At 31.2% G+C, this 72,089-nt stretch overlaps 4 protein-coding genes across 4 annotated transcripts; all 4 read left to right on the top strand.

The window, feature by feature from the left end:
• Nucleotides 1-797: 797 nt before the first annotated feature.
• Nucleotides 798-6,583, top strand: LOC132747027 (uncharacterized; the record flags this gene model as incomplete). Its single annotated transcript, XM_060736338.1, is given in 4 exon segments — nucleotides 798-876; nucleotides 1,279-1,410; nucleotides 4,439-4,534; nucleotides 6,420-6,583. Coding segments are annotated over 4 exon segments (414 nt in total). The 3' UTR covers nucleotides 6,552-6,583.
• Nucleotides 6,584-9,360: 2,777 nt separating this feature from the next.
• On the top strand, nucleotides 9,361-29,720 carry LOC132747058 (sodium/glucose cotransporter 4-like). The gene is made up of 14 exons (XM_060736369.1): nucleotides 9,361-9,534; nucleotides 13,405-13,473; nucleotides 17,968-18,072; nucleotides 18,717-18,776; nucleotides 19,812-19,916; nucleotides 21,323-21,428; nucleotides 21,958-22,038; nucleotides 22,498-22,727; nucleotides 23,012-23,147; nucleotides 24,002-24,260; nucleotides 25,318-25,480; nucleotides 26,540-26,761; nucleotides 27,303-27,414; nucleotides 27,994-29,720. The coding sequence occupies exons 1-14, from the start codon at nucleotides 9,448-9,450 to the stop codon at nucleotides 28,212-28,214; spliced, it is 1,956 nt and encodes a 651-aa protein (XP_060592352.1). The 5' UTR covers nucleotides 9,361-9,447; the 3' UTR covers nucleotides 28,215-29,720.
• Nucleotides 29,721-34,462: 4,742 nt separating this feature from the next.
• LOC132747035 (lithostathine-like) lies at nucleotides 34,463-38,086 on the top strand. Its single transcript, XM_060736349.1, has 4 exons — nucleotides 34,463-35,416; nucleotides 36,341-36,420; nucleotides 37,119-37,218; nucleotides 37,560-38,086. Exons 1-4 carry the CDS (start codon nucleotides 35,101-35,103, stop codon nucleotides 37,787-37,789), a joined length of 726 nt encoding a protein of 241 aa, XP_060592332.1. The 5' UTR covers nucleotides 34,463-35,100; the 3' UTR covers nucleotides 37,790-38,086.
• A 26,666-nt stretch (nucleotides 38,087-64,752) lies between these two features.
• On the top strand, nucleotides 64,753-66,468 carry LOC132747046 (tetranectin-like protein). The gene is made up of 3 exons (XM_060736360.1): nucleotides 64,753-65,029; nucleotides 65,731-65,830; nucleotides 66,165-66,468. Exons 1-3 carry the CDS (start codon nucleotides 65,009-65,011, stop codon nucleotides 66,392-66,394), a joined length of 351 nt encoding a protein of 116 aa, XP_060592343.1. The 5' UTR covers nucleotides 64,753-65,008; the 3' UTR covers nucleotides 66,395-66,468.
• Nucleotides 66,469-72,089: the final 5,621 nt, after the last annotated feature.

Genomic DNA, 72,089 nt, shown 5'->3' on the forward strand with positions numbered 1-72,089 from the left:
TAGACAGTAAAAAATGTATCATTTAGATATTGTTATAAAAAGTTGCATGAAAAAAAATGTTAATAAAGTTCTTAAGTAGTTTAAATAATCATTTTATGATGAATAGTATTATATTTTTGTTCTAGAACATTTTATTATCTGCTTTACAAATATATGTATCATGTATCTCACACTTCGCAACAACTTCCTTAATAATTATTTCGTGGTTTATTGTAATGTCTGGATCTAAATACATCTAACATTGTTATTCATTGTAATACAGACATTCCATTATAGGCCAACTCACATTAAAAACTCCCCTGAGGTTTGTTGGAATGACGGGACTGGAAATATTTTTTCAATATTAATATTTCATTTGATGTAGGTTTAGAAAAATAACGTGTGTGAAAAATATCATATTTCATATCATCACTCGGTTTTTCAAGAATGATTATTCTAATTGTGAAAAATGACCAAAAATTGAAAAGCGTTGCAACGCTTTTTTTTTCTCAATAAAATCGTGCAAAGAATTTATTTCTCAGTATTTTTCAAGGTTATCTTTTGCATATTCTTTCAGTTTGAATTGTTCTAGCCAATCTATGGAAGAAATTCATATTCAATGTTTTTAGGCTTTTTTCTGAGCGTTTGAAATTTTAACGAAAAAAATCTCACTTGGAAGAATTGCAATTTTACAAAGAAGTTTTCACATTCGTTCTCTTGCTTCTTTGCATGTATAATGATATCTTTATCCTTGGTTTATTTATTTCCTCTATATTCAAAATGTTAGACTGGTAAAATTGTTGTTGTTTTCATTTCAGTGGAAGCCATCGTCCATTGTGGCCAATGTTTGGAGAATATAAATACCTTCCGCCGCAAAGATGGGTTCATTCTTTAGAGGTAGACTTACATATATATTAGATTATTAGTGTTTATGGAGTCTTAGTTTAGTATAAAACTTTTGGAGAAAGTAATAAGACAGACAACGAAACATTTTAGTCATGCTGAGAAAAAAAACTAATCAAGCATTCCCCACAAAAAGAGCCTTATTGTGATCGTTTGGTAATGAAAGTAGGGGAGAATACATCAGACGTATATCATTTTATTAATTGAATTTATATCAATAAACAAATCTTGTACATGCAACATAATACATCTTTGGATTCTTTTTCGGATGAAAGTGTTGTATGTACATGTACGCGAAATAAAGTAAATAAGTAATATATGCCATATAACAGTGCAACACAATATTATGTTAACTGTTTTCTTTTTATTATTGTTTTGTTTGTTTTCCCATTAAAGCATGGTGCGGTCGTATTGCTGTATCACCCATGCATGGCAGACAAGCCGGAACTTGCGGCATTGAGGTCATTGGTTCGAGACTGCCTTGGAAAGCATATCATTACACCATACAGACATATAACCCGAAACATGGTGAGATTGACAATTTATTATCTTAAGATTATTTCATGATTTTTTCGCAAACTGTTCGCATAATTGCCATGTTTTATGCAGCTACACACACATCGAATATTATGGTGGCTGACTTACGCCATAGTGTAGCGAAAAAAAAAAGCGGAAATACGAAACATTAAGGTACTACAAAGTCGAAATTTAATTTGTTGTATCTTTCTGTTTTCACATGTTCGTATACTTTCAGGTCTTTTTATTTAGGAAATAGATATCAATTCTGAGTGCATTGTTGTAGAATAATGCACGGTTTGAGTTCAAATGCGTAGTAATATAATCACGAAGGCCGATAGGCCTGAGTGATTAATTACAAAGCATTTGAACGAAAAACGTGCATTATTATACAATAATGCACGAAGAATTAATATCTATTTCCATTCTAACACGTCAAGAAAAAGTATAATTAATATTATAAAGTTGGACTTTATGTTTGGCGGTTAAATTTGTTTTCGCCTCAGAGTTTCCAATAGAAACGTTCTTTAAAGGCCGTTCCAGTGGGTTGAAAAAAAACTGTCGTTAAATCTACCGTGTGTAGAAACATTTTGAGAATAACGAATTTTGAAAACGTTGATAAAACTTTGTTTGTTTATTTTATTTCAGTCTATAATTTTCCAAGCGAAATACAAATTATTAAAAGTGAAATAAAATTAATGTAAAACTTAACTCGTCTGCGACGTTAAAATAGCGTACTTGATTTTGATTGTTTTGCACGTGCTGTTTGGCGCTACATTGTGACGTCACGTAAACAACACTTTAAACGTCTGTACAGCGTTAACGACTGAATTAAAGATATTGGTGTTCGGATTTATTTTCTTAGTTAGACCATTTTCTAACATTCTAGATAGTTTTCACAACAAAATTCGACAAAAAATTGTTTCATTTATCAGATTTTTCAAACAAAATGGCGCCCTCAATGTGAAAATACACAGGGAGATAATAAGAACGGCGAGTGCATTGTTGCAGAATAATGCACGCTTCGGGCCTTCTTTGTTTATATAGAAACATTTCCGATAGTGTTAGAATCTTTTATTTGAGGTAGCTATCGTGCTTATTCACGAAAGATTGATGATCCTACCCAAGTTCCCGCTCATGCCTAAAAATGATGCAGGAAATTGGCATCTAAGATTTTCTTAAATTTCGAAGAACAGGAAGGTCGCCGTATAGCCTTTACAGTTTTAGTTTGACAAAAAACATCAATATGAATAAATGAATACCCTATATATAGAAACATACACAATTTAAGGACAATTTATCTAAAAAAAGTGTGTTTTTTGATAATGTCTTTATTTACATATTCATTATCTGTATAGGAAACAACCTTGCCGTTTCACTTTATAACAAATCCTTTTGTAACGTGTATTATATGAATTAATAGACAACAACTGTGTTCGTGCTCAATTTATCAATGGGTATGTTTGCAATGATCACTCCCTGAATGACTACATTATTAAGGTACATTAATCTAAACCAAACTTTAAAAACTGATATGAGGGCTTGCAACATGGTTTGACAGCCAATATCACAAAGGATTAAAGTTAAATACAGATAATCCAAAGCATTCAAAAGATATTTACTGCAGATCGGTAACAACAAGGAAGATCGGACATCTAGGATCTAACGACATAATGTTAATGTAAAATAAGAATTGGATTCTGAAAGAACTTCGGACAAACCAAACTGGATGATCTAAAGGCTTAGCAGCTTCGAGTAAATTTGTTGTTGTTGTTGTTGATTTGTACGTCGCACCAACACAGTATAGGTCACGTGAAGACTTTCCAGGTTAATTTGTGGAGGAATACCCCAGGTGCCAGTCCGTGCATTATCTCAGGCCCGAACCGGCACCTGAGCAGAACCAACGGCGTTCCGTAAGCTTGCTGAATAGCTTGGTCACATGAAAGAATCCAAAGTCTCGAGTATACGCTGCTCAAAGATACCATGTCAAAGTACAATGTATACAGAAAATGAATATTATGCTAAAGTTAAATTTTGAGTCAGCTTGAAGATCCAAGTTGAAAACATTCAAAAGTTGATTTTTTAGCAGTCAACAGTTCATTTTCATCCCAGCTCTTAGTTCAAATTTATTTTAATGTATAAATAATACCCCTCCCCGACCTGATATATTACGAGGTACGGTTGCATTTTGAGCCGCAACATTGCATTTCTGAATTTTTCAAATTAACTGAAGGATTTCACGAAATTTATAATTTGCATGCAATAAATGATTCTATATAAACGTACTTTAAGTCTGTTGAAATCTTTAAGATAAATAATAAAATCTCCTCTTTTATGGCACAAACCGTTATGTATTTCTTTCATTGGTGTTTCTAAATAATCATCGAAAATCAAGTTCGATTTCCAAATTCAATAAAATACATCGAAAACACCTTTTTTAAACTTTTTACGATGAGAAACGAAAATCATATATATACTCATGACTTATGTTGTAAAAATTGATTCGGAAAAGTCCATTATCAACATAAAAAGAGTGAAATAGAATGCTATGATAACTGACATTGGTATAGATTATTGTCAGACAGTATGGACCCCCACCCCATGCCCCTCCCCCGTCCAAAGGTTGCTGTGGATCTATACCGAGTATAGCCATAGACATCGTCCATATTATTAACTTTAACTATCTATAACTTCTTTATTAACTTCTATTTATATATCCTAACAGTGCATTTAGAATGTTAAACTTTCGTGTAATTGTATTTAGCTGCTTTGTTACCTATGCAAGTTCATGAAATTTAATATATCTAACAAAAACTCGTGTCAAAATAAGTTGTTTATTTAGGCACAGTCACACAAGTACAAACATATCGTTTATTTATACCCATGTCGTTTGAATACAAAAAGAAAAAATACATTACAGTACACCTTGATAATCTAAAGTAAGAAAGAAACACATGTTATTTGATAGTTATAATTCTAGATAAAATAGCATATGGGTCTATATTTTATTAATATTTATCTATTGTATTATTATCTTCAGCCGTACGCTTTACTGACCTACGAACATGGGCTTCTTATTGGATTGTTCAGACCCACGCAGGAGGAGGATGTCAACATTGTCGTAAACTTTATCAAAGTATGTTTTATATTTCATTTACGTCAGTTTCCGCCCGTGTCCGTCAATTCCCGTCAAATAACGTAAAATCACGTTATGCACAATTACTGCGCTTTATAAATGTAAACAATGTAGTAAACAACCTTGATATCCTCAAATATTTTAAATTGTCCTTAATAACATGGAATGGGGAGGGACAAGAACTGAAATATTTGACACACCTGTATAAAGGAAGAAACATTTAATGATCAAAATAACGAGAAATATGCGTATTTAGACGGGAATTACCAATTACATGTTATGATTAAATTTTTGTCATTAAATTTGAATTATTTGGTATTATTATAAATACAAAGAAAGTCAGGATATATTGATTTCTGGTAGGAAAACAATTATAACGTCATTAATGACGCCACTTTAGTCACGAATCCAACATCCGCTCCATAAAATAGCAACACAAAATATGAGTAAATTATTTTGCAAAACCAGTAAGTTTAAACTATATTTTTAAAGCTTTTCAGCATATATGGACTTTTTGTAAAAAGTAAAATTACTCTCAACATATTTGCAATTTTGATCAAAGATATTTTATTATGTTTAGAAGTTTAGATTTAGATGGGTTGATTTTTTTCATTTTCAAAAAACCACAAACATGGTACAAATATATTGATCTTTGTTTCTTCCTATAACTTAAATCGAAAGGACTGATAAGGTTTAAAGTTGGTCAGCTACATATGGAAATAAATTATTCACAAATGATAAACTGCGAGGTTTATGTTTCGATTGAAAGATTTATCAAATACTTAATTGCCAGATTTGTTTATTTGTTTATATAGTAAAACGTTGCTGTCAAAATATCATGATAAAGTTTGATAAGAAATACTTATCAAATATATTAACCACAAATCCTGTACATGCCATTTTTAAAGTAGTTTTAATTTCATAATACTGCACTTTTGTAACGTCGTTTCTCATTGGATAATTGCGACGTTTATATTATTTAAACTTTTAAAGATATTTCCCTTTTCGCTGATACATAAAAATTATAGTGTATTATAAATTCTTTATAAACATGTCTTACAAGTTATATTGTCGTATATTAACGGTTGTTTGCAATATAACCCTCAACTAGCGGCTATGGTTATAGATTATATAAGCATTATGTACAATCATTTATTCTGTACCCTATAACTTGTCAGACATTTTTACAAGTAATTAATATAACAATTCACCTTATCGGCTATCCAAACGGCACAGCCCTTTTACAGCTAGTTACATAGTCAAAATGATATGTCCTTGTTATACTGAATATGCTAACTCTTAATTCAACAATTCAACATAACAAAAGAAGTATTTTGGAAAACTGACCAATTTTCTAGCAAATTCATAGATACTCATATAATTTTGTTAAAATAAATGATCTAAAAAAATGGAGCCTTTATGATTATTACAATTTTGATGCTACACGTCACTTATAAAATGACGTTGATCTTATTCTTTTCAATGTCAAGGTGAGCCGAATAAACCATGTATTCCAAAAGATTGATAATTATAAAATAAAACCAATAAATTTAAATTCTGAAGATTTGAAAGATGCTTAAAACATAAAAGGACAGAGCCACTCGTTTTTTTATATATTGAGCATTACCGGAACATTTCAAAGAATATATCTTAGCCTTTCTTTGGGTCACATGGGTTCTTGATTATACACGTGAAGTAAAATATAAAAATGAAAACATGTATGGAAAAATTAAAAGTTATTTTTACTTTAATCAGTACATTCACCATTTATTTACAATGGTGGGGCATATTGTTACTTTAACTTATGCGAATCGTTATCAGTTTTAACATTGATTACTGTACGGGCGAAGTATTACCAAAACTCTTTGTTTTTTGTAAATTGTAGGCACATGCCCTTGACGCCCCGGAAGCAATGGTGTTTGAGGATGGTCAGTATTCTAAAGGGCTCATGGAAAGTGCGACAAAATATTCCGACCTAAAAGAGACCAGGGAAAACGTGTGTGCATTTCTTAGATAAAGACTCTTTTGACAATATTGTTGATTTCATTTTTCAAAAAAAAAAATATTTGAAAAATAACATCATCTTACTTTGGCATTTACTGTGTGGCTTGTTAAACAACTAAATATATTTTGACCCAAAAAGCGTGTTGTTTTTCTTATATAAAGCCTATCGAATGAAAGTGTGATGTTTTAAAGAAAGTTATAGAAATGAACATTCCATATTTTTATTTTAAAATAGCGTGCTAAAAGTGTAAGCACTCATACACGGGACGTCGATTGACAGTCTCATCCGAAAGAATGATTAGTAATTTTAGTTGCCCAGCCCAGAAATCGAACCCACAATGTCGAGCACATTAACATATTGAGCTATGCTGCATAGCTAAATTAAGAGAATGTACACGGATGAAACTTAAATACTACATCTATCACTATTTCTTAGACTTCTGCAATGTATTAAAGTCCTTCAGCCTTAAAAGTTCTAAATTGTTATTTCTGAAAAGTTTTCATTTTTATTTCATTTTTGGTAACCTGTTAAAGTTTATCTGGTACAAATCTAAGTCATCTCGTTTTTGCAATTAGTACAGTTATAGTAATTCAGTATTTTATTTTGTATGAGGGTTAAAATTCCACTTCGTTTACATTTTTTTTTACCTTTATAAAAAATCGTTTCTCATTCATCGCTATTTTCTGATAAGCATCATCATTATTACAACATTATTAAACACACGTTTGCCTTTTCTAAAGAAAGATTTTTTTAAAGAATCTGAGATATAGTGTGCCATTAATTTTGTGATATGTGACATGCAAGAAAGACATAACTAAAGTGAACTAACTTCGTAACCAAATAAATGAAGTCGGTAAATGAATGCTGAATTATGCGTTGTTTGATTAACCCGGGTGACCCTAAAGTCGTGTCCTTAAATGTTAACACACGAGATAACCGACCAGGAAGAGAATGTCTCAGGTGTTCGTATTAAACGGGTATAAAGTGGGTGTAAAAGGACATGGCGCGGATAGAGGACGAATCGCTTGATGTCATGTTATCAAAGCTTGATATTAATTAGTATAAACATACGTGTTTATTCATGATAACATTTATCTACCTGGGAATCTAAGTATTAAGGCGATATGTGGACTGGAAGATTAAGAGTATAAAATATTGTTCGCGTTCCGTCAGTAAGTTCATATTTTATTTCCAATACGAGTCCATTTGTCTTTTAAGGGTACATCGAGTATTGTTCATATGCATATATCACAAGTTATACCCTTTAGAAAGAAATTAAAAAAGTGGTACGAAATCACAAAAGAGTGTTAGCAAGACAAGTTATTTTTTAGCCAAAAGTTGGTAATTGAACCATGCCAATCCGATAATAATGTACAAGGTTCTTTTTATATAATATACACTGTTCTGTGTGAAAAAAAATGAATGCCAATCTCCATTTAACTGTAGAGTATCAAAGGGATGTATTTGGTGACTGGGTTTAAGAGGTATAAAAATGGACCACCGAGTGACATTTAGGTAGAGCCATTGGTAATTACTGATTGATTATCATGAAAAAACGTTTAATAGACAGGCCACTGAGAAAAAAAAAAGGACAAATGTGGACTATACAATGGAATGCTTTCTCTATTTAACTGTTCTTTGTAGGTACATGTATATCGTTACCAAGTATACATAAAAACTAAACAACATTAGAACTAAACAATAAACTAAACAACATAGAAATTAAACCCATAACAACATAAAAACAAGCTAAAAACTAAACACATAAAAATTAAACTAAACAACATAAAAACTAAACTAAAAAAATTAACAACTTAACTAAACAACATAACAACTAAACAACTTAACAACTCATTATCAACATAACAACTTAACTAAACAACTAAACAACATAAAAACTAAACAACATAACAACGTAACAACTTAACTAAACAGTATAACAACTAAACAACATAGCAAATGAACAATACAAAATCATTAACGTGTAGACCATATAGATAAATCAGAATGTATTCTTACTTTATCTACGAACATAGATAATTTATCACACAGATGTGCCAACAGAGTTGTCTTATCCTATATATACAGATGTTAAATGATTTTATCGCTACTAAACATGTTTAAAGGATGAGTGTATATTAAAGCTACAGTCGGGCTTTTTCTTATATTTTGGTCGTAAATAGAGAATGTTTTAGCTGAAAGTGTCGCTGTCTGGTCCCCTGCCTACTATTCTTACGTAACGAAAGTAACAGGGGTAGGTAATCCCGACTTAAAGTGTCGCTGATGTTCTAACACACATTAATGATAGACAAGGCAACAAAACAACACCCTTACAAAACATAACTGCGTTTTTTAGTTGATTTGATGACATTGACTTTACGTATGCGTCGCCCGCTCAAGAATATTTTCTTTCTGAATTTAGGTACATTTTTATGATTTTTAACAGCATCGTTTTTTACTGATCATAGACAGCCCTGAGCCCACCTTTAGAAACATATTTCTCCGTTTACAATGTTTTAAATATAGATAATGTTATTTTTATATATATTCAAGTCAAAATCTTTATATATATTCAAGTCAAAATCCATTTTAAGCAAATAAAAAACATAAAATTTACAATGCACTTATAAATAACATATAAATCTTGTTTTTAAACAAAAGTGCAAATGCACGCACTTTGAAGTGAGAAAAAAATAATGTAATTTCAAACATGTTTACTACGCCAGTTCATAATGAAGATGGTTTATTTGAACTGTTATCTATTACATGCCCTAAATCAACTACCTTTAAAGGTATACCGAATGTAATCAACGAAGTGGAACGAAGGTGAATCATTAAAGGTAGACAGCTGTATATGGCCTTACCTGCATGGCGGTTGTTTATTTTCACTTAAAGTTTTAAAGCAAATATGGCTATTCAACGAAACGAGTTACATTGGGGAGACATTTTAGTGATTCTTGGATATTTTGTGGCAGTTATCTCTGTCGGTATATGGGTACGTATGTTTATTTAATTTTATTTATTTAATTATTTATTTATTAAAACATTTGTATTTCAAACAGACGATTAGTACTGTATGGTATTATTGCATTGAACGAAAAGAAATACTCGTCTGTAAAGTTTAAATGTTAATGTTTGTCGACAAATAACAATATTTAGAGGATTTACAATTTGTCATAAAGATATTTCATCTAAAACAATAACTTTATTGAAAATTATTACAAAAGACGAAACATGTTTACAATATTCAAATCATAAAACCGGTTGTTTGAAAATAATTATTGCATATGAATAGCAAACAATCAGATCTACATATATATAAATAGATCTCTCCTGAAATTAAGACATTTACCTATGTGCGAACTTTTTAAACATTTTGGTGTAACCTTTAAGGCAAAATAAAACAAAACAAAAACGTTTGAAGTTTTACCACTTAAAAACACTTAAACACACGTGAAGGATAGTTGCTCTTTACCAATAAATAACATGATTTCATCGATAGTTCGATTAAGTTCATTTGTGCCCTTTATTAAAGGGTGTCAATTAACAAGGACACTTTCAGGCTAAATTATGATAATATACATATGCATGTTTTATTAACAATTTGTATTATCGATTCTTTTATCCATTTCATTTCGAAAATGAATTCTGAAACACCTGTTTCTACCGTGTAAATAAATGTATATAAATTTAAATTTTCAACAAAAATCATTATGCATGCACGTTATATGTGATTTGAAATGCGTGACGGATTCTGTAATGGTTTACATGTATAAGAGCAACTGTGGCTTACATACACTCCTATAGGGTCAACCTTTACGCGTATAAATACTTTTTAGGGAACGTCCAAAAACAAAACATTTTTGACAAACAATATCCTGGACAAATACAAAAATGATGAACATGGTATTGTTGCTGCATTCTTTAATGTCAATGAGTAATTGGATAATAATTTGCATGCATGATGATAAATATTTAATACTGATTAGTATTCAAGCTCAAATTGTAAAGAAAGATTACAGCCTATTTGAACTACTAAGGTATATAGTCTTGTATCTGCTTCGTGGAACTTATCACTGCTGGTGTCATTTCAACATGATGATAAAATAATAATAAATATTGGTGGTGATGATGATCATCATCATAATAGTGTTGTTGTTGTTGTTGATGATGATCATGATGACGATGTTGTTGTTGTTGATGATGATTGTTGATGATGATGATGATGATGATGGTGACCATGAAGATGATTATAATGCTCTTGTTGTTGTTGATGATGATGATTTTGTTGTTTTTGTTGTTGTTGAGGATGATGATGATGACAGTGATGATGATGATGATGATGATGTGATGATGATGATGATAATGACGATGATTGTGTTGATGTTGATGATGATCATGATGATAATGATGATGATGATGATGATGATGATGATGATGATGATGATGATGATGATGATATAATGTGTATGAATTAAAGATTTGAATATGCTCACGTTTGCATTTTACTGTTTGAAGAAAAATCAAATCGCATTTATTTGCAGATAGAAGAACTCTTTTTTTCTTCAAGGAGACTAGAGTATTAATTTCAACGGTTTAACACATACCGCCCTCTGACCATATTTTCACCTTTCAATTAAACAGTATCAATTGTAAAACTTAATGGCCAACAGTTTAATGGGCACCGATGACCCCCGAAACCTGTTTTCCGCAACCTACTTTTATAACTTTTTAATTTGTTTTGCTACAAAGTCAGGCAAACATAACCTTGTCGATGTATAAAGTGCTCGCCAAACTATTCTTTAATTGCTTATCATCGTTCGCATGGACGAGTTTTTAAACGAAATTTAGCGTTTTTGGAGACCAAATTGTAATTTTAACATTTCAATTGAAACTCAGCTGACTGTGAAGATGTGCATCAACCCGATTACCTCGTGTGTAAATGTTGTGTAACCCGATTACGCATGTCATTTTTCTAGTTTATAACTTCTTTTATAAAAAAGATGTATGAAGATGTAATTTGATTTTTCGAATGTTAACTTGCAAAGAATTTGAATTCTAGCTCCTGTAGCGTCCAACGTTTTTTACACGTTCACGTATCTAAGAGTTAGCAGTATTCCAATTAACAGAACTGGAAAATCATGGATTTCACTGGAACATACGGGTAAAAAGGGCTAAATTAAAACCACATTGGAAAGATCATATTATGAATTTTTATTTTTCCTGTTTCATAACAGTGCGACCCAAATTTTTATTTACGGGGATATTTAGTAAACCACTTGAAACAGGGAAACAAATTTTTGTTTTTTAATATAGTTTCAGTGTAACGTCCAGCTTTTGCCACGGGTAAACTAAGCTCGAAATATTCTTAACTTTTAAAAATTTTAAAATCTAATTTTGAAACTTGTTCACTCATCGACTTTCATAAAAATGGAACTCAAGACTCAGCCCAGATTTCAAGCTCTCAGACTGCGGACAAGTATCCATATTTTGAAATTATCAGGCTTTGTTACCACACTATTTTGCATGTAAAACATGTACATCCAATGTTTGTTTGATTTAATGGAAGATGGGTCAACATTTATGCATTGAGTGAAGGTACACTTGCCATATACATGGACAACAAATGTCTTGTTCTTTGTGAATATAGTTTCGTATTTACTTATCGTTAAATTAAAGCATTTTTGGCCATGGGTAAACATACGCTCGAAATCAATTTTCCTTATCTTTTTCGGATTCAAAATAAATCACATCATTCATACCTTGGTTAGTTTAAAAATTTGTACTTTTTGCATTATTCGATATAGAAATCGTGTCAGTTGTAGACCTAGTAAGGTCTCACTTGAAAACCGGCTTATAAGATATAATGGAATGAAGCATTGTATTACCGAAATGATATGAATGAAGTCTAAAACAGTATAATTACATAATTGCATCGTGCATTATTTGAGATCAATTAAAAGATATTCAGACACTTGAGAAGAAAATTATCATTTCTTATGCGTCATTGTTTGTCCTTAAACGATACACAAACAGGCGTTCTGCTCAGCGACAAAACATGTTTTGCAGCTACAAATGGTCAATCTTGGTTTCCGTACTTTTTTACACTGACTTTAATAATTCTTAATTCGTTCACCATTGATCAGTTTTCACCTTTATCATTTTTAACTCGTTCCCTATTGGTCAGTTTTCACCTTATCAACCCGGATGATATCTTATTTTCGAAGAACGGAACCGTCCAGCATAGCACCGTTATCAAACAGTGGTATGTTAAAAGATCACATGATTACGTCACTTACATTCTTCTAAGGGTGAAAACCTGTAAACAGGCAACTGTCATTATGTCAATATTATGATAGTTTGTAGATATTTTAGCCGCGCACGTACAATTCACTTTATCTTTGATAAACACTTCAAATCAGAATTGCACCTACGTAGCCTCTTTATCATCGTACTTTAATATTAATACAATGTAGCTTAAAGTTTGATAAAAACCTGAATCAATCTTTTGTTATTGCTATTAGCTTTTGATATTATTTTAATATATAAAATGTTCATGTTATTTCAGAATTTCTGTTATTAAGAAGTCTGTAAACCAGGACATATACATATCTCCAAAATGTATTTTGATTTACAGAATTTATCTAAAATATGCTAAGCCTTAAGTCCTCTTTTGCGATAAAAATTTACCAACTACCTTTCTCGTAAATTTTCATGTTACCTTTTTGTAAGGAAAAAAAGTTCACGTCAGTTATTCGAAATCAAAGTCTAATTTAATAGTCTGCATTTCTCCGTTGTTTTGTATTTTCAATATGTTTTGTACAAACTTGGCTTTTATATTCGGATATATTCTACTCTTTTTCAGTCATCATGTCGAAACAGAGGAAGTGTGAAAGGGTACTTCTTAGCCGGAAGGAGCATGCACTGGATCCCGGTACGTATATACGAATTATCAGAAATGAGATTACACAATTGGGGTACCAGCTTTATATCACGGCAATCCATACCGAAATTTAAAAAATAACAACAAAATACCCAAACTCGCCCCCCCCCCTCCCTTAAAAAAAAAAATAAAAAAATGCGGGCTTATTATGTATTCATTGTTATCATCGTCTCGTTTCATTTCTAAAATACTTTCACCAGATCAATAAAAGGTTTTCAGATATAAGACAACTGATTTCGCATAAATTCTCAAGAATAATGACCAAGGCTAGATTTTATAGATGTTCTTGTTACATAAAAACTTGCAAAATAAAATCAAGCATAACCTTGATTTCAAGTGATGCGAGTGCGTGACTTGCATAAATAAATTTATTCAAAATGCATACCACTGCCGTAGTATAAGCTATGTCTGTCCGATTTGCAGGTGGTTGTTTAGGAATATTTTTATACGTTCAAAGTATACATGTACATTCATCCCACTCGCTCTATCTTGGGATGACAAATTTGATCATGTATTTCATCAATTCTTTTTATCATTATGATAAGATGAAGTAGATGAAGAAGTATTAACATATCTTAATTGAACAGAATAAAAAAGCACTTTATTTAAATATCTTATCTCAAATCAATTGAATTATTCGGTTCATCCAGAATGGAACAACTTTATATTAACAAAGACTGAGGTTTAGAAAGTTTTTGATTAGTTTTCATTGGTCAGTTTTGACCTTATCAACCCGGAAGATTTTTAATTTTTACGGACAGAGACCTTCTGACATAGCACCGTTATCAAACAGCGGTATGTTAAAAAACCACGTGATTACGTCGCTAACATTTTCAACATGGGTGTAAACGTATAAACAGACAACTGTCTTATAGTAATTTTGGCGAATAAAAAAAACAACAGATACCAAACTATCATATCTTTTGATATTGACCTTCATGCCTTTACTTTCTGGATTTTTAACAGCACAGTTGCCTTGAATCAAATAACAACCATTAAAAGTGTATGTTTAAAGCTTGAGAAAAAAATAAAACAACAACAACAATGTCTAAAGCAGTAGCATTGGTTTGATTAAAATGTTCCTTGATACTATAATGATGTATTGGCAGACGTCCGAAATAGTTGTAGAAGGGTATATGTGTTACTATAATTTCTTAGATTTCCGTTGCCGGAATATTCCACCATTAAAGCAATCGATTAACATTTTTTTGATGCATTATGATACATGAAAATGCTGTTTAAATTCAAAATTCAAGCAAAATCAAAATTCATAAAAATTAAAGATTTATAAGTAAAGCTTAAAATGCAGGTACAAACAAGATTTACTTGAATGATGTTCGTGGCCCTCCCCGGATTGCATAGATGTTAAATAATTATTCAGATTTTATGCAGACTATGTCGTATTAAGTTTGTTTTTTCTTTAAAGCAGCACACTCCTAGAGTTATGATATTCTTTAAATATTTTATGAATATTTATTATACAAAGTGCCATATGTATGACATAATTTTTACAATCTTCGTAAGTCTATCTTAAGATTTTTTTATTTTTATTTATTCATCTATCTATTTTTTTTTTCAAAAATGTTAACTCATAAATTATGGGGGCGTTTAGTTTTAGATATGTGCAAATATTTCATGTGCAAATTCACTATACATAACTTTTGATTGATAAAATTTCAATTCATGTTAAATAGTTTAAATGACGATGTATACGTATACTCTTAACGAGTTCGTCGCGGATTGCAACTAAAGCGGCACGCTTACATATTGTTGTTATTTTATATGAAATTGAAAACTTGTTCTAATTAGCAGAAAAGGACAGAACAGAGTTGTTCCGTTCTGTTCTGTTCTGTTCCGTTCTGTTCTGTTCTAATTAGCACACGATGTTGATAAATGTACAAAATACACTGATTTAATATAGTCAGAGACGCTATTTATAAATACAGAAATATATCAAAACCATATACAGATATGAACAGCGTGTTTTTTCTAACAAAAGGGTAGAAATGTTATTATGGTGATATTAACTAGTCCTTATGTCATATTTACATAAAACTCTAAAATTATCACGCGAATTGTTCAGTAAAATGGGCATCATGCCCAATCGTGGGTATTAAGTGAATCAACAGTAAGTTAACACTTTCAATTTTATAATTTACTTTGCATGAACGATAAATAACTAACGTGACCAAAGGTTGTAAATACCCATCGGAATTTACCTGTAACATTCAATTTATAAAAACAGTGGGGCAGTCTTTTTTATATTTTTGGCAGACTTATATTTTATCCTTAATATTTTCCAATATCAACTGTTGGTCCACCATAATAAGTTAATCTTTTGAAGTATGTAATCAATTCAGCTTTATTGTGAAGAAGCGTGCATAATTTCACTTTAAAATATTTTCTTCAGTTATTTTTGTTCTTATCATTCTGGCACTCATCTGTGAGGGTGGGGTGAAGCTTTATAGGAAAACTATAATATTTAGAAACATTCATTAAGAAATTTTATAATTATCCCCACCGACTCGTGACGGCTTTCACGTCTTGCGTTTTAAGAGTGCACTCGCGCGCTTTGTTTTGCCGATATCTTGACGAGGTACTCTTAAACACTGCAAAATGTCAAGTGCCCTTAAACGAACTCGTCACATATTTCAAAAATCATGAAATGCCTACAACTGACAAATTGTTATGACGTGCACTAAATTTGTAAACAAGTAAACCTATCTGATTAAACATCATACCTGCATAGCTTCAGATTTTAAGTTGTTTAACCTTGAAAAATGGTGTTTTTTCTGACTTTGTGTTTACATAACTGATATGTTATGATACTTTGTCAATACTTGTCCATATGATATAGATAGATAATAGAGAATACTTTTTTTACATAAAAGTACATTTACCATTTTATAGATAATATGTGAGTTTAGGTAAAAAAGAGCAAGACAGCAATGGTCGCGGAACGCAGCCCCAACAATGTCCCGTCACATTTCGCCTCTAGAAATGCCAAAAAGGGGCATCATATATGATCGGTGCGAATATATACTTGTTTAAAAGGCCACATTTAAAATTAAGATATTTTATTTTTTTCTACGATGGTATATCTTCATGTGTTACTTTCTTTAAATACAGATATCATTATAATTATATTATTGATACCCGCGAAGCAGGGAGGGGCTTGTTCCGTGAGAAAGAGACAATGTTAATAAGAATAATCCTTGTCAAGCGAAAATCTAACAAAATTATAAATTAATGTCATGGTTATGAAAGAAAAAAATGATTAAAAACACACCTTTATGTTTCCTCTTCCGTTATATATCTATACATAGCCTCATGGGTGACTTTTAAAAACGAAAAGTGTGTGAAGCGTTTTGTTATTCAAATATAGTAACATAGATCTAGTTGGGTCAATATACATAGAGTCAATGTACCGAAGAAATAGTCTATCTGTTCAAATATTTAAAGAATTAAACGTTCAAAAATGCGAGCCATAAATTTATTTGAACAGTTTATGCATATCCATGATTGTCCTAGTACCCTACTTAAAACTTTTATAATATGCAAATATTACTCGATTTATGTAGGTAAATATGTGAACAAATTATGACATATTTTCGATTTGTAAAAGGCTGAACGCGCAGAATCTGATAGTTAACACATAATTTTAATATTGCTATTCATAAAACATTATATTGTACATGAGCATGGCAAAAACATAGAAATGTTTCTGTTTTAATAATTAAATCACAGTACAGCTGTTGGCAATTAGACTGATATATATCTTTTTATACGAAAACTTTATTGTACTCAAAATAATTTCAGTAGCCTTGGAAACTAAATCTGTGTTTACATAATTTATATGTACATAATAAAGTTAGTTTTTGATGGGGCTTTGCGTAAAGCAAGTATTATGTTAAATTTTGAAGATGTATTCATACATAACCAAAATAACATTGTACCCAACCTTGTCTGTTTTCTAGGTAGGTATTTAATTTTGTTGATCTAAACTGTTAAGAGCTAGACTGTAATAGCTAGACGTTAAAGGCCCATTTTGTCACAGCAATGCTTTTATTTTTATTTCCCATTTTTGGTGTAATTTTAAGGTTTCCAAAACATTTCTCTTTGGACCATTTCCTGAACCACCTTTCTTCCTTTTCTTGATTTTTTAGTCAATTATGTAATTCATAGTGAATTAGTATCTTTCATGCAAGTCAAAATACTACTTTGTTTACATTTTTTGGTTCTTTTATTATGACCTTACTCGGCATTTAGCGCTACTTTCTTCTGAAAACCATGATTTATACGTTATAAATTTCATATTTGCCCTTTAGAAAGATGTTAAATTTATTCGTTTCCGAGGCATTATGCGCCTTTAACAATATCATATGGCACTAACAAGTAGAGAAAAGGCACACGATCATACAGTTTTTTTTCACTGAAAGTCTATTTGTATGTGAATATAAATTGTTGAATGATTTTATTTTCAAGGTCGGCGCTTCATTGTTTGCTAGTAACATTGGCAGCGGGCATTTCGTCGGGTTGGCAGGTTCAGGGGCGTCCAATGGGATTGGTATTGCCGTGTTCGAACTTAATGTAAGTATTTACAGATAGTTATTGAGAATTGTTTACATTACTCTAAATATTAGTGTGTCACTCAGCATTATTGTACTTAAAGGTATCATTCTTTGTTACAGTATTATAATATGTCACGGTATAATGATATGTCACGGTATAATTGTGTGTCACGGTGTTATTGTATGTCACTGTATGATTGTATATGTCACGGTATTTTTGTATGACACTGTATTATTGTATGTCACTGTATTATAGTGTATATGTATTTTTGTTTGGTCACGTAATTATTGTCTGTCACTGAATAAGGAACGAACCATAAATAGGTTACATAAGGTTTTAGCGGTCTGGTAGCGTAATTAGCAAAGCTTAGGAATGGTCATCCAATGGTACGGGATTCGAGTCCCAGATAAGCTGCAAATTACACTGACGCCAGTCGGGAGTCCAATGGCGGTTTGTGGCCCCAAGTTTATGAGAATTGTTCTGTACACCCATTTCAACATTTAGGACGATTGTCAATAAAGGAGATGAGTACAAAACGATTTGCAAATGAATATTAGCAAACCTAAAGTTCCTGAGTCAAGTGATAAAACAATCTGCGGATAGATTAATGTATGAGCGTTCTGTGATTTATAATAAATACTTATACTGTTTATAATTTACAGGCTATATTCATTCTAATGCTGCTAGGATGGCTCTTTGTTCCGGTTTACACCGCAGCAGGGGTACGTATTGCCATATACTAGTAACACATTTTCATAGTTAGTTTTGATATACTATGAGAGAATATGGACATTAAATCGGCATTCAGCTTTTCTAAAGATTTAATATGTTATTTTTAGATAAATCTTTTCATATATTTCTCAAATCAAAAGAATTAGGGTTGAAAATGAAATTTGCCGACGATAAAATACACAAACAATAAGAATGTAATCTACAGTCCGCTCTCAATATTTAAAGAGATTGGTTTCCCGAACTTCTATATTTAGAAACGAACGCCCCTGTTGCGTTATAAAAAGCACTCGGGATGCTGCTTTGAAGATGACCTACAGTTTTTTTATGCACTTTTCCAAGATAGAATTTCTGAAATACTTCAGTTTAAAACAACACAACAATAAAAGCTGAAGGCCCCTTTAAACAAATCTAAAGAAATACCTTTCTAAGGGTCAGTTTATGGATGTAACCAATACCATATCAGAAATATTTCTATCTTCACACAACTACAGGAGAAGTTATTTCCAATATCATACGTCTGTCTCCAGAAATATTGATAGCTCATCCTTAACCTGCTATATTTCTATAATGAATCTGTCCAGGTTTGAATTCAGAACTTTCCATTCAAAGTTCGAGGGATTTCAATAGCAAAATACAAAATGTTAGCATCTAACAATATGGAGCCTCGCCAGACTGCACGAATACTGATGACAACGGCTAATTACTTTCAGCACACAAGGCTAGGGATACTTTGAATCTGTATTCATCTTTTGAATATAGCTTTTTTAAAGAAAGATTCCTGCTAATAGTTAAAGATACTAAATTGGAACCTTTTCGTATTTTGAACAATATACAATATCAGGGCATGCGCATTTGTCTCAGAGATATCTCAAGTTCCTTATATGCACGTTTTAATCTAAATTAGTAAAGTTTTCTTTTCATATTTTGTCGTCATGTAAATTAATTAAAAGAAACATATTTGATATACAGCGTAACTGGAAACTAAATTCAATCAGAAATTATCAATTTACATTGTTTAATTTCAGGTATTTACTATGCCAGAATATTTGAGAAAACGATTCGGCGGGCAAAGAATTCGAGTGTATCTAGCAGTGTTAGCTTTAGCACTATATGTTTTTACAAAAATATCAGTAAGTTATTATGATGAGTAATGATAAATTGTATTATTTTACACCCTCCACCGCCCCAACCCCCAAACGCTTGGCTGCGTCCCAAATGATCAGCAAATCATGTAAAGTTTTAAATACTAGCTCGAGAAAGGTCAGTCGCACCTCACACATGCTTCAACCCCAAAGTTTCGGTTCAGTAGTAATACCTATATATTCATAACAAATTAATTGTTCACAGGTCAAAGACATATCCATTTTTATGTAGCAAAGATGTGACTTAAAAAGATAGAACAGATATTTCTACTACAGCTATAATCTAATCTTTTTGTAAAGACTTTCTGAAGTTGTGATTTAAAATAAAACTTATCATAAGATACAGTAATGCAGTTATTGCTTATATTATATAAGTATCATTTGATATCATTGATATTTTTCATTGTTAAGTCTAGGTTATTAGTTACATTTTCAGTTCATTGTTATTGCTTATACGAATCGGGCTTTATTGCCCATAACATCTTCATTTGATCGTTGATCTCATTATTATTTTGGTTTATATGTCTTGACTGTAAATAAAAGTTATACTATTCTTTTCTATTTCAATAATGTGAGACGGTTGCGTTGCTGACAACAAAACTCGGGTCTATTTTGCATCATCGTCGGTTACCCACGTTATATATTCCGTACATACTACATATATATTATGTAATATGTACGGAATATATACCGTGGGTAAACGACGATGATTTTGCATATACCGGTGTCGCGGTATTTGATCACAAAATTAGGTTGTTTTTATATAAATTTTATTTTTGATTTGATTCATCAGTCATCATTCTGAAAATAAAACAGTGTTCTGAACTTCATACAACCTGGGTGTCACTATCTTGATTGCTTCAGTTAAAATGTTGTTTCCTTGATTTTATTATTTTGACCAATCAAAACTTGAAGACATAAAAACTGGAAACTTAGAATACCTATAAACGTCGCGCCACACTTTAAAATGAATTTAAAATATTGCAGGTTTGATCTGATTTGATTTAGACTTTTATGGTCGGCACCGGTAAATGCGCGACATCGTCAACACACCCTAGCACCGGTCTTATAGTGTGAAACACCTAATTATCTTATCTTATCTTGTGTCAAGTTACAACCAATGACTGCCCGCTGCGTTTGTCCGATAGTTTTCCGGCAATGTCCGATGACTGGAAGTACTATTATAGTCTGGTTCCACGCGCTGTCATACTTTCAACACAAAATATCTACATTTTTAACAATGATAGAGACCCGGTCTGTATGCATTTTGGTCTTGTAAACTTTCAAAATATGAAATTGCTATAAAGTAATGTAAAAAATACAAAAAAAAAATAATTTTCTCTTGAATTTTTTCCCGGAAAATAATGTTTATTTGTAATTTTATTACATTTCAGGCTGATCTGTATTCTGGGGCGTTATTTATCACCCAGTCAGTAACTATGAATCTCTATTTAGCAGTTGTTATTTTACTGGCGGTCTCTGCTCTATTCACAATAGCAGGTGATATATATGTTTGTATGTTTGTTGTTGTTGTTGTTGTTGTTTGTAAATGAAAAATTGTCATTTCTAATTAACCCAAAAGAATTTTCAGTACGCCAAATTGTTAATTTAATTATGGGATATAAAATGTGGGAAATATGGATTTTTATCTGATTGATATTATCAAGTATTTATAAATCTAAAATATAAATGAAGTGTTTTGACAAATTTAGAATATCATATGATAAAGTTTTATAATATCATGTAATTATATGCATCAGTAATTTTACTGCCTTAATATTTGTCAGTCATAGCACCCTAATACACTCTTTTGGGCTGTTTATATTTTATTGCATATTATGTACATGATAAATTTACACAATCTAACATTATTATCTTAAGCATAAATACAATGTACATACAAAAGGGTTGGACCAAAAGTTATACCAACATTATCTAGGGTCCTTCATTGTTTATTACAATTAAGTTACCTCATGTATACGTATGCATATTATTGTGCTATTTTCTTATACATTGTATATATTTTCAGGAGGTCTCACGGCTGTGATATGGACAGATTTCGCCCAGGTGGTCATCATGGTCATTGGTGCTTTCATTCTCATGGTTATGAGTAGGTTTCTTTGCACTGTCGTCTGATGTTTATTCATCATTTAAATACCTAGTTAGCTCCCTTGCTTAAATATTGACTTACTTCCGGAAAGGGAGATTATTCTATGGAAAAGACTTATCTACCTTTTCTACAAAAGAATGATCAGCTTCCGGATTTCTAAAAAAATACTGAAATTGAATTAGAAGCAATGTAAAGTCTGGTAAACCATTAGAACATGTATGATAGTCTATTTTTATACTTAAGACTTGCATTCTGATAATGTCCAGAGAGCTTCTGCTTCCGGTGTGACGTAACTCTAAGGCTGGAACAAGTAAAGAGGATGTTAGTTTATTTCTGATGATCAGATACAAATAAATGAAGAAAAAAAACCCAATGAACAAATCATTTTAAGAGAAGTTTGAAAACCTATAAATGATTGTTGGAAGTCATTTCTGGCATTTATTTTCTCGTATATTCCAGGCTTCATAGAAGTTGGTGGTTACGAAGCAATTGTAAAGAAATATTTTGAGGCGTGGCCGGAAACCACTAAAGCTAACTACGGTAACGACAGCTACCCGTACTGGAAATGTGGTATTCCTCCAGATAACTCTATGAATCTTATCAGAAGTTACGATGACGGTTCTCTCCCTTGGCCAGGAATAATGTTTGGTCTCACAATTTCATCGGTGTGGTACTGGTGCTCTGATCAGGTTCGTTTTCTGTTTCTATTTTGTTTGTTGTTGTTGTTGTTGTTGTTGCTGTTATGCTGCCGAAGTTTGACTAGGAGTCGAGTACTATAATTTTGTAAAATATGTTTAATCAAACACTGGTACAAATGTTAATGTTATGCATTTAGAAGGTATAACTTTTTCTTATTGAAACGACATTGTGATTATATGTACGAAATATGCTAGACACACAAACAGATCGTCAGTTCGAGACCTTCTGGGGTCACCACCCGACCATTTTGACGTCATATAACATTCAATTTCAGGTTATCGTACAAAGAGCATTAGCTGCTAAGAATTTATCACACGCCAAGGCAGGTACTATTCTTGCGGGATATCTAAAATTTCTACCACTATGGCTAATAGTGTTCCCAGGAATGATTGCAAGAATTCTTTTCCCAGGTAGGTCTTAACGCTTCTTATATATATATCACAGATATATATACATGGAGCTAAATATATTGTGTATATATCTGTGTTTAACGAGAGCGCGAAAAATCGAAGACTAGCGGGAAAACCCGATTATCACCGAAGCGCGCAAAGGATTGTGGGTCTGAATCTGACTGTCGTATCTTTTCGGAGCTTCCTATCCGTTGTATTTAGCTCCAAGTATATATATATACGGAAACAGTTTGTTAGATCCTCTTTCTAGACACATGTTGAAAAACAGAGAGAAATTAATCTGTTTTATACATGGACACAATAAAACAAACATTCATAATTATGTCAGAACGATTAATAAGGTGTCTTTTGAAGAAGAATTGAGGATGCAATGAACAAAACTGTTTTCTGAAATTGTTTATTATATACTAATAAATGAAATATTGAGAAATATTGATGAAATGAATTGCGTATTTTCATTTGCCGTATTTTAAGTGTAAAAATATCTTTTTCACTGCAGTGAAACATATTTTCGGTATTCCTGGACTACTTTCTTCTAAATTCAGCCAATTCACAAACATAAGGGGGGATGTCTGTCAAATCGTAATGTAAAAAAAACGACTGAAAAAATGTATAAAATTAACAGAAAATTAAAGTTTTTTTCTATAAATACAGGATTTGTTTTCATCTTGTGCTATGAAAATTATCATATTTCACTCATGGCTCACGCCACTCATGAAATATTTATTTTTTATACCATCGGATGAAAATAAATCCTTGACATTCCTCCGCAATGCCTCCCGTTTGCATAAATGTCAAGCATGATTCTTTTAAACCAAAGTGCATACTAATTCCTTTCTTTTTTTAAATTTCAGACGAAGTTGCCTGTGCTGATCCTAAGTCGTGTATGGAAGTATGCGAAAGTGAGAAAGGTTGTACGAATATTGCCTTCCCGAAGCTCGTACTTAAAATCATGCCGACCGGGCTGAGAGGGCTGATGTTGGCTGTAATGATGTCGGCTCTCATTTCATCTCTAACTTCAATTTTTAACAGTAGCAGTACGATCATGACGATGGATATTTGGAGATTAATCCGCAAAAATGCTTCTGATGTAGAACTTATGGTGGTTGGCAGGTAAAAATAACTAATTTATTTTCCCGCCAAAAATATTTACTCATTATTGGCTTAAAAGTACAGAATTTGATTTAATTAATGTTTGATACATCAATAAATGTGTCCATATGTATACATCGAAAGCAAACTATTTTTTTTTTATAAGACTAGATGATCATGTGATCTCATAAGATATAATTGAGCCGCGCCATGACAAAACCAACATAATGCGATTGCGACCAGCATGGATCCAGACCAGCCTGCGCATTCGCGCAGTCTCATCAGGATCCATGTTGTTCGCTTACAAACCCTATAACAAGTAGAGAAACTGATAGCGAACAGTATGGATCCTGATCAGACTGCGCGGATGCGCAGGCTGGTCTGGATCCATGCTGGTCGCAAATGCATTACGTTGGTTTTGTCATGGCGCGGCTTATATAATTTAGTTATATCGTAGTTATATGACGTTATATCCAGATAATGGTCTGGAGCAAATTTCTAAAAAAAAATCTTTTTATCAAAGAATTCGATTGAGTAGCATTTACAAATTCCTACTGAAGACTATTATAGGATTAAGTATGATTTTGTTTTTATACGGCCATATTATGTATCATTGCTTTTTATTACTAATAACGCAAAATACCTTTAAAGGCGCATTATGCCTCAAAGACAAATATATTTTTCCTTCTTTATTAAGGGCAAACATGACCTTTATAACATTTAAATAATAGTCAAGAGCATGTTAGATGCTCATCGCCTGAAGAATATAGTGCAGAATGTGAAATTCTTTCTCATAAAAGAGGCAAAATGTAAACAAAGTAGTATTTTGACTTCCACACCAAATACTTTGTACTAATTACCAAAAATAATGTATAAACAAAAGATTGTTAACATAACTGACCAATGAGTATTTTTTTAAAACTATAATATTAAAATGTAAAGCGTTTGAGAAATAAAAATACCAGCATAGCATGCCTTAGGACCTTTAAAGAAAAAACACCCTATATGCTTAGTTACATATTTCTAATTTGAATACTTTATTTTGTATTTACTTTTTACGTTTATCTTTCATTTACAGACTTTGTGTTGTAGTTCTTGTAGCCATTTCAATTCTATGGATTCCTATTGTTCAGAACTTTGGGGAGTTATTTCACTATATACAGGCAATTACAAGCTTTTTGGCGCCACCTATCTGTGCAACTTACGTACTGGCGGTGTTTTGGAAACGAATAAATGAACAGGTCTGTAAATACAACTAATGCAAGTCTATTCTAAGACAACTTCAATTTTCAAAGATGAGTTGAATAAGCAAATCAATATAATGGTGTATGGACCCATTCCAATGTGAATTAAGTGATACAAAAATGAAAGAATAAAAAAAAATTGCTAAAATTATGCAAGAAAAGATAATCAATGCCTTCTAAAAGTAATGTTTGGCCTGATAAATTAATTTAAAGTAAGATTTTTTGCAATGTCAATTATTAAAACTAGTTAAAACATATCTTAAGACTTGATATGTTATGCTATGCCAGTAAATTGAACGATATTGTAATGAATACTTATCACAGAAAACGGTAAATAAAAATTGATATTGATGCTATGTTTCTTATTTTGAAATTTGAATTGCTTTTAGTAGATTTTTAGCAATATTAAAATATTAAATAGAATTAAAAGAATAAAACATTAAGGTTGGTCATGTATCTGATGACATTATAATGAAAGTATGATATATGAAGAAAATATCTTAAAGGAACTCAACTTATGAGAGCCTAAAATATAAAATTTACATTTATAATAAAGATCAGCTGGGACCCTTTAAACAGAAATATATGCAAATAATAATTATAAATTACACTCAAAAATGAATTTAAAAACGTATTTTTGTGCTGTTCTTAGGCCTGTTTTGGAAAAAAAGCGTTGCAACGTTTTACAAATTTAGGTCATTTTTCACAATTAGAATAATGATTCAGGAACAATGGATCGAGCAAATGATCTGAAATGTTGCAAACAAGTTATTGGTCTAGACATACATTAAATGGTACACAGATCTCGAAAAAAGATTATCAGTCCCACCATGTCAAAAAGAATTCAGTGGAGTCCCTTTAAACAATATTCGGTATGGAATACTTGATCAGCAGAACGTTTGCATCATTTCTAAATGCTAGATATACACATTTTGCCTTGGCTGGCAATGGTTTATGCATTACTGAGAATAGCTCCTGCCTACAGATTACTATTTACAAATTACTTTTTTCCAGGGTACGTTACAGTAATTGTGAAAAATTACATTAATTTTTCAGGGTGCGTTTTGGGGTTTAATGGTAGGACTTCTTGTGGGAATTATACGTTTTGCATGGGAGTATGCGTACACAGTGCCACCTTGTGGGGAGTCCGAAGACGATCATCGGCCAGCAATCATTGCTGACGTTCACTATCTTCACTTCGGGTGCATCCTCTTCCTTTTGTGCGTCATTGTAACCATCATCGTCAGCCTTCTCACGAAACCCATTGAAGACAAACACGTGAGTATCAATCTATCTATCTTTTACTTTGTTTGGGTGGGTTTTACGTCACGCCAAAACTGTTAAGATCATTTAACCACTCGGAAGTTTTACTGGTTGAGGAAGACCTCAGGCGACACACCGTTTATTATAGATGCATCTAAATTAGCGTGATAGCTTCATCACATGAAAGAATTGAAAGGCAATTGCCGAATTTGAATCCACAGCGGTGAGGGACAAGTGGTATGAAGTCAATAACCGCAAACACTTGGCCACGGCTGCACCTATCTAACATTTACACTTATGTTTTACAGCCTAAATTGAAAAAATATCAGGTCATGTAACTTCCAACACATTCTATACATGTAATTGACCAGCAGTGGCATGCCATACGATACTTGCCTTTGATTAAAATAATAATTAAATTAAAACATCTGAAGCAGATGTGGAAACGTTACGACTGTCCTAATCAAATCGATGTTACTATATTATATTCTTATAAATGTTTGTAATAATAACATAGTAAACTATGTTACCAATTTAATATGTGTTTTTTTTATAGTTACACCGTTTGACATTCTGGAGTCGCTACAGTCAGAAAGAGAGAATAGACATATCTGAGGATGCTCAAGTGGAACCGACGGCAAAGAGTATAACTGTATTTGGATCTGACCGTAAGTCAATTTACCTAAACGCACAGCACACTTAGTTTTTCTTTTAAAGATGTATGATTGGGTTTAGAGCATGACATATGCTTATTAATTAAAAGAATAACAATGGCTCTGAAGTAATTTGTGATAAAGCAAAATACAAGAGCAAAAGCAAAATATGAACAAAGTGTTACTTGGTCGACTTCCGTACTAAATTCAAAATCACCATAAATGTACTTATTCCCAAATAAGCAATTGTTTTGGTTCATTTAACAGGATTTTTTTGTTGAGTGACTAATGATACCGACATATCAAGATTTACGGGTGCAGGGACAGCTTAGGTATTATTTCAGGCATGGGCGGGCACCTGAGTAGAACCACCGAGACTCCCTTAGTAAGCTAGATAGCTTGCTCAGATAAAGCATTGAAAGTCCCTAATGGGATTTGAACCCAAAGCGGTGAGGGGCGAGTGATATGAATTCAGCAACCGTAACTTTACGATCATTGGGGTCCTCCTATTAGAAGAGAAACTGAGGAAAGAAACCAGTAAACTAGCTGAAATATAATTAAACGTTTCTCACTTTAAAATATTTATTTTAACAGAGGAATACGAGACACTGCCATGGTACAAGAAAGCCGGTCAATGGATATGCGGTATAGAGAAACACGACGATGATGGACCACAATTGACAGACGAAGAGCAAAAAGCGATTGAAAGAAAACAATTGTCAATCCATGAAACAAAATGGTGGAAACGAGTCCTTAATGTCAACGCCATCGTCCTTATGACGTTGGCGGTGTTCTTGTGGGGATTTTACGCATAATAATCACTCGCTTTTTACATATAAAAACCATCAAGGTGTTCCGTAGATGAAGAATTTGACAAGATGTATTGAAATTTGTCAATGAGAAAGACTATATTACATTCTTAAGAGTCTGTATGAATTAGTAATGCACACAAAAAGCTGATTCGATATGTTAAATAAATAACTGCTATGGTATACTGTTATATATCATCTATTAAATGGTTGATTAAATATTATATTAGGAATTTAGTTGTACAATAGTATGCTTAAAAACTCTCATATCAATGCGCAGTTACAAGCATGAAGTAAACAAAATGATTTAAATATTGAACTATTGAATACTTCACATGTATTTGTTGACACTTATAGGCAAGTCTTAAGTAGATATTCGTGCACTGATTGGCTATAATGTTTGAAACTGGTTTGCATATTTACAATTCACTTGTTTTACAGCGTGTTTTAAAATTGTATTGATACAAATCCATATGTTATCATAACATATTTCATGTATTTTGTACGGATGGGGAATTGCATGCAGTTAGAAAAAAGCGAAATGCCCGGCATCGTGGAATACGACACAAGTTCGACAGGAGCTACTTTTGTTTAACGCGTCAGTTGACTGTATTTTGGCGCTACGAATTACTTTGCCTATCTGATACTGAGGGAATATTTGTAATTAAGGACGAATCATGTTTTATCATAAGAAAAAAAAACGAATCATTCATTATATCATAAATTGATACAGGAAACAAACTTAAAATTTATAGATACCTTATTGCCCGATTACCATAAATATATAAATTATTGACAGAATGTGCATTGAAACGCAACCGAATATTTAAAAGGTTTTTTTTACATATAATCTTTTTCAAAGGAATTAATTACAATAAATATTCAATAAAGCTAATGGAATTCACTTACTTTGTGCTGCGTCGGAAGCATTCTATGTTTAAAAATATTATATCTAAAAACTACAAAGTGATTTCTCGGCAAACAAAATACAAACATTATGTGCGTAAGGACATTTTATAAGGTGCGTAAACAAATGCCGGTGTAAACATATTCATAAAAAAATTTTCGTTTTTAAATTATCACCATCCTTTCCTTAATGTACTACATTAATGCCAATCCTTTATATATTTGTTTACTAATTTTAACAATTCATGTCCCAGATAAAGCAAATAATCCATATCAAAAAAGAGGGTAAATATTAAAGGGGCTCTTTCCAATGAGGTTCAAATCCTAAAAAAGTCAAATGGACAGTTACACAAAAAACATCTGCCATTTCATGTACAAAAAATCTCAATATTGCCCTTTTAATATTCTAACATTATTCTAGTGAATACACTATATTTTATAAGCCAATGTTTAATACAAAGGGTTAAAAATGCCTCCTGTCTCCGCTTTTTAACATTATTTGTACGCAATTGTATAATGTTTACATGATATTGCTGTTTATATTTTTAGTACTGTATATCCATTTTATTATTCAGACATTTTTTAAAATAAACTTTAATATAGATATTTTGACTTGTTTTTGTGAATGAAATAATGTCTTTCGTACATTTCGAGTTCGACCATATCTACTTGCTGTGTGGGATAATGAAGGAATTGCCCCGAAATGATTTCAATCTGTGTATATTTATTTCTATTTTAATGAAATTTCTTTGTTTAACAGGGTTACTTCAATGGTGCACCCAGAAACACCACGTGACTCTAAAGTAAACACTTCGGGGGGAAAGTTAAGATTCAAGAATTTTTTTTTTGTTGTTTAATTTTTGTTTGTTTGTTTGTTTGTTTTTTATATCATGAACGCAACATCGCTCGTGTCGTGACGTAAGTTACGCTACAGGAGCTTTAATGAACGCCCGGGGTGCCTGACGAACCACAATGCTTAAGCCATACATTATTGAACTCAAATAAAATTGTATTATTCTATATCTACGCCTATTAAACTTTCAGTGACAGTTCTTGAAAGTATATCGCTATATGATTGGTTCATATCATTTATACAAAGTCTATAGTAGATTGAAAACGAAACCGCGTTTGATTGTTAAGTGTTCTTTTGTTACTGACAATTTTCACTAATTGGATTTCAATTTAAACAAAAGACTAATTGGACTATTGTGTAAATTAAATGATATTGTTTTATTTAAAGAGTATAAAATTGATATTTATGACGTTTTAAATCTTTCAAAAAAGGAGAACAAAAGAAATACAAATAAAATATGGGGATACTATGTTCGGGACGGGACAAAACAATACATTTCATCAATAATTATCTATAGACTCGAGTGGATTTCTCTATTGACAATGATGCAAACTATTCTCAAAATCGAATGAATTAATGTACCCAATTATTACGTATTGAAATATATTTTGCAATACAGATGTGTCGTTTTTAATACGTCTTTTGTTACTGTAATGCTAGAGTCCTAGCGATTAGTCAAAAACTCTGTAAAGAACATAACTCATCAATTTACTCATTAATAATTTCGTTTTTATTTCTAAGTTTAAAAATCAAGTACAAACAACTACAATGGATGATTTACGCATTTCCTTTCAGTGATTTTCGCATTTTCACTACAAAATCCAAAAAATGTGAAATAACGAAGAAATGAAGTCCAAGATTTAAATATTAAATTTTAATGTATTATTTTATTCATATCGTAAAATGTTTCATGACAAGGTTTTTTTTCCAGGTGGCAACGTCCAGTTCAACACTTATTCAGAATTACTTAAATAGAAAGTGACAAGACAAATTTTGATTTTGCATCTTTGATTTTCTCACACGATCATACACAGACGACAATATTAGTCCTACAATGTCTTACATGTGTCTAAAATGCCCACGAGGAATCCCCTTTTTTAAGATTTATATACTCACGACAGCAGTTGTTAAGTTCTTTGTGGCAAATGGTCATGTTGCCATGTTGTCATGTTCTTTTTCTTGACCTTTATGATCTTTAATTGTTAGCATAATATGCTGCTTCAATCGGTTTTTTAGGACTGAGAAATAACGTGGCCATTTCTTAATCTCTCATGAACAGATGCTACAATTACAAATGTTGCTGCAATGCAGCAATTGAGAAGCTCCGCGCACACAAAAATGCGATCATTACAGATACCTTGCCAAATCATTCCTGTGCACATGCCATTTTCTTTTTAGATTAAATGCTTTTGTACAATTCAATTCAATTCAATTCCATATTCCAGATGTTTTGTAAATCATTTAAATTTGCATAATTATACTTATCGTATACTAGAGATAAAAATTTTAAATGTATTTTCTTTTGAATATACAAAACAGTTTTGTTTTTTATTATTATAATTGTAACAAAAATACAAACATAATATAAAATAGTAACAAAAGGGACTAATATAGTAATATAACATGCATTTTTTGGTAATGTCAAGTTATAAAAAAATGGTTCTTTTAATACCTTGGACTTAAGATACAGTAGTTTTATATTTCAAGTCAAAGATAAATACTGAAAGTAGAACACACTGGAATGAAAAATTGCGGATGAATTTCAAAAAGACCAAATTCAGGATATTTTTTTTTGGTAATACGCGTTAACAAAAATAATGGTACATTTAAATCGTGAGTATGGCATGTTGATATGGTGAAACATTATTTATCGATGGAAGTCTGTTACCCAAATTTTAGACAGGTTTGAGGAAACTCACTAAGATCATGTTCATGCGAGTCAAAGATATTAAAGCTACATGTACTTGACATTGATGATAAATAAAAGAGCTTTGTTAATTGACTTAATGGGAGATCAATCTACTATTTTATTGAATTGCTTCAAAATCCTTGTCCTATCAATAAACCCATAACACCTTATTCAAAAATAAATTGCAGACAAAAGTTTCTGTTGTTAAAATGTCACAGTATTCGGCAAATCAACATTCAAATCAAGCCACCCTAAAACCGATTGCCTTCAAACAAAATAGAATCAAAAATTAATTTACCGGAACCAACCTACGGAAAAGACAATACTAGATATAGCAATTCGTAAAACATTGCTTACCTTATTTTTAAGTTATAAAGAGTGCAATTTATTGTTGAATATGTTTGCATTTCATTTCACGGCTCGTTATTTATTACGAATGACCGTTTTGGTCAAAACCAAACTACTTCTGATTTTACAATGTATTTATTATCCAAGTAACATTTGCATGTCTTTTACCATGTCCTTTAATAATATAGCCATATTTTTAATTATTTTAAATAACATTACTTTTTTTATGTGTAGAAGATACAAATGCAGGAGATAAAAATTACCGATTTTAAGTTTTTTTATTTTTTTTTTTAGTGCCTTACCAGCTGTTGAGGCGTGAAATTTTTCCCCGTTCTCATTCATGTATATATATGACATGCTGCGAATCACCGAACGGGAAACCAATATATGACTTTACATAATAGAAATCGGAAGGAATTCTTGCCTCCGAATTTATTTTTAGCTGTAAATCGAAGGGATTAATTGATAAAAATCGGGTCCATGGATAAAAAAACACAGTCAACACAAAAAGCTCCGCGTCTATCGACACAGAGCAATAAAACACTTAATTGAACTTTTTGACATTGTTTTTACTGTTAAAGTTGTTTTACTGCATTCGAGAAATACCCTAATGCTGAATATTCTTTTTATTATTTGGTTTATTTCTTTCTAGAACATACTTAAACATACAAGTATAAGTTTTCTTAGCATGGTCTTGGTATCCAGGTCGTATTAATTTCGATTTACTTTTAGAGGAAAGAGCGTTTAATTTAACAAATACATTATAACAAAAGATGCCCGCGTCACGCTATGTTTTACTGCTATACACCCATTGGCATGTGTATAATTAATTACTGAGACGTCATTCAATTCAGAAAAAATGATGGAGTTATGGATTTCTCCTTTGTGATTTCTAATTGCAGTTCAAATAGTTTTCAGGAAATGATATACTGACACTATCTAATCATTTATTTATGGTCTTAGTTATTGGTTGGTTTTATTTCTAGATATATAAAAATTACTGTTTAAACGGAAAGAAACCCCCTCAATAGTGCCCCTTTAATATCTTAACATTATTCTAGTGAATTTCTATACACTATAGTTTATAAGCCAATGTTTAACACAAAGGGTTAAAATTGCCTCCTGTCTCCGCTTTTTAACATTATTTGTACGCAATTGTATATGTTTACATGATATTGCTGTTTATATTTTTAGTTCTGTATATCCATTTTATTATTCAGACATTTTTTTAAAATAAACTTTCATATAGATATTTTGACTTTTTTGTGAATGAAATCATGTCTTTCGTACTTTTCGAGGAGTTCGACCATATCTACTTGCTCTGTGAGATAATGAAGGAATTGCCCCGAAATGATTTCAATCTGTGTATATTTCTTTTTATTTTAATAAAATTTTCCTTTGTTAAACAGGGTTATTTCAATGGTGCGCCCAGAAACACCACGTGCCTCTGAAGTAAACACTTCGGGGGAAAAGTTAAGATTCAAGAATGTTTTTTAATGCTTTTTTGTTTGTTTGTTTGTTTTGTATATCATGAACGCAACAATGCTCGTGTCGTGACGTAAGTTACGCTGAATGCTAGGGGTCCCGGACGAACCACAATGCTTAAGCCATAAATTATTGAACTCAACTAAAATTGTATTATTCTGTATCTACGGCTATTAACTTTCAGTGACAGTTCTTGAAAGTACATCGCTAAATGATTGGTGATTGGTTCATATCATTTATACAATGTCTTTTTTAGGATAATATGCTGCTTCAGGCGGTTTTTAAGGACTGAGAAATAACGTGGACATTTCTTAATCTCTCATGAACAGATGCTATAAAACACTAATCTGAACTTTTTGACAATGTTTTACTGTTATAGTTGTTTTACAACATTCGAGGGATAACCTTATGCTGAAAATACTTATTATTATTTAAGTTCTTTCTTTCAAGACATACTTAAACGTACAAGTTCTTTCAAGACAAACTTAAACATAAAAGTTCTTTCAAGACATACTTAAACATACAAGTTCTTTCAAGACAAACTTAAACATAAAAGTTCTTTCAAGACATACTTAAACATACAAGTTCTTTCAAGACATACTTAAACATACAAGTTCTTTCAAGACATACTTAAACATAAAAGTTCTTTCAAGACAAACTTAAACATAAAAGTTCTTTCAAGACATACTTAAACATACAAGTTCTTTCAAGACATACTTAAACATACAAGTATAAGTTTTCTTAGCATGTTACCCAGGTAGTATTAATTTCGATTTACTTTTAATGGAAAGAGCGTTTAATTTGACAAATACGTATAACAAAAGATGCCCGCGTCACGCTATGTTTCACTGCTATACACCCATTGGCAAGTGTATAATTAATTACAGAAAAAAACGATGGAGTTATGGATTTCTTCTTTGTGATTTCTAATTGCAGTTCAAATAGTTTTCAGGAAATGATATACTGACACTATCTAATCATTTATTTAATTAATTTATTTATGGTGTTAGTCATTGGCTGGTTTTATTTCTAGATATATAAAAATGTAATGAAAAATTAAGAACAACCGCAGATCGTTGTATTTCGTTAACTAGCGAGATATCATTCGAGAAAAAAAACCAACATTTTATATGGCACATATTAATAATAAAGGAATTATTAGTTAATGTATAAAAGAGTGATACTAGTAAACATTTCAAACCTGAATTACTTTTTAGATCATATAAATGACAATAATTATATACAACTAAACGAAATACAAATAAATCTATTATATCAATTAAATTGTTGAATTGAATTTGTACCATTTTTAATTTTCTTTTCAATACCTGAGTGCAATATATCGTTTAAGTCCAGTAAAGATATTCTAGACAGTTTTTTTGTGTCGGAACATGAAGCGTCACCATATTTTTGACACCGGATTTTATTTTTACTCAATTTTTGCTTTGACAAACGGTGAAACTAATCTATTGTTTAAACGGAGAGAAAACGCTGATGGAAAATTATGTATGGATATGGACAGCGTGTTTGATAAAACACAAATCTACGATACATCTGTCTGTTTATTTGAATGTGCAAAAGACTCTGGTTGTAAAAGTGTATTTCATGCACGGGATACTGGTAATTGCACGGGCTGTGCCGCCAGTTTTGATATTTCTACTCAACCATCAGGACAAGATGAAGGTTTCAGATACTATATGCAACAGCGTAAGTTTTAAGTATTCTGTTCTTAAACTATTTAAGGAAAATTAACACATATTATTACTGCTCACTATTTTTGAAATGTTAATTTCTCATAGGCCAATGGGTGTTATCCTTTATGTTAATTCAAATGTATCATAGCAAGTGGCGGCGTGGTCGAGTGATTAACGCGTCAGACTAGTAATCTAAGGTTTGCTGACCGCGTGGGTTCAAACCGTGTCAGGGGCAAGCCGTTGTTTCCTTGAGCAAGAACTTTTACAATCATTGCTTAGAACTGGTTGGTTCCAGGATCGGACTCGAGAGTGTTTCAATGAGCTTAAAGCTTCCAACACATTCGAACTAAAATAAATTTGTATAAACTAAGTGTAACATGTGACTTATTTTAAAAAAAAGTTACATTTCAAAGAAAACATAAAAAAGTAAAGATAAATAAATATATTGTTTCTTTTTTTAAATTTAACACATTTAACACAATGGCTTGTTATAAATTTCAAATGAGAGACCTATTTTTTTAGAATTACTTTAGGATTCTATTACGAAATATCAGATGCAGAAAATGGTATATGTGTCTTATATCTAAAGTACATGTGTAGCTATGATATGTCAAACAATATTTAGACAACATTACAATGAAGTACAAAAAAAAATAAAGGTACTTATAATCACTGTAAAAAATTTTTTTAACGAATGCAGAACGTAAATTACGATATACACTCGTAGAAAGTTGTTTCGCCAGGATCTAGACTGTAAATCACTTTGACCTCTGTTGTGACGTTTATATCGCCTTGCTGTCTTCTTAAGTAGTTGATAACTTCAGGCCAATAAAGTAGTTTTACAAAATATGATTTGAGTAGAATCATGTCCCACTACATCTCAATATCAGTATATCACAAAGATATTTAAATATATTTTATATTTCAATCGACACAGGCTGTACAGAAGGTTGGAATAACTTAGCAAATTCATGTTACTACATTACAGAACAAAATATGAACGCTAGTCAAGGCTTGGTAAGCATATCTTTTTAGTTACATTCGAGTTTTGAAATAATAAATAATCAAATGTTGTGACAAAAATCTTATAAATTGCATCTGTTTGCCTATTTCATATTCTGTTGGTTGTTCTTTCTATGTCATACATGTAAAGCTGGATTTATATCCAAATGAACACTTTCTGGTGGAACAAATTGTTTCATATACATTAAAATTGAATATATCTTACCCACTTTTCTAAATCGAAACAGCAAACATGTTAATTGGAACACAATGTGACATTTAATTACATTTGCCTTTGTCCATACCTAAAGGTAAAGGGACTTTGTCCATACCAAAAGGTAAAGGGACACGAATGGAAAAACAACATGGTAACTGACAAGCAATTTTCCGGTAATAATTAAAAAAACAATTAAGACACAAAATTCAAATAATTTTCATAACAAATTATTGTTTTAAATCCATGTGAAGATTAATACATGTAACAAAATATGTTTACATATAAAGTAAGGGGCATAATACAAAACTCGGCATGTTGACTTGTCAAACTGGTACGGCTGTCGGTTTATGTTAGTAAGTTTGTTGAGTTGTACAAGCCTATATATTCATTTTCAATCCCTTTAAATTTTCTAAAATTTCATAAACATTAATATTGTATAGCTTTAGTGATGATAGTTTTAAAAGTAAACCATATTATTTTCTTTCTCAAATTAAAGGAAACGTGTCAAGCATTAAATGCTTACCCTGTTACAGTGGACAGTGAAGAAGAGAACAATTATCTGAAAGCGTTAATTAACTCAAAATATACTTATACAGGTATGTTCAGCTGCAAATGTATCTTTGTTTCATTTTTGTCTGTGATTGATGCCTTTCAAAACAATTGTTTCAGAAATTTTGTTTTAAGGCTTAATTAAGATCGCAAAATGGCCCTTGTTTCGTATTTTAAGAAGTATTATATTTACCCAATCTTAACAATATCAAATTAGACAAAATGAAGTTTGCAATTAAAATATTTTCTTTTTTTCATTTCAATTGCGTGAACTTTACTTTAGGTAATTACAGCTAATAGGTAGTGCATTTAAATATAAGTTGTATGATATTTGTGTAATTGTCAGTTATAGTTGTATTTTATCCTTCTCATTCTCTGAACCTTTTAGATGACGTGCGAGCTTTCTTTATTGGCTTTACAGACAATGAAACTGAGGATGCATGGGCAAAACACGGAACCAATGACCAAATGATATTCCAGGATTGGGGAATTAGTGAGCCAAATGGAGAAACGAGAGAAAACTGTGTGGCTTTCTATTTCCCTTCAGACTTGAAATGGGTAGATCTCTCATGTAGCATTGAGCTAAGAATGATTTGCGAGATGGAGGCATTGGCTTGATACAGAGTAAAGAATAATTTTATACTTGGGCAATCATTTGACTCCCAACATACTTTATTCATACCCAATACACAATGCAGCATCAGAAATTGGCGATGTTTGTCTTGAATATTTCAGATTATACGTTGCAATATTTGTAAGTTGTAAATAAGCGATGATTTAACATTGCACTTTGATGTCATTTTTAATGTTGAGCAACAAACAAAAACGGGTATCACGGTCGGATACAAATATGTATACATCATTCTTAGCAGGGGGCAAAACCACCTCACCTAAGAAATTTATAGACTCCAGTAATTTGAACCGATTTAAACGCATCTTTCGACGCAGGTACCGCAATTCTGATGTTTCATCCCTTAAAGACAACTCCTCAGCCACAATGAGCCTTTTGTATAGAAATAAATATACACGATTTTTGGAGCAGATATAATTTCACATTTATAATGTCTTGAATATCATATAGTTAATTTCTAGTGTTTATTCTTGCAATTGAAAACAATGTTTACATGGGAACTTGATGACAATCTTCAGTTTAGTTGAAACTTCTTGTGAATTGCATAAATAAATAAAGGCATTTAAGTGTATCATACATAAAAAAATAGAAAAGAATGATAAGAACTCCCATAAGGTCAAAATGGAAAATGTTGCAAACTCGGTTTCATTGAGCCTTTTCATGAACGGTTGTGTTAAATCTATAACGTATATCTTCACGCCATCTTGCACGAACTGTCGCAGAATTCAACATTAAAGCATGAAATGTTGATATTTTGAATTGAGACACATTTTCAGATGTGTTAAATGTGACTCGTTCGTGAAATATCTCATGATAACCAGCGTATGTTTCCAAACTGATTTGAATGAAATTTTGAAGAAAAAAAAATAAAGGTAATTAATATTGAATTGAAGATTGGATTGAAATTAAACATAGAGGTTTATGCAGCTTTCTTGTACAACCCAATCAGACTGTTTTGACAATAAACTTATCAGAAATATGAAATGTGTGTTGTTTTCATGAATAATTTTTGCTATTAATCTCTCAAAACTTACTAATTGTAAGCGTTTATGTGTTGGCCGTCTGTCTGCATGTAACACTGATAAAGGTTTTCTAGTGTTTACTAGTGCAACCTCCAGTGATGCACCCTCATATTCTGACGCTAATTGCTCCCGCACCATTTTAAAGATGGATGGAGCCTCAACCATGAGGATTGTCTTATTTATCTTGACAATATCATAATGTTTTATAACGATATAGAGTCCAACATCGAACGCCTTGATGCCGTGTTTTACCATTTAAATTGTATGATGTGCCGTTCTAATATCCGAGACAGTCCATTTCATTAATAACAATCCAGGTTACTCCATAATCTCAATTCCAGTTATCCTTTATACTTTTCCTATTAAATTTTTACTTACAATGCGATCATACTAACCTATCACCCGTAACTGAATAGCCGATGGTCTGGCGACAAATGTATGCATCGATGCAGTTGTAAATTGACCATTAACGTTTACGTTGTTCACTAAGTATATATATTGAATAAACCTTGTTTCAGGTTAGTAAGTATAACTTTCAGAAATAAATATTTAAATCAGTAGCAAAATGCATTGTTACATTTATTACATTTATCAGTTTGGTAACTATTCTATTTGATTGTTTTGATAACTATTTGTTTGTCTGTTTGGCAGTTGCCATATGAGCATTGATGTGTTTAGTTGTTTAATAAATATATTTTGTTTGAATATATCTTGTTTCAGCTTTCTTTCCTCACGTTTGAGTCACACGAACTCATTACAAATTTATGCCGACTGGCAACATGGGCACTTAAGGCACTTAAGGCAAATCCTAAACGGGCCCTTTTCTCGACACGTTCGTTTGGTTAAAAGATAAATTAATGCATTTTTTTCTCAATCTCTTGAAGGCTTCATATAGCCCAATATAAAGAGAGCGTTTGAAGCATTAATGAATGACAGGAAACCTATTATTGCATCACGATGTTCAATAATGTTATCCGAGGCATTAATTTCATCCATTTGATTTACCTAGAACTGGTATCATTCTGCACCTGTCTAACCTTTAATGACAATAGTTAATGAAAAACGGTCGCCGAATGAATACATGGTTCTCTATATTTATTCAATGTCTGGTATATCGCCATATGTATAATGATTCATTCCCTTTATTTATACAATATCTGATATAGACACGGCGTGTATTCTTTATTCATTTGTTTATTAATTATTTGTTTTTTATTTATTTGTTCGTTCATTGGGTCACTTATTTATTTATTAATTAATTTATTTATTCATTTATTTGATAATTTATATTTTTCGTTCGTTCGTTCAGTCGTTCGTTCATTCGTTCATTCGTTCATTCATTCATTCATTCATTCATTCATTCATTCATTCATTCATTCATTCATGCTTTATTTGGTTTTCGAACCAACCTATGAAATTGTTTTGTCATGGTTAGCTCACATCTGAAAACAAGTCAATATCAACAAATGAAACAGAAGTGTATGATTATAAAAATATCTTGTTAAAGAGAGGACAATATTGACATATTTCACTCGTTTGATTTTGAAACATCAGTTTAAATACCAAATCAATATCATTATACTATAAGGGCTATTTTAATTTATCAAAGTGATATTGAGTGATATCACATTTTTCCATTTACAACTAACAAAGAAAATTATGAATAGAAAATATATGTATTATTTTTCGCAACAAAAGCATTTCATTTCATCAATCATTTCCAATGCCAAATGATTCATAGACTTAAGTGCTTTTTGTCTCGCTTTTACTTTAAAATACTCAATATGTTGTCTATTTAGGACGTCACCCGTTTTGCTAACTTGAAAAAATCACATCTAATATTTGTTATCATACTTGGTTGATTTTTCATTGAAACAACAGAATAATAATGAAAACGACCTGAAATCAGTTATTTAATTATCTGATAAATTCAAATAAACTAGTACTTGCATTTGTACAATTCGATTTCTTTAAAATATTATTTACATCGTGGAAATTAAACATAATCAAGCCATCTGAACTTTAAAAGAAATTACAACGAAACCTAGATGCAGCAGGCCTGCAAACCTTATTCTAAAACCTATTTAATTCAGATGTTTTGAACTTACCATTTGAATTGCTTTCATTTAAGATACTAAATAAAGTAAACTTGCACACAATTTATTTGTACATACTTTTATATGACGGTATGAAAATTTGAAAAAAAACATATATTTCCAGTAGTCCCATCATGTCGGAAAACCTCATATTAAAAAAAGAGGGTAAATATTAAAGGGGCTCATTCCAATGGGGTTCAAATCCTAAAAAAGTCAAATAGACAGTTACACAAAAAACCCTACCATTTCATGTACAAAATATATCAATATTGCCCCTTTAATATTCTAAAATTATTCTAGTGAATACACTATATTTTATAAGCCAATGTTTAACACAAAGGTTTAAATTGCCTCCTGTCTCCGCTTTTTAATATTATTTGTACGCAATAATATTGTATAATATTTACATGATATTGCTGTTTGTTTTAGTACTGTACATCCATTTTTTTATTCAGACATTTTTTAAAATAAACTTTAATATAGATATTTTGACTTTTTATGAATGAAATCATGTCTTTCGTACATTTCGAGTTCGACCATATCTACTTGCTTTGTGAAATTATGAAGAGTTTGTCCAGAAATGATTTATATCTATGTATGATTTTAATTTTGTAATTTTATTTAATTTCAAACGTTTAAGAAGGTTGCTTCAATGGTACGCCCAGAAACACCACGTGACTCTGAAGTAAACACTTCGGGGGAAAAGTTAAGATTCAAGATTTTTTTTTAAATACTTTTTTTGTTTGTTTGTTTGTTTGTATATCATGAACGCAACATCGCTCGTGTCGTGACGTTAGTAACGCTGAACGCTAGGGTGCCTGTCCCGGACGAACCACAATGCTTGAGTCATACATTATTGAACTCAACTAAAATTGTATTATTCTGTATCTACACCTATTTAGCTTTCAATGACAGTATCGCTAAAAGATTAATGATTGGTTCATATCATTTATTGGCGTCCGCGCTGAAGCGCGGCGCCCCTTATGGAATGAAATCAGATTTTGTGAAAGGGCGACAGCAACTTCTCGAGCCTTTTAGTCGGTCATAATAAAAGCCGATCATTCCGATCGGTATGAGGGTGCTTGAGTATTATTAATTAAAAATGAAATGTCGCGATATGTACAATGAATAGCGAACTGGAGAATTTCGCAATGCAAACATTTTTAAATGAAATAACCTTTTCCGTCTCTTCGGGTTTTTATTTACCATTTTGTAGTACACAGTGGGTTATTATGGTATGTTAAAATAGAATGATGAGTTGATGACCTAAACATTCCGAAAATCTATTTATAGAGGGATGTACACCTATCGGTAATTTCCGGTCTCTCCCGGGATTTACTAGTGACCGGCGAATAGTATCACACGTTTATTGTCCGGTCTCTCCCGGTTTTGGAGTAGATGTTTGATATCGTTACAGAACAGAACAAATATTTTACAGATAAATAAGCTTTTTTTTCCAAAATGAATGCTTGTCACTTAGTTTGGTTACAATGATTAATAAACATAGATCAACTCTCAAATTTATTGATTATTATTATACATAAACATACAATTCGAAAAAAAACCACCAACAACAACAATAGCATGTTTCATTTTATCTTTATGAGATAAAAACAATAAATATGTACAATAATTGAGAAAAAAGGTACTTTATGGTATTAAAATGACACTATCAACTTTGAAACATTTTATTTAATTTGTTATTCGTGTTTTGTAAAGAAGCCGAAGTTACAAATTAGATTTTATGAATTATTCCTTTGATTGATAATTTAAAAAATGATAAAGAAAAATACAAATGTACATGTACATGGTTTAAGAATAAACAATATTATATATTGAAAGATTAACCATAATTTACTGACTTTTTCCAGTTCAATTTTGACTTATAATCGTCGGTCAATATGACAATTGAATTCTAAAAATTTATTTTACAATTTGAATAAAAAAAGAGTAGTAAACGTAAAAATTCAGTATTGAAATAGCACATAAAACACAAAAAAAAGAGAGGAAAACAATATTCATAAAATCTGTATTTTTTATATTAAAATAGATATTACAATTATTGAATAATAAACAATTATGCTCAACATGATCAATATGGTTATATAACCAGTGTCATAATTTTACTAAGTGTGAACAGATACCTTAAGAGGGGGTCTTTGCTAATAGCGATAACATAATAAGGGACAATTCCACAAGTGTGATGTTGATCATGCGTTACACATATGGATTATAAATGATTGTATACATGTATATCCGTTGCTTTTAATAATCACGATCATAAAGAAATAACAAGTAATATTCTAAACTCTAGCATGCCAATCAAAGTTCATAATGAACAATGTCTTTCGTCCGTTCATTCTGGTAAAAACCAATTAACCATTGAAAAGTTTATAAGAATATCTTGTCATCATATGTCTACTAGTTCATCTTCATACTTTCTGCATTTCTTGCTTGGACGCCCTTTGATGCTTTGCATCAATGCTTTTCTTGTACAATGTCTATAATAGATTGAAAACGAGACCACGTTTGATTGTCAAGTATTCTTTTGATACTGACAATTTTCGCTAATTGGATTTCAATTTAAACAAAAGACTTATTGAACTATTGTATAAAGTAAATGATATTGTTTTATTTAAAGAGTATAAAATTGATATTTATGACGTTTTAAATCTTTCAAAAAAGGAGAACAAAAGAAATACAAATAAAATATGGGGAGACTATGTTCGGGACGGGACAAAACCATACCTTTCATCAATAATTCTTTATAGACTCGAGTGGATTTCTCTATTGACAACAATGCAAACTATTATCAAAAACGAATGAATTAATGTACCCAGTTATTACGTATAGAAATATATTTTGCAATACGGTTGTGTCGTTTTTAATACGTCTTTTTACCGTATTGCTAGAGTCCTACCGATTAGTCAAAAATCTCTGTAAAGAACAAAACTCATCAATTTACTAATTAATAATTTCGTTTTTATTTCTAAGTTTAAGGTTCAAGTACAAACATCTTCTATGGATGATTTACGTATTTCAGTGTTTTTTCGCATTTACACTACAAAATCCAAAAATGTGAAATCCGAAGAAATGAAGTTCAAGATCTAAATATTAAATTTAATGTATTATTTTATTCATATTGTAAAATGTTTAATGACAAGGTTTTTTTTCCGGGTGACAACGTCCAGTTTAACACTTATTCAGAATTACTTTAATAGAAAGTGAAGTAACAAAACAATTTTGATTTTGCACCTTTCATTTTCTTACACGATCATACACGGACACTCTTAGTCCTACAATGTCCTACATATTACTGTTACATGTGTCTAAAATGCCCACGAGGGATCCCCTTTTTCAGATTTATATACTCACGACAGCAGTTGATACTTTGTACTTTGTGGCAGCTGGCTATAATGCCATGTTCTTTTTCTTGTGATCTTGATGGTTTTTTAGAGTGAGTTGCTGCTTAGGGTCCTTTCTTAATATCTCATGAACAGATAGTATAAACTAATCTGAACTTTTTGTAAAGTTTTACTTTTATAGTTGTTTTACTGCATTCGAGGGATAACCTTATGCTGAATATACTTATCATTATTTAAGTTCTTTCTTTCAAGACATACTTAAACATACAAGTATAAGTGTTCTTAGCATGGTCTTGGTACCCAGGTCGTATTAATTTCGATTTACTTTTAATGGAAAGAGCGTTTAATTTGACAAATACATATAACAAAAGGTGCCCGCGTCACGCTATGTTTCATTGCTATACACCCATTGGCATGTGTATAATTAATTACTGAAACGTCTTTCAATTCAGAAAAAAAACGATGGAGTTATGGATTTCTCCTTTGTGATTTCTAATTGCAGTTCAAATAGTTTTAAGGAAATGATATACTGACACTATCTAATCATTTATTTATGGTCTTAGTTATTGGTTGGTTTTATTTCTAGATATATAAAAATTACTGTTTAAACGGAAAGAAACCCCCTCAATAGTGCCCCTTTAATATCTTAACATTATTCTAGTGAATTTCTATACACTATATTTTATAAGCCAATGTTTAACACAAAGGGTTAAAATTGCCTCCTGTCTCCGCTTTTTATCATTATTTGTACGCAATTGTATATGTTTACATGATATTGCTGTTTATATTTTTAGTTCTGTATATCCATTTTATTATTCAGACATTTTTTAAAAATAAACTTTCATATAGATATTTTGACTTTTTTGTGAATGAAATCATGTCTTTCGTACATTTCGAGGAGTTCGACCATATCTACTTGCTCTGTGAGATAATGAAGGAATTTCCCCGAAATGATTTCAATCTGTGTATATTTCTTTTTATTTTAATAAAATTTTCCTTTGTTAAACAGGGTTATTTCAATGGTGCGCCCAGAAACACCACGTGCCTCTGAAGTAAACACTTCGGGGAAAAGTTAAGATTCAAGAATGTTTTTTAATGCTTTTTTGTTTGTTTGTTTTGTATATCATGAACGCAACAATGCTCGTGTCGTGACGTGAGTTACGCTGAATGCTAGGGGTCCCGGACGAACCACAAGGCTTAAGCCATAAATTATTGAACTCAACTAAAATTGTATTATTCTGTATCTACGGCTATTAACTTTCAGTGACAGTTCTTGAAAGTACATCGCTAAATGATTGGTGATTGGTTCATATCATTTATACAATGTCTTTTTTTAGGATAATATGCTGCTTCAAGCGGTTTTTAAGGACTGAGAAATAACGTGGCAATTTCTTAATCTCTCATGAACAGATGCTATAAAACACTTATCTGAACTTTTTGACAATGTTTTACTGTTATAGTTGTTTTACAACATTCGAGGGATAACCTTATGCTGAAAATACTTATTATTATTTAAGTTCTTTCTTTCAAGACATACTTAAACGTACAAGTTCTTTCAAGACATACTTAAACATAAAAGTTCTTTCAAGACATACTTAAACATACAAGTTCTTTCAAGACAAACTTAAACATAAAAGTTCTTTCAAGACAAACTTAAACATACAAGTTCTTTCAAGACATACTTAAACGTACAAGTTCTTTCAAGACAAACTTAAACATACAAGTTCTTTCAAGACATACTTAAACATACAAGTTCTTTCAAGACATACTTAAACGTACAAGTTCTTTCAAGACAAACTTAAACATACAAGTTCTTTCAAGACATACTTAAACATACAAGTTCTTTCAAGACATACTTAAACATACAAGTTCTTTCAAGACATACTTAAACATAAAAGTTCTTTCAAGACATACTTAAACGTACAAGTTCTTTCAAGACAAACTTAAACATACAAGTTCTTTCAAGACATACTTAAACATACAAGTTCTTTCAAGACAAACTTAAACATAAAAGTTCTTTCAAGACATACTTAAACATACAAGTTCTTTCAAGGCATACTTAAACATACAAGTATAAGTTTTCTTAGCATGGTACCCAGGTAGTATTAATTTCGATTTACTTTTAATGGAAAGAGCGTTTAATTTGACAAATACGTATAACAAAAGATGCCCGCGTCACGCTATGTTTCACTGCTATACACCCATTGGCAAGTGTATAATTAATTACAGAAAAAAACGATGGAGTTATGGATTTCTTCTTTGTGATTTCTAATTGCAGTTCAAATAGTTTTCAGGAAATGATATACTGACACTATCTAATCATTTATTTAATTAATTTATTTATGGTGTTAGTCATTGGCTGGTTTTATTTCTAGATATATAAAAATGTAATGAAAAATTAAGAACAACCGCAGATCGTTGTATTTCGTTAACTAGCGAGATATCATTCGAGAAAAAAAACCAACATTTTATATGGCACATATTAATAATAAAGGAATTATTAGTTAATGTATAAAAGAGTGATACTAGTAAACATTTCAAACCTGAATTACTTTTTAGATCATATAAATGACAATAATTATATACAACTAAACGAAATACAAATAAATCTATTATATCAATTAAATTGTTGAATTGAATTTGTACCATTTTTAATTTTCTTTTCAATACCTGAGTGGAATATATCATTTAAGTCCAGTAAGATATTCTAGACAGTTTTTTTTTTGTGTCGGAACATGAAGCGTCACCATATTTTTGACACCGGATTTTATTTTTACTCAATTTTTGCTTTGACAAACGGTGAAACTAATCTATTGTTTAAACGGAGAGAAAACGCTGATGGAAAATTATGTATGGATATGGACAGCGTGTTTGATAAAACACAAATCTACGATACATCTGTCTGTTTATTTGAATGTGCAAAAGACTCTGGTTGTAAAAGTGTATTTCATGCACGGGATACTGGTAATTGCACGGGCTGTGCCGCCAGTTTTGATATTTCTACTCAACCATCAGGACAAGATGAAGGTTTCAGATACTATATGCAACAGCGTAAGTTTTAAGTATTCTGTTCTTAAACTATTTAAGGAAAATTAACACATATTATTACTGCTCACTATTTTTGAAATGTTAATTTCTCAAAGGCCAATGGGTGTTATCCTTTATGTTAATTCAAGTGTATCATAGCAAGTGGCGGCGTGGCCGAGTGATTAACGCGTCAGACTAGTAATCTAAGGTTTGCTGACCGCGTGGGTTCAGACCGTGTCAGGGGCAAGCCGTTGTTTCCTTGAGCAAGAACTTTCACAATCATTGCTTAGAACTGTTTGGTTCCAGGATCGGACTCGAGAGTGTTTCAATGAGCTTAAAGCTTCCAACACATTCGAACTAAAATAAATTTGTATAAACTAAGTGTAACATGTGACTTATTTTAAAAAAAAGTTACATTTCAAAGAAAACATAAAAAAGTAAAGATAAATAAATATATTGTTTCTTTTTTTTAAATTTAACACATTTAACACAATGGCTTGTTATAAATTTCAAATGAGAGACCTATATTTTTAGAATAAATTTAGGATTCAATTACGAAATATCAGATGCAGAAAATGATATATGTGTCTAATATCTGAAGTACATGTGTAGCTATGATATGTCAAATAATATTTAGAAAATTTTGCAATGAAGTACAAACAAATAAAGATACTTATAATCACTTTATTAACTTTTTTAACGAACGCAGAACGTAAATTACGATATACGACTCGTCGAAAGTAGTCTCGCCAGGAGCTAGACTGTAAATAACTTTGACCTCTGTTTAGGTTTTTATATCGCCTTGCTGTCTTCTTGAATAGTATATAACTTCAGGCCAATAAAGTAGTTTTACAAAATATTATTTGAGTAGGATCATGTCCCACTACATCTCAATATCAGTGTATCACAAAGATATTTAAATATATTTTATATTTCAATCGACACAGGCTGTACAGAAGGTTGGAATAGCTTAGCAAATTCATGTTACTTCATTACAGAGCAAAGTATGAACTTTAGGCAAGGCCTGGTAAGCATATCTTTTTAGTTATGTTCGTGTTTTGAATTAATAAATAATCAGATGTTGTGACAAAAATCTCATAAATTTCATTTGTTTGCCTATTTCATATTGTGTTGGTTGTTTTTTTCTATGTCCTACATGTACAGCTTGATTTATATGCAAATAGACATTTTCTGGTGGAAACAAATTGTTTCATATACGTTACAAATCGATCATATCTTACATACTTTTCTAAATATGGTAATTGAAACGCAATGCGACACTTGATAGCATTTGAAAGGTAAAGGGACTTTGTCCATACCAAAAGGTAAAGGGACTTTTTCCATACCAAAAGGTAAAGGGACTTTTTCCATACAAAAGGACTTTGTCTATTCCAAAAGGTAAAGGGACTTTATCCATACCTAAAGGTGAAGAGACTTTGTCCATACCTAAAGGTGAAGAGACTTTATCCATACCTAAAGGTGAAGAGACTTTGTCCATACCTAAAGGTGAAGAGACTTTGTCCATACCTAAAGGTAAAGGGACTTTGTCCATACCTAAAGGTAAAAAGACTTTGTCCATACCTAAAGGTGAAGAGACTTTGTCCATACCTAAAGGTAAAGGGACTTTGTCCATACCAAAAGGTAAAGGTACTTTTTCCATACCAAAAGGTGAAGAGACTTTGTCCATTCTAAAAGGTGAAGAGACTTTGTCCATACCTAAAGGTAAAGAGACTTTGTCCATACCTAAAGATGAAGAGACTTTGTCCATACCTTAAGGTAAAGTGATTTTGTCCATACCTAAAGGTGAAGAGACTTTGTCCATACCTAAAGGTAAAGGGACTTTGTCCATACCAAAAGGTAAAGGGACTTTGTCCATACCAAAAGGTAAAGGTACTTTTTCCATACCAAAAGGTAAAGGGACTTTGTCCATTCCAAAAGGTAAAGGGACTTTATCCATTCCTAAAGGTGAAGAGACTTTGTCCATACCTAAAGGTGAAGAGACTTTGTCCATACCTAAAGGTGAAGAGACTTTGTCCATACCTAAAGGTGAAGAGACTTTGTCCATACCTAAAGGTGAAGAGACTTTGTCCATACCTAAAGGTGAAGAGACTTTGTCCATACCTAAAGGTGAAGAGACTTTGTCCATTCTAAAAGGTGAAGAGACTTTGTCCATACCTAAAGGTAAAGGGACTTTGTCCATACCTAAAGGTAAATGGACTTTGTCCATACCCAAAAAAGAAGAGGCTTTGTCCATACCTAAAGGTGAAGAGACTTTCTCCATACCTAAAGGTGAAGAGACTTTGTCCATTCTAAAAGGTGAAGAGACTTTGTCCATAATTAAAGGTAAAGAGACTTTGTCCATACCTCAAGGTAAAGGGACTTTATTCATACCTAAAGGTAAAAAGACTTTGTCCATACCTAAAGGTGAAGAGACTTTGTCCATACCTAAAGGTAAAGAGACTTTGTCCATACCTAAAAGTAAAGAGACTTTGTCCATACCTAAATGTAAAGGGACTTTGTCCATACCTAAAAGTAAAGGGACTTTGTCCATACCTAAAGGTAAACGGACTTTGTCCATACCTCAAGGTGAAGAGACTTTGTCCATACCTAAAGGTGAAGAGACTTTGTCCATACCTAAAGTTGAAGAGACTTTCTCCATACCTAAAGATAAAGGGAGTTTGTTTATACTAAAAGGTAAAGGGACTTTGTCCATACCTAAAGGTGAAGAGACTTTGTCTATACCTAAAGGTAAAGGGACTTTATCCATACCTAAAGGTAAAGGGACTTTGTCCGTACCAAAAGGTAAAGGGACACGAATTGACAAACAACATCGTAACTGACAATCAGTTTTCCGGTAATTATTGAAAAACAAACAAGACACAAAATTCAAATAATTTTCATAACAAATTATTTTTTTAAATCCATGTGAAAATCAAGATGTATAACAAAATACTTTTACATATAAAGTAAGGGGCATAATACAAAACTCGGCATGTTGACTTGTCAAACTGGTACGGCTGTCGGTTTATGTTAGTAAGTTTGTTGAGTTGTACAAGCCTATATATTCATTTTCAATCCCTTTAAATTTTCTAAAATTTCATAAACATTAATATTGTATAGCTTTAGTGATGATAGTTTTAAAAGTAAACCATATTCTTTTCTTTCTCAAATTAAAGGAAACGTGTCAAGCATTAAATGCTTACCCTGTTACAGTGGACAGTGAAGAAGAGAACAACTATCTGAAAGCGTTAATTAACTCAAAATATACTTATACAGGTATATTCAGCTTCAAATTTATCTTTGTTTCCCCTTGTTTGTGATTGATGCCTTTCGAAACGATTGTTTCATAGATTTTGTTTTTTAGGCTTAATTAAGATTGCAAAATATCATTTGTTTCGTATTTTGAGAAATATTATTTTTAGCCAATATTTACAAGATCCCATTAGATAAAATGAAGTTTGCAATCAAGATCTTTTATTTTTCATTTCAATTGCGTAAACTTTTCTTTGAAAATAGGTAGTGAATTCAAATATAAGTTGTATGATGTTCGTTAAATTGTCAGATATGAATACATGTATATTCTATCCTTCTCTTTATCTGAACCTTTCAGATGACGTGCGCGCTTTCTTTATTGGCTTTACAGACAGTGATACTGAGGGTGCATGGGTAAAACACGGAACCAATGACCAAATGGTATTCCAGGATTGGGGAAATAATGAGCCAACTGGAGGAACGAGAGAAAACTGTGCGGCTTTCTATTTCCCTTCAGACTTGAAATGGGTAGATCTCTCATGTAGCATTGAGCTAAGAATGATTTGCGAGATGGAGGCACTGGCTTGATACAGAGTAAAGAATATTTTTATACTAGGACAATCATTTGACTCCCAAAATACTTTATGCATACCCAATACACAATGCAGCATCAGATGTTTGTCTTGAAAATTTCAGATTATACGTTTCAATATTTTTAAGTTGTAAATAAGCGATGATTTAACATTGCACTTTGATGTCATTTGATATTTTTAATGTTGAGCAACAAACAAAAAAGGGTATCACGGTCGGATACAAATATATATACATAATTCTTGTAAAGATTTGTTTTGATTGGTTTTATAGCACACCAACACAATTTAGGTCATATGGCACCGACACAGGAAAGATGATTTTGGCTTACCTTGGGTGTTACAAACTTTAAGCAACAACAGGGGGCAAAACCACCTCACCTAAGAGATTCATAGACTCCAGTAATTTGAACCGATTTAGTCACATCTTTCGACGCAGGTACTGCAATTTTGATGCTTCAACCCTGGAAGACAACTCCTCAGACACAAGGAGCCTTTTGTAAAGAAATAGATATACACGATTTTTGGAGCAGATATAATTTCACATTTATAATGTCTTGAATATCATATTGTTAATTTCTAGTTTTTATCCTTGCAATTACAAATAACGAATTGAAAACAATGTTTACAAGGGAACTTGATGACAATCTTCAGTTCAGTTGAAACTTCTTGTGAATTGCACACGAAATAAATATAGGCATTTAAGTATATCATACATAAAAAATAGACAAAAATGATAAGAACTCCCGAAAGGTCAAAATGGAAAATGTTGTAAACTCGGTTTGATTGAGCCTTTTCATGAACGGTTGTGTTAAATCTGTGATATCGTTCACGCCATCTTACACAAACTGTAGCAGAATTCAATATTAAAGCATGAAATGTTGAAATTTTGAATTGAGACACATTTTCAGATGTCTTATCATAGAACCTTAAATGTGACTCGCTCGTGAAATTGTCATGATAGCCAGCGTACGTTTCCAAACTGATTTAAATGAAATTCTGAAAAAATGAAGGTAATCAATATTTGAAAAAAGTGATCCCTTGGAAGTCAAACTTCAAAGCAGGCACTATATTCTTAGGGCTATGATACAGTATTCAAGCAGAAAAAGATAAAAATAAGGAACTTAAATACCACAAATGCAAAATTAATGTCATGTTGAACGATCTTCAAGAATCACAAACACAATATCTCAGATCTAATGTTATCGGCGACATTTTACGGCCAACAACGATGGAATTACAATGACATAGAGAATATTTAACCCAAATGGTTAAAGAGGTTCATATGTTTATCCTTTTCTAGGGACTCCACTGATATTTTTATTTAAAAATAAAAACGAGCATAAAAATTTTATTTTGAAATGCATATACTGTTTGCAACAGTTCTGGGCTACTATTTGTGTGCACAATTTCAAAACATGCTCTTCTTGTTTTCCGGAATAATCATGATGAAATTGAGATGAAAAAGGGTTTAAATATTTTTGATTAAAACCGGACCGAGAAATGAATACCGAATTGGCAAAATGCTGCATGCATGTATATTTTTAAAACCTTTTTTGCTTAATTTTCATTTATAATTCTTAGTCGATCTATATATGATTTATTCTTTTGTATCCAATTGTTTGTTTTAACTGCCTTTTATATCTTAAGTTTAGAACTTATGTACTGTATATAGCCATCTTAATCAATCAGATATTTTTTATAATTAACTGATCAGTAATATAAAATGTTTAGTTTTAATGAATGAATGAATGAATGAATTAATTAATTAATTTATTAACTATTTATTTATTTATTTATTCATTCATTCATTCATGCATTTATGCATTACTAAGTTTTCAACCTGTGAAAATGCTTTTTCATGTCTATCTCACATCTAAAAAAGGCACTATCATTAAAAAAAACAAATGTAAAAAGTGTACAATTATGAAATAAGCCTGTGATAGGGTAAGGCAATCAATATTTTTATTCGTTTGACTTTTAAAATATCAATTCAAATACCAAATCGATATCACTTTTATAATAGGGCTATTGTTATGTAAAATGATATGTGATATGACATTTTTCCATTTACGAGTAAATCTCAAACTAACAGAGACAAATAAGAAAAGAGAAATGTTATTATAGAGCATTATTTTCGGGACAAAAGCGTCCCGTGTCATCAACCTTTCAATGCCAAACGATTCACAGACCTGAGTGCTTTTTTGTCTCGCTTTTACTTTTAAATACTCAATATGATGTCTGTTTAGGAAGTCACCCGTTTGACTAACTTGAAAACAATGACATCTAATATTTGTTATCATACTTGGTGGATTTTATATTTCAACAACAGAATAAGATAACAATGAGTTGTAGTATTTCAAAACGCTCATTTTTTTTTAAAACATTTTACATTGAAAGTGCACTTGTCCTTGATATTGTTTACAGAACAAAAACTATGCTATTTGGTATATGCAAACATTATTTAATTCAAAAAACAAAAATATATGAAATGACATTTCAAAAGCCATGCTTTATAAAAATGAAATTCGACCTGAAAATAGTTAATTCATCATCTTATCTGATATGTTAAAATAAGTCATATTTGCATTTGAACAATTCGATTTCTTTAACATATTATATACATCGTGGAAATTAAACAAAATCAAGCCATCTGAACTTTAAAAGAAAATACAACGAAACCTTGATGAGGCAGGTCTGCAAACTTTTTTCTAAAACCTGTTCCATTCAGATGTTTTGAACTTACCATTTTAATTGCTTTCATTTTAGATACTGAAAGAAGCAAACTTGCACACAATTTATTTGTACATACTTTTATATGACGGTATGAAAATTTGAAATACATGTATTTCCAGTAGTCCCATCATGTCAGAAAACCTAAATTGTGTCCCTTAAAAGACACGTTATGCCCAATGGAAATCCATATTTATTAAATTCTTTTGAAATATCAAACATGTGTTTGATAATATCTTTTAATAGATTAAGAGCATGTTAGATGTTAAACAACAGAAGAAAGTAGCGCTGAACGTGCAGTTATGTGTGGTAAAGGTAGCCAAATGTAAACAAAGTAGTATTTTGAATTTGATACAAAATACTAATTTACTATAATCATACAAATTGCCAAAAAAGAGCAAAGGGAGCAAAGACAATTCATCTTTATGGCAAATGACCTTTTGTTTGGAAACTATAACAAGAAACCAAACATATTTTCTATCAATTTGAAATTGGAAGGGTTGTGACTTATTTCCAAAATGAAGACACTGGTTAATTGAATATTCAAAAATAAGCATTTTACCTCTCTGTGAATAAATAGCTAAAGATCTTCAGTTAAATCTTGAACAATCGTTTGAATTTAAAAGTGCATGTTATTGCACATTTCATGAACAATAAGATAAAATAAAACATGTGAGATTCTTTGATATCTCAGACTTTTGTAAAATATTAGGTACATATTGAGCAATAACACATGTAGGTAGTACGAATCTTTGAAATACATTTTTTGTGATAAAGTGTAAGATAATTAATTCAGATGTATTTATAATAACTTATCATAATAATGATCATTTTGCACGCCTTAAATGGCATGTGGAATTGTTCAACTTTGCTCTTCAGGCAAAACCCTGGCTTAATTTTGAAAAATATATATAAATTTTACCAAAGTAAAGAGTTAGTCGACCAACAATCACTAAATTAGTTATTCCTTTCCAAAACCCTTGCTTTATTGCAAACGAGGGATATCCTTTTGCTTTAGATACTGATTATATAGTTCTGGTTTCTTCCTTTCCAGATTTTATTATATAAGTATAAGTTTTCTTAGCATGGTCTTCATGGTATTATTACCCAGGTCGTAATAATTTTGATTTACTTTTAATAGAACAAGCGTTTAATTTGACAAATACGTATAACAAAAGGTACCTGTGTCACGCTATGTTTCACTGCTATACATATATTGGCAAGAGTATAATTAATTACTGAAACGTCATTCAATTAAAAAAACAAAACACGACGAACTAATGGATTTCTCCTTTGTGATTTATAATTGCAGTTCAAATAGATTTCAGAAAATGATTTACTGACACCATCTGATAATTTATTCATAGTATAGGTTATTGTTGAGTTTCATTTCTAAAGACACAAATATTAGATAAAAAAGAAACAACAACAGTGCCGCAGAGCTTTGTGCTTCGTTAAAAAAGCGAGATGTCATTCGAGGAAAATATTATATAGTACATACTTTGAAGTTATTTTTTATTATACACCTTAAAGATTAACAACGAAAGGACATATAAGTTAATATATGTAAGTGTGATAAACGCATCATACCTGTAAGATTACTTTTAATATTATATAAATGAAAATTATTTTATAGAATTAAACGAAAGACAAATAAAGCTACTTTATCAATTATAATAAAATAATTTATATTTAGTCCAGTATAGATACTTGGATTTCTATTCTAGACAGTTTTTTTTCTCGGAACATGAAGCGTCACCATATTTTTGTCACCGGTTTTTATTTTTACTCAATTTTTGCTTTGACAAACGGTGAAACTAAATTACTGTTTAAACGGAAAGAAAACGCTGATGGAAAATTATGTAAGGATATGGACAGCGTGTTTGATAAAACACAAATCTACGATACATCTGTCTGTTTGTTTGAATGTGTAAAAGACTCAGGTTGTAAAAGTGTATTTCATGTACGGGATACTGGTAAATGCACGGGCTGTGCCGCCGGTTTTGATATTTCTACTCAACCATCAGGACCAGATGAAGGTTTTAGATACTATATGCAACAGCGTAAGTTTAATGTCTTCTGTTCTTAAACTATTTAAGGTAAATTAACACATATTATTACAGCTCACTATTTTTGAAATGTTAATTTCTCATAGACCAAAGGGTGTTATCCTTACTGTAAATTTAAGTGTATCATGTGACTAAACTAAATAATGTTACTTTTCCAAAAAAAAAATTAAAAAGGAAAGATAAATAAATATAAAGTTCTCTTTTTAAATTTAACACATTTAACACAATGGCTTGTTATAAATTTCAAATGAGAGACCTATTTTTTTAGAATTACTTTAGGATTCTATTACGAAATATCAGATGCAGAAAATGGTATATGTGTCTTATATCTAAAGTACATGTATAGCTATGATATGTCAAACAATATTTAGACAACATTACAATGAAGTACAAACAAATAAAGATACTTATAATCACTTTATTAACTTTTTTAACGAACGCAGAACGTAAATTACGATATACGACTCGTAGAAAGTAGTCTCGCCAGGAGCTAGACTGTAAATAACTTTGACATCTGTTCTGACTTTTGTATCGCCTTGCTGTCTTTTCTAGTAGTTGATAACTTCAGGCCAATAAGTAGTTTTAAAAATATGATTGGAGTAAGATCATGTCCCATTACATCTCAATACCAGTGTATCACAAAGATATTTAAATATATTTTATATTTCAATCGATACAGGCTGTACAGAAGCTTGGAATAGCTTAGCGAATTCATGTTACTTCATTACAGAGCAAAGTATGAACTTTAGGCAAGGCTTGGTAAGCATATCTTTTTTTGTTACATTCGAGTTTTGAATTAATAAATAATCAAATGGTGTGACAAAAATCTTATAAATTTCATATGTTTGCCTATTTCATATTCTGTTGGTTGTTTTTTCTATGTCCTACATGTACAGCTGGATTTATATGCAAATGGACACTTTCTGGTAGAACAAATTGTTTCATATACGTTAAAATTGAATATATCTTACACACTTTTCTAAATCGACACAGTAAAAATGTTAATTGAAACGCAATGTGACATTTAATTGCATTTGCCTTTGTCCATACCTAAAGGTAAAGGGACTTTGTCCATACAAAAAGGTTAAGGGACACGAATGAACAAACAACATGGTAACTGACAAGCAGTTTTCCGGTCATAATTGAAAAACAAACAAGACACAAAATTCAAATAATTTTCATAACAATTTTTTTTTAAATTCATATGAAAATCAAGATGTATAACAAAATACTTTTACATATAAAGGAAGGGGGCATAATACAAAACTCGGCATGACTTGTCAAACTGGTACGGCTGTCGGGTTATGTTAGTAAGTTTATTGGATTGTACAAGAAAGCAGCATAGACCTCTATATTTAATTTCAATCCTTTTATAAACATTAATATTGTATAGCTTTAGTGATGATAGCATTTACTAATTTAAAAAGTAAACCTTTTTTTCTTTCTTAAAGGAAACGTGTCAAGCATTAAATGCTTACCCTGTTACAGTGGGCAGTGAAGAAGAGAACAACTATCTGAAAGCGTTAATTAACTCAACATATACTAATACAGGTATGTTCATCTGCAAATTTATCTTTTTTCCACTTTGTCTCTGATTGATGGCTTTCAAAACAATTGTTTCAAAAATTTTGTTTTTAAGGCTTAATTAAGATCGCAAAATGGCATTGTTTCGTATTTTAAGAAGTATTATATTTACCCAATCTTTACAATATCCCATTAAACAAAATGAAGTTTGCAATAAAAATATTTTCTTTTTTTTCATTTCAATTACGTGAACTTTACTTAAGGTAATTTCAGCTAATAGGTAGTGCATACAAATATAAGTTGTATGATATTCGTGTAATTGTCAGATATGTATATATTTTATCCCTCTCACTCTCTGAACCTTTTAGTTGACGAGCGAGCTTTCTTTATTGGCTTTACAGACATTGATACTGAGGGTACATGGGTAAAACACGGAACCAATGACCAAATGATATTCCAGGATTGGGGAATTAGTGAGCCAAATGGAGAAACAAGAGAAAACTGTTTGGCTTTTTATTTCCCTTCGGACTTGAAATGGATAGATATCCCATGTAGCATTGAGCTAAGAATGATTTGCGAAATGGAGGCACTGGCTTGATACAGAGTAAAGAGTTTTTTTTATACTTCAACATTCATTTGGCTCCTAAAATACTTTATGCTATACCCAACATAACATGCAGCACGGAAATTGACGATGTTTGTCCTGAATATTTCAGATTATATGTGTTGTAAATAAGCTATGATTTAACATTGCACTTTGATGTCATTTAATATTTTTAATGTTGAGCAACAAACATAAAAGGTATGACGGAAACAAATATATATACATCATTCTTGTAAAGATTTGTTTTGCTTGGTTTTACGGCACACAAACACAATTTATGTCATATGGCGCCAAAACAGGAAAGATGATTTTGGCTAACCTTGGGCGTTACAAACTTAAAGAAACACAAGGGGGCAAATCCACCACACATGTTGGAGCTAAGAAATTCATACACTTCAGTAATTGAAACCCATTTAGTCGCATCTTGCGACGCAGGTAGCTGTAATTCTGATGTTTCAATCCTTAAAGGCAACTACGCAGCTTCAAGGGGAGCTGTTGTATAGAAATAAATGTACACGATTTTTGGAGCAGATATAATAAAAAAATTCATATTTATAACTGCTTGAAAGACATATAGTTAATTTCTAGTTTTTATTCTTGCAATAATTAAATAACGAAATGAAAACAATGTTCATAAAAGCACTTGATGACAATCTTCAGTTTAGTTGAAATTTCTTGTGAATTGCACATCAAATAAATATTGGCATTTAGGTATAGCATGTAAAATAAATTAGAAAACATTGGAAAAATGTCGTAAAATCGGTTTCATGGAGCCTTTTCATAAACGCTAGTGTTAATTTCATGATATCGTTCACGCCATCTTGGACGAACTGTAGCAGAATTCAACATTTAAGCATGAAATGTTAAAATTTGGAATTGCGATACTTTTTCAGCAATTATCATGGAGCCTTAAATGTGATTTGTTCATGAAATATCTCATGATAAGCAGCGTATGGTTCCAAACTTATTTGAATGAAATTTTGAAAAAAAAATATGTGAAAGGGGATCTGAGGTTATCAATATCTGGAATAAAAAGTGATCACTCGGAAGACAAACCTGAAAAGGAGACAATATATACTTAGGGGTATAATACAGTATTCAAGCAGGAATACTGGAAGCATCCAAACAGGAAAAGGATAATTAGAATGAACTTAAATACCCCAAGCGTAAAATTAATGTCATGTTGAACAATCTTCAAGAATCACAAACACAACATCTCAGATCGGATATTATGGGCGAAATTTTACGGCCCAAAAGGCTGGAGTGATAATGCCAAAGAGAATGTTTTAAGAGGTTCACATGTTTATCCTTTTTCTAGGGACTCCACTGATATTCTTATTAACATAACCAATTTGAAAATGTTATTTTGAAATGCATATATTATTTGATGCATTTCTGGGCTACTATTTGCGTGCAAACTGTCAGGTTCAGAATAATCATGTTAAAATTGAGATGAAAAGGGTTGAAATATTTTTCATTTAAACCGGGCCGAGAAATGAATACCAAATCGACTAAATATATTTTAAACCCTTATACCTAAAGTTAAGAACTAAAGTACTGTATATATCCAATATAATCAATCAAACATTTTTCAAAAGAAACAGATCAGAAATATAAAATATTGTGTTTTGTTTTAATGAATAATTTTTTGCTATTTATTTCCCTCAGAACTTACTAATCGTAAGCGATTATATCTTGGTCGAAAATAATTACTATCTGCATATAACACAAATTAAGGTTTTTTAGAGATAGATGCATGTATATGTTTATCCTTACGCAACCTCCAGTGATTTCCATCGGTGCATCCTCAAATTTTGACGGTAATTGCTCATGCAACATTTCAAAGATTGACCTCAACCTATTTATCTTGATGATATCATAATGTTATCAAACGAAATAGGGTCTAACATACAAGGCCTTGATACCATTGAAATTGAATGATGTACCGTTCTAATATACCTGTCAGTCAATTTCATTAATTACAATCCAGGTTACTACATGATCTCAATTCTAGTTATCCAGTTTACTTTTCCTATTAACTATGTACAATGCAATCATACTAACCTGTCACCAGTAACTGGATCGCCGATGGTCATGTGACAAATACATGCATCACGCAGTTGCCACATGACCATTCACGTGTTTAGTTGCTCAGTAAATATGCATATTGGATATACCTTTGTCAGGTTAAGTAGTATAACTTTCAAAATTATTTTGTAAGTAATACATATTTGTAAGTAATACATATTTAAGTCAGTAGAATAATGCATTATTACATTTATAACATGTATCAGTTTGATTGCTATGGTATTTGATTGGTTTGATAATTAATGTTTGGCAGTTGCCACATGACCATTGATGTGTTTAGTTGTTTATAAATATATATCTTGAATATATCCTGTTTTAGTTTTCTTTCCTTCTTTGAGTCGCACGAACTCAGTACAAATATATGCCAGCTGGCTTCTTTGACACTAAAGGCAAATCCTTAACGGGCCTTTTTCTCGAAAACACATTCGCTCTGTTAAAATTCAAATAAAGTCGTGTTTTTCACAATCTCTCAAAAGCTTTATATAGCTCAACATAGAAAGTGCTTTTGAAGCATTAATGAATGACAGGAAACCTATTATTACATCACAATTCATGTTCAACAATGTTATCCGAGGCATTTATTTCATCCATTTGATTAACCTAAAAATTGGTATCATTCTGATGCTGCACCTGTCTTACCTTTAATGACAATAGTTAATGAAAAACGATCACCGAATGAATAAATGGTTCTCGTTCTTTATTCAATGTCTGGAATATCGCCATATGTATAATGATTCCCTTTATTTATTCAATGTCTGGTATAGACACGGCATGTATTCTTTAATATGCTTGTTTATTTATTTATTTATTTATTCGTTAGATCATTCATTCATTCACTTATTAATTAATTAATTAATTAATTAATTAATTAGTTTAATAATTCATTCATGCATTCATTCACTCATCCAATCAATCAATCAATCAATCATTCATTTATTCATTCATTTCTTCATTCATTCATTCATTCATGCTTTATTTGATTTTCCAACTTACCTATGAAATTGCTTTGATTTGGCTATCTCACATCTGAAAACAAGTCATTATCAACAAATGAAAAAGAAGTGTTAGATTATAAAAAAACAGCTTGTCATGGAGAGAACAATCGACATATTTTACTTGTTTGATTTTGAAATATCAGTTCAAATACCAAATCAATATCATTATACTATAAGGGCTATTGTAATTTATCATATTGAGTGATGTCACAATTTACCATTTATGACTAACAAAGAAAATTATGAATAGAGAAATTATGTAATAAAATGTTTATTATTTTCGAGACAAAAGAATTTCATTTCATCAATCCTTTTCAATGCAAAACGATTCACAGACTTAAGTGCTTTTTTGTTTCGAATTTAATTTTAAATAATCAATATGTTGTCTTTTTTATGAAGTCGCCCGTTTTGCTAACTTGAAAAAAAAATCACAACTAATATTTGTTATCATACTTGGTTGATTTTATATTTCAACAACAGAAAAAGGTTACAATGAGTTCTAGTATTTCAAAACGCTCGAATAGCTTTTAAACATTTTACCTTGAAAGTGCACTGGTCCTAAATATTGTTTACAGATTTGTAAGGCTATTTGGTGTATAATAACATATCTTTTATTTTAAAAGCCGTGCTTTATAAAAAATGGAAAACGACCTTAAATCAGTTATTTAATTATCTGATATATTCCAATAAACTCATACTTGCATTTATATAATTCGATTTCTTTAAAATATTATACACATCGCTGTATTTATACAAAATCAAGCTATCTGAACTTTAAAAAAAATTACAATGAAAGCTTGATGCAGCCGGCCTGCAAACTTTATTCTAAAACCTGTTTAATTCAGATGTTTTGAACTTACCATTTTAAATGCTTTCAGATACTGAAAGAAGCAAACTTGCACCCAATTTATTTGTACATACTTACATCAAATGGTATTAAAATTTGAAATATATGTATTTCCAGTAGTCCCATCATGTCAGAAAACCTAAATTGTGTTCCTTAAAAGACACGTTATGTCCCAGAGAAATCCATATTTATTTAATTCTTTTGAAATATCAAACATGTGTTTAATAATATTTTTTTAATAGTTATAGAGCATGTTAGATGTTTAACAACATAAGAAAAAAGAGCGCTGAATCTGCAGTTATGTGTCGTAAATGTAGCAAAATATTAACAAACTAGTATTTTGAATTTCATACAAAATACTAATTTACTATAATCATACAAATTGCCAAAAAGCAAAGGGAGCAAAGACAATTATGGCAAATGACCTTTTTTTGGAAACTATAACAAGAAACCAGACATATTTTCTATCAATTTGAAATGGGAAGAGTTGTGACTGTTTTAATATTTGCAAAATGAAGACACTGGTTAATTGTATATTAAAAATAATCATTTTACCTGTCTAAGAATAAATAGCTAAAGATTTTCAGTTAAATCTTGAACAGTCGTTTGACTTTAAAAGTGCATGTTATTGCACATTTTATGAACAATAAGATAAAATAAAACATGTGAGATTCTTTGATATCTAAGACTTTTGTAAGATATTAGTTACATATTGAGCAATAACATATGTAGGTAGTACGAATCTTTGCAATACATTTTTTTGTGATAAAGTGTAAGATAATTAATTCAGATGTATTCATAATAACTTATCATAATAATGATCATTTTGCACGCCTTAAATGGCGTGTGGAAATTGTTCAACTTTGCTCTTCAGGCAAAACCCTGGCTTAATTGTGAAAAATATATATAAATTATTTTCAACTTTTTTGATATATCAAAACATTTATGATTTACAACATTTGACATTTTCAGGTTAATATTGTTGTCATAAATATTTAATCAATTCAACTTCATTGTGAGAGCAATTTATTTGAAATTGATAATTTGAGTTGCATACATTTAAGTCAGATAAAGCTTAAAATGTCAAAGTAAATCCCTGTATAAAAAAATATTTATGCATAAATTATACATATTTATGCGAAAATAGAGAAATGTTCAGCTACAAATAATCAAATACAAAGTCCAAATGACAAGTGCAAGGGCACTAAACAACAGTAAAGTTGAAACTCTTTGTTTACACCAAAGAAAAGAGTTAGTCGGCCAACAATCACTAAATTAGTTATTCCTTTCCAAAACCCTTGCTTTATTGCAAACGAGGGATATCCTTTTGCTTTAGATACTGATTATATAGTTCTGGTTTCTTCCTTTCCAGATTTTATTATATAAGTATAAGTTTTCTTAGCATGGTCTTCATGGTATTATTACCCAGGTCGTATTAATTTTGATTTACTTTTAATAGAACAAGCGTTTAATTTGACAAATACGTATAACAAAAGGTACCTGTGCTATACATATATTGGCAATAGTATAATTAATTACTGAAACGTCATTCAATTAAAAAAAAAACACGACGAACTAATGGATTTCTCCTTTGTGATTTATAATTGCAGTTCAAATAGATTTCAGAAAATGATTTACTGACACCATCTGATAATTTATTCATAGTATAGGTTATTGTTGAGTTTCATTTCTAAAGACACAAATATTAGATAAAAAAGAAACAACAACAGTGCCGCAGAGCTTTTTGCTTCGTTATAAAAGCGAGATGTCATTCGAGGAAAATATTATATAGTACATACTTTGAAGTTATTTTTTATTACACACCTTAAAGATTAACAACGAAAGGACATATAAGTTAATGTATGTAAGTGTGATAAACGCATCATACCTGTAAGATTACTTTTTATATTATATAAATGAAAATTATTTTATAGAATTAAACGAAAGACAAATAAAGCTACTTTATCAATTATAATAAAATAATTTATATTTAGTCCAGTATAGATACTTGGATTTCTATTCTAGACAGTTTTTTTTTGTCGGAACATGAAGCGTCACCATATTTTTGTCACCGGTTTTTATTTTTACTCAATTTTTGCTTTGACAAACGGTGAAACTAAATTACTGTTTAAACGGAAAGAAAACGCTGATGGAAAATTATGTAAGGATATGGACAGCGTGTTTGATAAAACACAAATCTACGATACATCTGTCTGTTTGTTTGAATGTGTAAAAGACTCAGGTTGTAAAAGTGTATTTCATGCACGGGATACTGGTAAATGCACGGGCTGTGCCGCCGGTTTTGATATTTCTACTCAACCATCAGGACCAGATGAAGGTTTTAGATTCTATATGCAACAGCGTAAGTTTAATGTCTTCTGTTCTTAAACTATTTAAGGTAAATTAATACATATTATTACCTCTCACTATTTTTGAAATGTTAATTTCTCATAGGCAAATGTGTGTTATCCTTACTGTTAATTTAAATTTAAGACAATGACTTGTTTCAATTTCAAATGAGAGACCTATATTTTTAATTCAATTACGAAATATCAGATGCAGAAAATGATATATGTGTCTAATATCTGAAGTAAGTACATGTGATGATATGTCAAACAGTATTTAGACAACTTTACAATGAAGTACAAACAGTAAAGATACTTATAATCATTTTATTAACTTTTTTAACAAACGCAGAACGTAAATTACGATATACGACTCGTCGAAAGTAGTCTCGCCAGGAGCTAGACTGTAAATAACTTTGACCTCTGTTGTGACTTTTGTATCGCCTTGCTGTCTTCTTTAGTAGTGTTTAACTTCAGGCCAATAAAGTAGTTTTACAAAATATGATTTGAGTAAGATCATGTCCCACTACATCTCAATATCAGTATATTACAAAGATATTTAAATATATTTTATATTTCAATCGACACAGGCTGTACAGAAGGTTGGAATAACTTAGCAAGTTCATGTTACTACATTACAGAACAAAATATGAACGCTAGTCAAGGCTCGGTAAGCATATCTTTTTAGTTACATTCGAGTTTTGAAATAATAAATAATCAAATGTTGTGACAAAAATCTTATAAATTGCATCTGTTTGCCTATTTCATATTCTGTTGGTTGTTTTTTCTATGTCATACATGTAAAGCTGGATTTATATCCAAATGAACACTTTCTGGTGGAACAAATTGTTTCATATACATTAAAATTGAATATATCTTACACACTTTTCTAAATCGAAACAGCAACATGTTAATTGGAACACAATGTGACATCTAATTACATTTGCCTTTGTCCATACCTAAAGGTAAAGGGACTTTGTCCATACCAAAAGGTAAAGGGACACGAACGGAAAAACAACATGGTAACTGACAAGCAGTTTTCCGGTAATAATTGAAAAAACAATTAAGACACAAAATTTCAAATAATTTTCATAACAAATTATTGTTTTTAATCCATGTGAAGATCAATACATGTAACAAAATATGTTTACATATAAAGTAAGGGGCATAATACAAAACTCGGCATGTTGTCAAACTGGTACGGCTGTCGGGTTATGTTAGTAAGTTTGTTGGGTTGCATAACCCTCTATATTTATTTTCAATCCCTTTAAATTTTCTAAAATTTTATAAACATTAATATTGTATAGCTTTAGTGATGATAGTATTTACTAATTTTAAAAGAAAACTTTTTTTTTCTTTCTCAAATTAAAGAAAACGTGTCAAGCATTAAATGCTTACCCTGTTACAGTGGACAGTGAAGAAGAGAACAACTATCTGAAAGCGTTAATTAACTCAAAATATGCTAATACAGGTATATACAGCTGCAAATTAATCTTTGTTTCCCCATGTCTGTGATTGATGCCTTTCGAAACGATTGTTTCATAGATTTTGTTTTTTAGGCTTAATTAAGATTGCAAAATATCATTTGTTTCGTATTTTGAGAAATATTATTTTTAGCCAATATTTACAAGATCCCATTAGATAAAATGAAGTTTGCAATCAAGATCTTTTATTTTTCATTTCAATTGCGTAAACTTTTCTTTGAAAATAGGTAGTGAATTCAAATATAAGTTGTATGATGTTCGTTAAATTGTCAGATATGAATACATGTATATTCTATCCTTCTCTTTATCTGAACCTTTCAGATGACGTGCGCGCTTTCTTTATTGGCTTTACAGACAGTGATACTGAGGGTGCATGGGTAAAACACGGAACCAATGACCAAATGGTATTCCAGGATTGGGGAATTAGTGAGCCAAGTGGAGGAACAAGAGAAAACTGTTTGGCTTTTTATTTCCCTTTAGACTTGAAATGGGTAGATATCCGATGTAGCATTGAGCTAAGAATGATTTGCGAGATGGAGGCACTGCCTTGATACAGAGTAATTTTATACTAGGGCAATCATTTGACTCCAAAAATCCTTGATGCATACCCAATACACAATGCAGCATCAGAGCATCAGATGTTTAAGTTGTAAATAAGCGATGATTTAACATTGCACTTTGATGTCATTTGATATTTTTAATGTTGAGCAACAAACAAAAAAGGGTATCACGGTCGGATACAAATATATATACATAATTCTTGTAAAGATTTGTTTTGATTGGTTTTATAGCACACCAACACAATTTAGGTCACATGGCACCGAAACAGGAAAGATGATTTTGGCTTACCTTGGGTGTTACAAACTTAAAGCAGAGATTTATAGACTCCAGTAATTTGAACCGATTTAGTCGCATCTTTCGACGCAGGTACTGCAATTTTGATGCTGCAACCCTGGAAGACAACCCCTCAGACACAAGGAGCCTTTTGTAAAGAAATAAATATACACGATTTTTAGAACAGACATAATTTCTAGTTTTTATTCTTGCAATTACAAATAACGAATTGAAAACAATGTTTACAAGGGAACTTGATGACAATCCTCAGTTTAGTTGAAACTTCTTGTGAAGTATATAATACATGAAAAAAAAGATAGACAAAATTGATAAGAACTCCCGAAAGGTCAAAATTGAAAATGTTGTAAACTCGGTTTGATTGAGCCTTTTCATGAACGGTAGTGTTAAATCTGTGATCTCGTTCATGCTATCTTGCATGAACTGTAGCAGCATTCAACATTAAAGTATGAAATGTTGAAATTTTGAATTGAGACACATTTTCAGATATGTTATCATGGAACCTTAAATATGACTCGTTCGTGAAATATCTCATGATAACCAGCGTATGTTTCCAAACTGATTTAAATGAAATTTTGAAAACAAAATTTGAAGGTAATTTATATCTGGAAAAAAGTGATCCCTTGGAAGACAAACTTAAAAAGCAGGCAATATATTCTTAGGGCTATGATACAGTATTCAAGCAGAAAAACTGAAAGCACCACAGAAAACAGAAAAAGATAAATATAAGGAACTTAAATACCACAAACGCAAAATTAATGTCATGCTGAACGATCTTCAAGAATCACAAACACAATACCTCAGATCTAATGTTATCGGCGACATTTTACAGTTAACAACGGGGTTAACAACGATGGAGTTACAATGACATAGAGAATGTTTAGCCCAAAGAGTTAAAGAGGTTCATATGTTTATCCTTTTTTCTAGGGACTCCACCGATATTTTTATTTAAAAATAAAAACGAGCCTGAAAGTTTTATTTTGAAATGCATAAAAATTATACTGTTTGCAACAGTTCTAGGCTTCTATTTGTGTGCAAAATTTCAGAACATGCTCTTCACTGCTTTCCAGAATAATCATGATGAAATTGAGAAGAAAAAGAGTTTACATATTTTTGATTTTTGGTTTATTTTTCCATTTATAATGCTTAGTCGATCTACACATGTATATGTTTTTTATTCTTTTTCGTTATTTTTGTATGCAATTGTATGTTTTAACTGCCGTTTAGAACTAATGTACTGTATATATACATCTCAATCAATCAGATATTATTCATAATTGACTGATCAGAAATATAAAATGTTGTGTTTTGTTTTAATAAATAAATTAATTAATTAATTAATTAACTTATTTATTTATTCATTCATTCATTCATTCATGCATTTATGCATTACTAAGTTTTCCAATCAACCTGTGAAAATGCTTTTTCATGTCTATCTCACATCTAAAAAAAGGCAATATCATTAAAAAAAACAAATGTAAAAAGTTTGCAATTATGAAATAAGCCTGTGATAGGGTAAGGCAATCAATATTTTTATTCGTTTGACTTTTAAAATATCAATTCAAATACCAAATCGATATCACTATTCTAATAGGGCTATTGTTATGTAAAATGAAAAGTGATATGACATTTTTCCATTTACGAGTAAATATCTCAATCTAACAGAGAGAAATAAGAATAGAGAAATGTTATTGTAACATGAGCATTATTTTCGGGACAAAAGCGTCCCGTGTCATCAACCTTTCAATGCCAAACGATTCACAGACCTAAGTGCTTTTTTGTCTCGCTTTTACTTTTAAATACTCAATATGTTGTCTGTTTAGGAAGTCACCCGTTTTGCTAACTTGAAAACAATGACATCTAATATTTGTTATCATACTTGGTTGATTTTATATTTCAACAACAGAATAAGATAACAATGAGTTGTAGTATTTCAAAACGCTCAATTTTTTTTTAAACATTTTACCTTGAAAGTGCACTTGTCCTTGATATTGTTTACATATTTGTAAGCTAGGCTATTTGGTATATGCAAACATTATTTAATAAAAAAAAACAAAAATGTATAAAATGCCATTTCAAAAGCCATGCTTTATAAAATAGTTAATTCATTATCTTATCTGATATGTTCAAATATATGGAGTCTATTCGTTGCCAAAAATCCAGCTTTTGAAACTTGACAATGTATACTTCGGTTAGTAAAAATCTAATTGTCGATCCGCGAGTTACATACTGCACTGGTATTAAGCATTTTGATTATCTTGATTTGATAAAATGGAAGCTGTAAACATGCAACTTAGATAAATTGCAAACTGTATTTATAAATGTATAACTTCAAATTTGCGACATGTAGAAATGTAAACGATAGAACGTACACAATACGTTTAATTCTGTGCATCATGACGTTGAGAATGTTAACTGTATCAATTTGACCCACTCAGGTTTACAACACCACACTTGCCTTTTACATTCTAACGCGATTAACATTTGTAAACGATTTTGCAACTTCCATATATGGAATTATCACGGAAATAGACGAAAATCAATAGGCGGAGCCAATTTTCACGAAAGCAGAATATAAAGAGAGGTAACTCTTGCTGGTACAAAAATATTTCAAATTATATAGAAACTGTTATAAATTTCACATACATCAACTGCATTACAGTTGAATTTAAACATACTCTGATTTTGTTAAAACGTATTCTAGCACAGGTTATTCAAGTAATGCAAAATTGGTTAAGATATAATGTAACAATGTAACAACGTTTATACTGATAATGAACATAATAATTTGCAAAAACTAAAGTTGGTGAATTAACATAAGGGAATGTTTCCCATATATAATGACACACACCTCTACTTGTTGATATGAACGATAGGGTTTGTGTGCCTTCAAACGTTACACGATACTTCTCGTACGCATATTTTTACATTCAGCAAATAGTACTAGCAACACGAAAAAAAAGAACTGTGTTTTGATGTTCTTTCTCTTTTGTATCATAGTCAAACATAACAACGCGTTCCCTGTTGCCACAACATGAAACCCCCCCCCCCAAAAAAAAAGGGAACCAATGAAAGGCAAACTGTTTTTTAGTAATGAAAATCGTATCAAAAAATCGGGAAAAGGGTTGACTTGAAAATTTTAAAAATGGTAATTGGGTACCGCCTTTTAAACCCGTAAATGTTTTCTCAAATTTCCCATGCAAAAATTTGGAAAAACCCCCAGTAAAATTTTTTTGTCTTTTGAAATAGTCTTACAAAAATTTTTACTTCCTTTAAAAATAAATTTTTTAAACCCCAGGCCGTTTGTAGCCGGGGGTTTTTTTTTTTTTTATTTTTTTAATTTTTCCCTTTTCTAGGAATTGTGGTTATGTACAAAAGTTTTTAAAAATTAAAGCCCTTTTAAACCCTTTTTTAAGTCTGCTGGTTGAATTGTATTTAAAAGGGATTTGAAAAAGGGCCCAAACATGAAATTTAATAATTTTTGTTTAGTGAATTTTGCTAAACACCTAAAAAAGGGGTTTTTTCCCCCTTTGGAAACCCAACCCCCACACCGGCCCTTTTTGTCCGCGCCCCCATAAACCGAAAAAAGCGGAAATTTCGTTTTTTTTACAATGAAAATTTGTGGGGGGGGAAAAAGGGGGGAAGGGTTTTTTTTTATAAATTTTGGAAAAAAGTTAAATTTTTGGATTTTGCCCGATCCGAATTCCCCTTTATGGTTCCACAAAAGTAAAGCTAAGAATGTAACTTCTGTTTTTCGGCGTTACCCCCGAACCAAAAGGAAATTTTTCGAAACCTTAGGTATTGCTACATTTCCCGACAAAAAAAGTTTAAAGTTTTTCGCTCCTTTTAAAAAAATTTTATTTTGTTGAAAATTAATGTTACCCAAAGTTATAAATCGGTCAATACATACAAAGAAATACCCTTTTTATTTTTCCGTTAAACAAACTGTTTAAAATTAGAAAATTTAAAAACCAAAAGGCCCCCGGAATTTTTAACCGAATAGCCTCCATTTTCCAAAAAAAGTCAATTTTTGCATTTAAAATTCAAAACCCTTTCTTTAAAAACATTTATACTTCTTTGTGAAAATTAAACCAAAAATTTAAAACCCCTTTTTAACTTTTAAAAAAAAAATTACAACAAACCTTGATTGGAAAGGGCCCCCAAGTCTGCAAAAAATTTTTTTTTTAAAAACCTGTTTCCCAAAAACAATGTTTTGAACCCTACCATTTTTAAATTAAATTTCATTAATTTTTTTTTTGGTTATATTTGTTTTTACAGTACAGTTATCTTGCCTGTATCTAAGAGACAATTTCTACTTAACATATGTAGTAGATGTTGTTCTTAGTGGCAGAAGAATAAGCAGTTTAAACTGCCTTTTGAACCGTTCAACATTTGGTGCATACTTAGACTGATTTTTACATTTCAACAACATTGCAAGATTATTATAAGTATGTGTAAACAGTTCTGAAAAGTGCACTTTACATTATACATTGTTTATTGTTTATACAATTGAAAGGATATTTTTTCAGCTAATATTTAAAAGATTTCAAGCAGGCACTTTCCTAAAATAACCAACCGTCTATGACATGCAGTTTTAGAAATGAATGTTTAAATGTACTCAATAAATCAAATCACGTGTGTTGTTTACACTTATATATTGTCAATACATCATTCTATAGCTTTTATGAAGCATTTCAAAAATGCATTTCAAAAGAGTTGTTTTTGTTTTATCAATTTCGATTTTATCTAAAACAGGAGTTTTTTTTAAACAAAATAACAAAATGAAAAAAAGAGATTCATTAGATAAACTTTAAAGCAGTTCTCTAACATTTTCCCGTCTAAGACTTGTATTTGTTGAAATCTTTTGATAAAAATAAGTTCTATTTTGATACCCAATCATACTGTAGTAGTCACATTGATATGACTGTAGAATGGCGGTCAAGCGACTTTGCAGCCTGAAGCGGGCAGCCAGGCGACTTTGCAACCTGAAGTTGTCGACCAGGCGACTTTGCAGCCTTAAGCGGGCAGCCAGGCGACTTTGCAACCTGAAGTTGCAGACCAGGCGACTTTGCAGCCTGAAGCCGTCGGCCAAGCGAATTTACAGTCTGAACTTTGCGACAAGGCGACTTTGCACCCTGAAGCCGTCAGCCAAGCGACTTTACAGTCTGGTTTTATAGCACACCAACACAATTTAGGTCATATGGCACTGAAACAGGAAAGATGATTTTGGCTTACCTTGGGTGTTACAAACTTAAAGCAGAGGGCAAAACCACCTCACCTAAGAGATTCATAGACTCCAGTAATTTGAACCGATTTAGTCACATCTTTCGACGCAGGTACTGCAATTTTGATGCTTCAACCCTGGAAGACAACTCCTCAGACCCAAGGAGCCTT

This window comes from Ruditapes philippinarum, unplaced genomic scaffold (genome assembly GCF_026571515.1).
Source record: "Ruditapes philippinarum isolate M1 unplaced genomic scaffold, ASM2657151v2 ctg3618_1_1_1_1, whole genome shotgun sequence".
Lineage (NCBI taxonomy): Eukaryota > Metazoa > Mollusca > Bivalvia > Venerida > Veneridae > Ruditapes > Ruditapes philippinarum.

What these genes read in the sequence shown, in the direction of transcription:
- LOC132747058 (XM_060736369.1), top strand. Translation starts at nt 9,448, where the DNA reads ATGGCTATTCAACGAAACGAGTTACATTGGGGAGACATTTTAGTGATT. An exon ending in CGGTTTACACCGCAGCAGGG is followed by an intron (nt 18,777 to 19,811) that starts GTACGTATTGCC and finishes GTTTAATTTCAG; the next exon opens with GTATTTACTATGCCAGAATA. An exon ending in TGCTCTATTCACAATAGCAG is followed by an intron (nt 21,429 to 21,957) that starts GTGATATATATG and finishes ATATATTTTCAG; the next exon opens with GAGGTCTCACGGCTGTGATA.
- LOC132747035 (XM_060736349.1), top strand. Translation starts at nt 35,101, where the DNA reads ATGAAGCGTCACCATATTTTTGACACCGGATTTTATTTTTACTCAATT. An exon ending in CAGATACTATATGCAACAGC is followed by an intron (nt 35,417 to 36,340) that starts GTAAGTTTTAAG and finishes CAATCGACACAG; the next exon opens with GCTGTACAGAAGGTTGGAAT. An exon ending in CTCAAAATATACTTATACAG is followed by an intron (nt 37,219 to 37,559) that starts GTATGTTCAGCT and finishes TGAACCTTTTAG; the next exon opens with ATGACGTGCGAGCTTTCTTT.
- LOC132747046 (XM_060736360.1), top strand. Translation starts at nt 65,009, where the DNA reads ATGAACGCTAGTCAAGGCTCG. An exon ending in TGAACGCTAGTCAAGGCTCG is followed by an intron (nt 65,030 to 65,730) that starts GTAAGCATATCT and finishes CTCAAATTAAAG; the next exon opens with AAAACGTGTCAAGCATTAAA. An exon ending in CTCAAAATATGCTAATACAG is followed by an intron (nt 65,831 to 66,164) that starts GTATATACAGCT and finishes TGAACCTTTCAG; the next exon opens with ATGACGTGCGCGCTTTCTTT.